Source organism: Malania oleifera, chromosome 6 (genome assembly GCF_029873635.1).
Source record: "Malania oleifera isolate guangnan ecotype guangnan chromosome 6, ASM2987363v1, whole genome shotgun sequence".
NCBI lineage: Eukaryota > Viridiplantae > Streptophyta > Magnoliopsida > Santalales > Ximeniaceae > Malania > Malania oleifera.
In genome coordinates, this window is record NC_080422.1 from 27,405,896 (window position 1) to 27,477,984 (window position 72,089).

At 35.3% G+C, this 72,089-nt stretch overlaps 1 protein-coding gene across 2 annotated transcripts; it reads right to left on the minus strand.

The window, feature by feature from the left end:
- Positions 1 to 17,937: 17,937 nt before the first annotated feature.
- On the minus strand, positions 17,938 to 52,317 carry LOC131157562 (receptor-like protein 15). Of its 2 annotated transcripts, none has more exons than XM_058111808.1 (4): positions 51,754 to 52,317; positions 51,152 to 51,310; positions 25,480 to 25,623; positions 17,938 to 18,189 (listed from the first exon to the last, which is right to left on the minus strand). In XM_058111808.1, the coding sequence occupies exons 1-4, from the start codon at positions 52,214 to 52,216 to the stop codon at positions 18,119 to 18,121; spliced, it is 837 nt and encodes a 278-aa protein (XP_057967791.1). In that variant the 5' UTR covers positions 52,217 to 52,317; the 3' UTR covers positions 17,938 to 18,118. The 2 variants fall into 2 exon arrangements, with proteins under 2 accessions (XP_057967791.1, XP_057967790.1); XM_058111807.1 differs by lacking the exon at positions 17,938 to 18,189 and adding an exon at positions 23,039 to 25,343.
- Between the last annotated feature and the right edge of the window lie 19,772 nt (positions 52,318 to 72,089).

Genomic DNA, 72,089 nt, shown 5'->3' on the forward strand with positions numbered 1-72,089 from the left:
AATAATAACATTTAAAAATAATAATAATAATAATACTAATATTTAAAGATAATAAAAATATTAATAATAATAGCAATAATAAAATAATAATTATATGTAAAAATAACAATAGTATTATTAATAATAGGAATGGTAGAAAAAATAATAATGACAATATTGGGCCCAAGTAAAAATGGGATGTCTATAACTGCCCCTCTTTGTACGCTTCGTAACTTCAAAGTAAAAGTACGAGCTCTCCTGCGTTATTTGTGGCAACAAACTGCAAAAATAAAAGACGCTGATTTTGGACCGGGCCTAATGCATCAAAAGAGACCAAAGTGTGACTTCACAAAAATTACCAGCGAAGGATCAACATGAGTGAGACCGCAAAGGGTAAATATAAGTGAACCACGAAGGGTCAATAAGAGTGGGACCGCAGAGGGTCAATAAGGTGGGACTAAGAAGGGTAAATAAGAGTGAGACCGCGATGGGTCAATAAGGTGGGACCGCGATGGGTCAATAAGGTGAAACCACGATGAGTCAATAAGGTGGGACCACTAAGGGTTAATAAGAGTACGACCGTGATAGGTCAATAAGGTGGGACCATGAAAGGTCAATAAGATGGGACCACGAAGGGTTAATAAGAGTGAGACCACGATGGGTCAATGAGGTGGAACCGCGAAGGGTCGATAAGGTGAGACCGTGATGGGTCAATAAGAAGAGTGGGACCGCACTGGGTCAATAAGAGTGAGACCGCGATGGGTCAATAAGGTGGGACCGCGATGGGTCGATAAGATGGGATCGCGAAAGGTCAATAAGAGTGGGACCGCGAAGGGTCAATAAGGTAGAACCGCAAATGGTCCATAAGGTGGGACCGCAAAGGGTCAATAAGATGGAACTGCGAAGGGTCAATAAGAGTGGGATCGCAAAGGGTTAATAAGGTGGGACCGCAAATGGTCCATAAAATGGGACCGCAAAAGGTCAATAAGAGTGGGACCACGAAGGGTCAATAAAGTGGGACCACGAAGTGTCAATAAGGGTGAGACCGCGATGAGGTAATAAGGTGGAACCGCGATGGGTCAATAAGGTGGGACCGAGATGGGTCAATAAAAATGGGACCGCGAGGGGTCAATAAGGTGGGATCGCGAAGGGTCAATAAGATGGGACCGCGATGGGTCAATAGAAGTGGGACCATGAGGGGTCAATAAGGTGGGACCGCAACGGGTCAATAAGGTGGGACCGCAAAGGGTCAATAAGGTGGGATCGCGAAGGGTCAATAAGAGTCGGACCACAAATGGTCAATAAGGTGGGACTACAAATGGTCAATAAGATGGGACCGCGAATGGTCAATAAGAGTGGGGCTTTCGTAAAAACCCTAATCCTAATACCCCCTCCTCCTAATAACAATAATAGTAGATAAATAAATAAATAATAATAATAATATTAATAATAGTAAATAACAGTAAGAATAAAAAATAATAGTAAAGTAATAATAATAAAAATAATACCATAATAATAAAATAATATTTAAAATAATGATAATGATCATAATAATAATAATAATAATAATAATAATAATAATAATAATAGAAACAATAATAATAATAAAATAATATCTAAAAGTAATAATAATAATAATAATAATAATATAAGGATAATACTAATAATTAAGAAAATAATAATAATAATAATAATAATAATAATAATAATAATAATATATAGATAAATAAGAATAAAAAATAATAATGGTAAAGTAATAATAATAATAATGATAAAAATACTACTACTACTACTACTACTACTACTACTAATAATAATAATAATAATAATAATAATGTTTCATAATAATAATAACATTTAAAAATAATAAAATAATAATAATAATACTAATACTAATACTAATATTTAAAGATAACAATAATAGCAATAATAAAATAATAATAATATGTAAAAATAACAACAGTATTATTAATAATAGGAATGACAGAAAAAATAATAATGACAATATTGGGCCCGGGTAAAAATAGGGTGTCTACACAGGTCATATCCCATTTTGATTATGACAAATACAAGTTATCTTACCTGTACACTGAGTATGTGTGCAGGATTATCACTTTGCATGCACGAATAGTAAGAATTAGATTAAAGCCATTAGGAGTTGAAATTCAACATCACCTGACGTATGACAAGACAATACGAAGTGCAAAAAGAATGAAGACATTATCTATATTGTGTTGTAAAGGCATTTAAGTTTTGGGTCTATAATATTTTAATATGGTATGTAATAACTGCATCTGCATGCATGATAGGAATGAATGCTCAAAACCATAGTTTGACCTCAGGGATCACCTTCGGTCAACCGACGCTAAATTTTTTCGGCAGGCTCAAATGACCTTAGATAGACCCTAGGTCCCTACACTTCACTTATGAAAATAATAGGGGTAAAATACGACTTAAGGTTTAAAAATGAAAGGGCTTCAGGCGACCAAACTACGCACATTAAAAAGGCCTCGGTAGACCAAATAGTTGACTAGTCAAAAGTTTGACTTGGGTCAGGCGACCGAACTTAAATGAATGGAACATTCACGGTCGACCAAACATTGAATGAGGACTTTTTTACCTTCTCCGAGTGCCCGAACTTCACATTCAAATATACCCCGGGTGACCGAATCATTAAGTTTGATAGACCAAACTATTGACCGGGTCACCAAACCTCGAGTAGGTTGGAAATTGCCATTGACTTAGCCACCCGAACCGCCCATCGAGCAACCAAACCCAAAAATCAACTTTTCTGTATGTGTCTATTTGAGCAAATGAACCTTGTGTCCAAGCAACCGAAACTCTCAGGTTGCTCAATTTTTAACTACGATAAAACGAAGTTATTAAGGTTAATTAGGTTTAAAACGTTTTTAATTATTCCAACCATGTCCCAACGGTCAAAATTTTGGATGAACCTATGCATATGTGCTCATTTGCAAAAATTTGGAGCAACTTAGAGATTTTGGCTAAGAAAAATTCCTCTGAAATTTTGAGAGCTCATTCTTCTTATACAATCCCAAATACTCACCCATTGCTATTCCTTTGCTAAATCAAGTTTGGTGAGAGTGCCTTTGAGTTATCCTACACTGTACCCACTTGCTCAAACTCTCATTGTGTTGATTGCTTGATAGATTTTTATTGAGAGTTAAGCTAAAAATTTTCCCCATTGATTTAATCCATAAATTCATTTGTGGGGGAAATTTTGAGAGTTTGTGAGTTTTTACATAATTTTATTGCAAGACTCTTGAGCTTCTCTTGTGATGGTGAAGCAAAATCCTTTTGACAAGCTTGTCCTAAAAATATCTATTGTGCTTAAAGTTTTTGAAAAGCATTTTGAGATATTTGATTTGAATTTTGTTTTGACTTCCTTTGATTAATTGTTTGTTGAATATCATATCTTGAATCAAAGTTTGAACTCTCACATATACATACACTCATATATTTTGGAGAGTTTACATATTGGATCTTACCTGAGCATTAAATCCTTATCATCTGTGAGTGCATATTCATCTGGGCTATATTGTGGTACATACATACTTATGTTAGAAGCATTTGAATTGTACACAAATTTCATATTCATTGATTGTATTTCAGGTGTAGCCTGACGGGGTGTTGATCTAGCCTGTAAGGATCAGTTGTAAAGGTTGATGTCAGCTCTGGTAATTTGACCTGGTGTTGTAAGCGGTGTCGCTCCACCCGATAAGTGAGCAATAGAGGTAATCTTTAGGCTTGCAAGTTGAGGCGGGGACATAGTGTTGACCTTATAGGTCACACCCTGGTTTTGATAATGACAAATACGATTGTATTTAATTCATATCTAGTTCATGTGTGCAGGTTCATATTAGTATATCATCAGGGGCATGTGAAAGCTCAAAGCTTGAAGACAATTTCATAATCTTAATTGTAATATTTTTTCAGTGAAGTTGTCTGTAATAATAATTAGGGCATTCGGTTTGTAATAAGCTCACACACATCACATGCATGATTTATTTTGTAAGCTCAAACCGAACCATAGAAAGACCTTAAGGTGAAGGTCGACCGACACTGGACTTTTTCGGTGATTTCAAATTGGACCCCAAGTGACCTTAGGACACTCACCTTTGCACTTGTATGTAATAGGCACTTGAATAGGGTTTTTATGTTGCAAGAAGGGACCGAAATGCACACTTGGTGCACTTTCGATCGACCGGCCAACTCAGTTCAATTTGGCCCGGTCAATCGAAACTGGTCCGGGTCAACTGTTTGACCCAGGCCCGGTCGACCGAGCACTTACAGGTCATTTGACCTCGGTCGACCGAACCACTTCCGAGTCAACTTTTTGACCCCCCGGTCGACCGACCAACTTAGTACTCCAACTACCTAGTCGACCGAAGGGTCTTGGGAGAATTCCCAACGGTTTGGTCGACCGAGCCATGCAGTTCAAAAAGGGCCTAGTTGACCGAACCTCGGTGTTTTTGAAAAATCACCCTTGCCCGGTCGATCGACCACTCAGTTCAAAATTCCCCCGGTCGACCGAGCTACTTGAGTCTTGGTCGATCGAACCACTTTTGGTCGACCGGACCTCTCGAGTTGCTCCTATTTTTACCGCGGTTAATAATTTTTTAAACGGGGTTAAATTATCTTGAGTGTCATTAAACTTTTCCAAAAATCCCTCATAAGTCCCCAACGGTCAAAATTTCAGCATATCTATATATACTCCTTCATTTGGTGGATTAAGCACCAATTAGCAAAAAGATTAAAAAATTCTCTCTCAAGCCAAAATAATCATTTTTGCCTCTCATTACTCACACTTCTTTTGAAACCTACTCAATCTTACACTCTTCATCTATCTAAATCATTTGTAAGTGTATTAAGTACTTTTACTTAGAGGTTAGCTCTCCATATTGTTGCATATTTGAATTTATTTTTGAGAGCATAACCTAAGATTTCTTAGGAGGCTTTGCCAATAAGCCAGCCCTAAGAAAGACTTGTTGTGACATTCCAAGTATTGCATTCTCTTTGCAATATCTTAGGAAGTTCGTTTTTGTTTGGAGATTGCAAAAACACTTTCAAACATATCCGCATATCTTGTGGTGTTCATATTGATATATTTGTGAAAAGATATTCGTGTGTGTGATATATTAATCTTTATGGTATTATTTATACAAGTATATATCTCATTTTCCAAAAACAAAGATTATTTATTTTGCCATCTAAGCATATACACATTCATATGATTGACACATTCTATTGAGTGATATTATTGATGCTTGTTTGATACCCTGTGTGAAGGCGTTTGATTGAACACTCTAAGATACACGGATCTTTATTGACACTCTCACGTACTTACTACATTGAGAGAAAACATTTTTGAGAGTTAATTTGCTTAGACCACATTGAGCTTACATTATTAAATCATCTGTGGTGTTTGTATTTGTGTGCATTTGTGGTACAAATCTGCTTTACGTGAAAGCACTCGTGTATTGTACCTTTGATTGTATATCTGAGAGATTCCAGGCGTGGCCTAAGGGGGCGGTAATCCAGCCCGGTAAGGATTGGTGTAAAGGTTGAGGTCAGCCCTGTGGTAATTTGACCTGGTTTGTATAGGTGCCGCTCCACCCGTTTAAGTGAACAGGTTATTGTGATAATCCTTGTGCTGGTTAGCCAAGGCGGGGACGTAGGCAGTTGGCCGAACCTCGATAACATATCTGCGTGTCATTTGCTTTTTACTGCTTTCTGGTGCTTGTATAGTTGTTTAGATTGCTTCATTGAATTTCTGGTACTTTTACATTACTTGCACTAGATTGACCCTAGGCTTGTGAACATACTACTGTTAGGAGGAATACCTAGGAGATAAAATTTAAAAATACCAATTCACCCCCCCACCCTCTTGGGATCACGGTAAAGCTAACACGTAGGCACATTTATCGAACTCCGATAACATATTTGGTGTCATCTTTACTTTCCTTGCTTTATATTCTACTTTGTGCTTAGTTTAACTTCCTTGCTGAATATGCTATATATCTAGTTGACACGTTATTGTTTTTTCTTGAGAGATACTGGAATTGCTTTGCATGTGCTGAAAATTAATAGATATATCATCTATGCAATTTCATTCATATTTAGATTGTCCCTAGGTTGTGTAATATTGTTGCTTGATTAATTAAACCAAGGAATAATTTTTAAATCTCCAATTCAATCCCCCTTCTTAGGATTGCACAAAAGTCAACAATTGGTATCAGAACCTTATTACTTAGACTTAAACGTTATTTTGTAAAAGATTATGATGGCTTGAGTTTGTGTATCCCAATTGTGTGAGGGTAGGTTCTATTCAAACCCTTTAATGTTCTCTCGTGAAAATTTTGCCAATTGGAAACTTAAAATAACTATTTTTATCAAATCCTTTAATTGAAGAACCTAGAGAGTTATTGCTCAAAGAATATTGTGCCTATGAAAACTATCAATAATGTTGAAATTGCCAAATCAGAAATTGACCTAAATGAGAATGATATAAACTTAATGCAAGTAAATTTCGATGCCATGAGCATTCTATTTTATGCTTTAGATACTAATATCCTTCATGAATTAAGGGCATGTCAAAAAGCTAAATAAATATGGGATGAACCTAAGAAGAGGTATGAAGTAACTAAGCAAGAAAATACTATCACTCTGTATGACTCAAGCTCAAAAGATCATGATAGAGAAAATTTGTGCTTTACAGCTTTAACCAACGAATAGGTAAATTCATCTCCTTCTACTTCATTGAATAATTGATGCAATGATTCACTCAATAATTCTTGTGATGCATCTGATACAGAATCATGTGATAGTTCTAATAGTGAAAGCATACCTACTTATGAGGAATTACAAGGTGAATATGTTAGAACTCATAAGTCTCTTGTTAAAGCACTTAAATGCGATACTGTTTTGAAAAAAAAAAAAAAAAATGAGTCATCGTTGAAAGAACTTGAATCAAAAGTTCTTGTTGAAAGGGAAGATGATTTCAAAATCAAAAATTTAGTAAACAAGAATGAAAAATTGGGAAAAGAGCTGAATGTCTTAAAATCACAAATTTCAAGTGATAATAAAAAGGATCTTCTCATTTCAGAACTTGAGTGTAAAGCAAACATAAAGACCAATGAATTCATAAAATTACAAGTTGTTTGCAAAGGCTTAAAATATTTAAAAACTCAATTCCTAGAAAGAAAAATTAAGGACCAAGCCAAAATCATTCCTATATTTACTAGGGGCAAAGAAAACTTAGACAAACTTCTAGGCTCACAAAAGATGACCCTAGACAAAGAAGGTATAGGTTATAATGGATTTGAAAATAAGAAAAGAAAGAATCTATACATGGGGTACTTTGTAAGAGCATTAAAACACTATGCTAGTACCTCCTCTAGTCCGTATACTCACACCACATGCGTCTTGTGTAAAAAGAAGGGGCACATAAAATTTGATTTCCCGTTGAAAAGAAAACGTGTAAAATGGTCTAGAGAATCAAAGTACCACCTAGTCCTAACCCATCATGACTCAAAGATAGAAAAATGGTATGCGTTGTAAAGAAAGGAAACCCATTAGAACTTAAGGAGGTACGAATTCCAGTTGGTGTTACATATATGCTTTTCTTAGATTCTCGAGTTTGGGGAGAGTGATGTTTATTGGTCTACGAAGTGGTTTGTCCCTAAAATGTCATCTTAGCATATTCAATCCATCTTTGGTATACTAAGATCATTTGAGAATCAAGCCAATCTGCAAATTCATGAATATAACCAATCTGAACATAATGCATATATTCATTGGTTGAAATATGAAATTATTTGCTGCTTGAGCTGAAATTTACTTCCAAATAGACATAGCATGTTTGCCTTGTATTTAGTTTTTTTAAATACTTAAACCATACTTAAATATCAAAATCTAATGTTAAGCAAACTCTGTCCATTGCATAAGACTGAGTCTTAGGAAATAAATAATACATTAAGCATAATCTAATCCTAAACTCATCTTAGAGTCTTACAAACCTAATAAAATTCTTAGTCATCTCTCTAGGTTTATGCACTGTTGAACATAACTCCTTATTCATTAGGTTCTTATTAATAGACATCCTTCTCATAATCAAAATTAGAGTCATCAACTAAGGGATTCATGGTGATACCCCATGGACGAAAGACTTAAAAAGGATTAGATGTTACTACCCATATCAACAAAGTGCACCTATCTTTTCGGGAGTTTTCCCATAAGAACTCCATAGTTAAGCGTGCTTGACTTGGAGCAATCTTGGGATGAGTGACCGCCTGGGAAGTTTTATTAAGAAGTGTGTGAGTGAGGGCAAAACACACTGAAAAGGACACATTTTGATATGTGGGGCTAGTCATTAGTCCAATAAGGCCTGCCCCCCTGTTGTTTGGTCTAGATAGAGAAGGAGAGACGCAGTGCTCCCTAGCAGACCTAGGTTGGAGCGTTACAAATGGTATAAGAGCCAAGACCCAGCCAGAAGTGTGATGAGATTCACATCGCCTGGGTTTGGAAATGTGGGTTCACAACGAGGACATTGCATTCTATAAGTGGGGGAGAATGTGATACCCCATGGATGAAAGTCTTAAAAAGGATTAGATGTTATTACTCATATCAACAAGGTGCACCTATATTTTCGGGAGCTTTCCCACAAGAACTCCATAGTTAAGCATGTTTGGCTTGGAGCAATCTTGGGATGAGTGACCACCTGGGAAGTTTTCTCAGGAAGTGTGTGAGTGAGGACAAAACACACTGAAAAAGACACGTGTTGATCTGTGGGGCCAGTCATCAGTCCAATAAGGTCTACCCCCCCTATTGTCTAGTCCAGATAGAGGAAGAGAGATGCAGTGCTTCCTGGCAGACCCAGGTTGGGGCGTTACATTCATGCTTTACTGGTCAATTAAAATAATCCCTTGTGCATTAAATATAAAATTCTCTGGTTTTGATTCATACTAATGCCTTCCTCCTCCATAGGAAAACTTCACCAACCATGATCACATTTGGTAAAGTTTTCATCCTATTCCTTGGTTGTATCCTTGCTTAAAATAGTGATCATATTTAAAAGATACTTTCCAATCTCCCATGAGATCTCTTCTATAATAGTCATATACCTATAAATGCTCTTTGCCAAATTAGTTAGGACATGTTGTTTGGTGTGTTAATCATGTGTAATGTCTTGCTTTCTTTTATACTTTTCTGAACATAATAGAAATTTATTTCTTAAGAGTATTCAATTTTCCTCCAAGCTCTCAAACTTCAATCAAATCATTTAGAGCTTCACATAATCAGAATTACTTTAAAGGAAAAAATGATTGCTATAGGTTTCAATCTAGATAATAGAACAAAATTCATAGAAACCTATGCATGAACCTTAAAATTCAAATCCTTTTGAACTTATGCCTCTCATTCATTAGGATTCATAAAGAAAAGAGGCAATGTAAGCTTAGTTCATTTAAAGAAATACTCATTGTGACTTTTTGGTCCTTTAAGCCTAAACATTCAGTAAGTTTTAAAATCACTAAAAATCTTGGATACTTGGTTAAAGATTTTAAAAAGAAAGAAAAAGTATAAGTTGAACATGTATTTAACTCAAGGGAGCATTACACCTTTATGACTATAAAAATTAAAATGCTCTCAACTACCAGTTATGCCCGAATCTTTAAATAAGCACTACACTAAACTCAAATCTATCCTCTGTTCTATACTAATTATATTCTTTTATGGATAGATTATATTTTATGAATTTTTGATTGCTACTTGATTGCATGCTTGTATTGAAAGCCTTTTGCATGGCAGATGCAGTGGATGTGAATTGTATGCTAGTAGTGGATCTTAGGTTTTTGCATGAATTATATGAATATATTGCTGAAAATAACCATTTATTAGGTACATATTTTATAGGAAAATGTCTGATTTATAGACGGCATGCTGCCAAAATTTTAACAAAAATTTTCCAAAAGTAAAATCTTGTACATAGATGATTATGATAGAATAAATGATAAAATAATTTTGAAAGAATGAGTGCAAATCAATTGAATATTATAGTTCATCCTTGCATAATCATCAAGAACCTTTAGAGGAGTTGAGCTCCATCCCTATAACGAAAGAGAATAAAAGTCTCACATGCATCACTTCGCTTTTTGAATATTGAGGATCTTCAGAGAATCACGAACATCATATCCATCTTTTAAACTTCATAATTTGATATGGATTGTTTTTGGTTATGAACATTATTAAATGTCTTAATATATATTCTCTGATGCATTTTGAAGGCTCTAGGGGGACTATACTGGTTGCAGTGATTGACATGAATTAATCAATATCCTGTATAATTATGATAAAGAAATTTTAAAAGATTGCTTATACTGCTTGGTATTCTTAATGAATTAATTCTTTGATTAGTATAAGTAGTCTATTTTATCTAAACTTTGATTCAAATCGAGCATTTAATTTAAAGAATTATGAAGATGATGTTATGCTCACCAATATTTTCAGCTTAGATTTGGTTTGAACTCTTTGAGCATGTGCTTAATTGTTAGGATTTTATTGAATTTTTTTAAAAATGAAAATATATTGCTTTGCCACAAGTTGTTTGTGTTTGCCATATGATCCTATTTTAATCTTTTGACATATTTTAAATCCATGTGGCTATTTGTTCTGGTTATATTAGGAATGTGCCTAAATTCTCAACTAGAATATTGATGCTTGCTTGTGTCTTATTTTGAAGTTTCTTTTTCAGCAATGCATCACCCCTGAGTACATTCTGAAAACATCAAATGGGGAAATATTTTTTAAAATGATTAATGGAAATTTTTTTTTTCAAAACTAAATCTATTTATCTCTTGCCTTATTATTTATATATATATATAAATGGCTTGACGGGTTCAGTGATTACATAATGCATGCGTACTAGTTAGACTGAAATTGTGCTCAAACCAACCATTTGCCATCATGCGTCGTACATTTTAAACTCAAATCTTTTACGGCTCTCATGATGTGTTTTGAATTGCAAAGGTTTGTGAGTATTTTTGGTCTGATTATGTTTGTCATGTCATTTAAATCTTTTAATGACTAGTTGTACTATTTTTTTTACTCAATTGCCACACTTTTCAAAAATAGTTATATTCTTTATGCCCAAAAATATTTTTAGTAGGGGTTGTTTTCTTAAGTTTTTTTTTTTTTTTTCAAATTCTTAAATTATTTTACATAGCATAACCCTTTTTGCTGATACCAAAAGGGGGAGAGAAGTATACCTGCAAAATTGGGTACTCTTGATTCTTGAGCTTAAGTAAAAAACTTGAATGCATTTTGTAGTTGAAATGTCTTCCTTTCTAGATATGCTTGATTTGCATTGAAATTTTGAAAATATGCATATTCATTTTTTTTTTTTTTTGGGTGGGGGGGAGAAGGGGGGCTTCTTTAGCTTTACCCACTTTTGCATTTTGTTTCCGTCATTATCAAAAAGAGGGAGATTGTTGACTTTTTTGGGTCATATCCCGTTTTGATTATGAAAAATACAAAGTATCTTAAATGTGCAACGAGTATGCATGCATGATTATCACTTTACATGCACGGATGGTAAGAATTAAATAGAAGCCATAGGGAGCTAAAATTCAACATTAGTTAACATATGGCATGGCAAATGGAATGAAGACATTGTCTATATTGTGTTATAAATGCATTTAAGTTTTTGGTCTATAATATTTTAATATAGTCTATAATAACTGCATCTGCATGCATGATAAGGTTGAATGCTAAAGACCATAGTTTGACCTTAAGAATCACTTTCGGTCAACTGACATCGAATTTTTTTGGTAGGCTCAAATAACATTAGATAGATCCTAGGTCCCTGCACTTCACTTAATAAAATAACAAAGGTAAAATGGCGTAAGGTTTAAAAATGAAAGGGCTTCGAGCAACCGAACTGGGCACATTAAAAATGCCTCGGTAGACCAAATAGTTGACTAGTCATAAGTTTGATTTTGGTCGAGCGACCGAATCGAAATGAACTGAATGTTCACGGTCTACCGAACATTGAATGAGGACTTTTTTACCTTCCCTAGGTGCCCAAACTTCATGTTCAAATATACCTCGGGCGACCGAATCCTTGAGTTTGGCAGACTGAACTATTGACTAGGGGACCAAACCTAAAGCAAGATGGAAATAACCTTAGACTCAACCACCCGAACCGCTCATTAGGCACTCGAACCCAAAAATCAAATTTTTCGTATGTGTCTATTCGAGCAACCAAACCTTAGATCCATATAACCGAAACTCTAGGGTTGCTCAAATTTTAACTGCAGTAAAATAGAGTTATTAAGGTTAATTAGGTATAAAACTTTTTTAATTATTCCCACCATGTCCCAATGGTCAAAAGTTTGGGTGAACCTATATATATGTGCTCATTTGCAAAAATTAAGAGCAGATAAGAGATTTTGATTAAGAAAAAATCCTCCAAAATTTTGAGAGCTCATTCTTCTTATACGAAGCCAAATGCTCACCCATTGCTATTCCTTTGCTAAATCAAGTTTGGTGAGAGTGCCTTTGAGTTATCCTACATTGTTCCCACTTGCTGAAACTCTCATTGTGTTGATTTCTTGATTGATTTTTATTGAGTGTTAAGCTAAAAATTTTCCCCTTTGATTCAATCAATAATTCATTTGTGGGGGAAACTTTAAAAGCTTGTGAGTCTTTGCATAATTTTATTGTAAGACTCTTGAGCTTGTCTTATGATTGTGAAACAAAATCCTTTTGACAAGCTTGTGCCAAAAATATCTCTTGTGCTTAAAGTTTTTGAAAAACATTTTGAGATATTTGATTTGGATTGTGTTTTAACTTCCTTTGATTAATTGTTTGTTGAATATCATATCTTAAATCAAAGGTTGTACTCTCACATATACATACACTCACATATTTTGGAGAGTTTACAAATTGGATCTCACTTGAGCATTAAATCCTTATCATTTGTGAGTGTATATTCATTTGGGCTACATTGTGGTACATATTTGCTTGTGTTAGAAGCATTTGAATTGTACGCAAATTTCATATTCATTGGTTGTATTCCAAGTGTGGCCCGATGGAGGGTTGATCTAACCCGTAAGGATCAGTTGTAAAGGTTGAGGTTAGCCTTGGCAATTTGACCTGGTGTTGTAAATGGTGTCGCACCACCTGATAAGTGAGCAATAGTGGTAATTCTCAGGTTTGCGAGTTAAGGCGGGGACATAGGCACATTTTTTGAACCCCAATAACATATTTGGCGTCACCTTTACTTTCTTTACTTTATATTCTGCTTTGTTCTTGGTTTAATTTCCTTACTGAATATACTGCATTTCTAGTTGACACGTTATTGTTTTTGGTTAGGAGATACTGGAATTACTTTACATATGCCAAAAATTAGTAGATATATCACCTCTAAAATTTCATACATATTTAGATTGCCAGTAGGTTGTGTAATACTTTTGCAGCATTAGTTTAACCTATGAAGAATTTTTAAATCTTCAACTCACCTCCCCTCTTAGGATTACACCAAAGTCAACAGCTTCTTTGGGCGTTGGAACATAACTGAGCCACATTAATTAGTTTCACCCAATTCTTTTGGTTTGCATTGACGAAATGGTGCAAGTACTCTTCTATAGCCTGTAGAATCTCTCCATCTACCCATCTATCTATGGATAATCACTCGAAAGAGATGTCAAGCTGTGAACCAAGGACCCTAAAAAGTTATGTTCAAAAGTTTTAGGTGAATCTTAACTCTCGGTCACTAACAATATCTTGGGGAACACCCCAATACTTCACAACATTGATAAAGAATAGTTGTGTTGTCTCCTCTTCCGAATAGTAATTTGGTATGGGTATAAACATATCGAACTTTGAAAACATGTCTATAACCATGAGTATAGACATTGCATCTCCCACTATGGGCATGTTGGTGATGAAGTACAGTGAGACACTTTCCCATGGTTTGGATAGTACTAGTAAGGGTTTCAGCAGCCCTACAATCTTCTTTCACTCCACCTTGTCTTGTTGGTAGGTAAGACAAGTTTGGGTATAATCAACTACATCATCATGCATGTGCAACCAATAATACCTCTACTTCAATAAGGCCAAAATGTGTTGCCATCCTGGATGTTCAACCCACATGGTATCATGACACTCTCTTGACAGTGTCTTCCTCAAATCTTCAGCTCGTGGTAAAAAAATTAGGCAACCATAGGTCATCAACAATCCGTCTTCCATCTAGAACTGACATGTTTTCTCCTCTTCGGCCAACTTCATAAGTTCTTTGGCTAAGTTCTATTTGGTGTGCTCTCACATCATCGTGGTAATAGTACTCACAGTCAAGTGTGTTACCATTTGCAAGGTTGCCAGCTCAGCCTTCCTACTTGATGCATCAGCAACTAGGTTCATGTGCCCCGCCTTGTGCTCAAATGAGAAATCAAAATTTTCCAAGAATTCCTACCATTGGCCTTGCTTGGTTGTCAACTTTGGTTATGTGATGAAATGGCTAACACCTGAGTTATATGTTTTCACCAAAAACCTTGACCCAAGTAAGTAATGTCACCACACACAAAGACAATGTATCACCGTAAGCATCTCCTTCTCTTGGGTAGTGTACTTCCACTCTGCTTCAATAAGCTTACGAGTCTCTTATGCAACAGTGGTCCCTCATGTAACAATATTCCTCCAAGGGTGAAGTCTAATGCATCTGTTTGCATCTTCGAGGGTTTCATAACATTTGGAAGAGCGAGAACCAAATTTCTTATCATGGCATCCTTTATGTCATCAAAGGCTCTCTAGCACTTCTCTATCCAGTTCCACCCTGACCCTTCTTTAGTAGTTCTGTCATAAGAGCAATTATCCACAAGTACCCCTCAATGAACTTACTGTAATAGTTGGTAAGGCCAAGAAAGGAATTGGGACCTTCCACTCTTGAATGGACCTTACCTTATCCATATACATCCTAATATAACCTTGCTCAATCACATGATCAAGAATTTAATGCTCCGCTAGGCAAAAAATCACTTCTCTCTCTTCACATATAGATTGTTCCCCATTAGCTCGTCAAACACTTTTCATTGATGCTCTTTGTGTTCCTCCAAATAAAAAAAAAAAAAATCATCCAGGTACACCATGAAAAGCTCGTTGAGGTACTCACGAAATACCTGGTTCACGAAAGTACAAAATGTCACAGGCGCACTCGTCAACCCGAATGGCATCACCAAGAACTCACATGCCCCATACCGTGTCACACAAGTTGTCTTCAACTCATCCCTATCAACAATTCTCACTTGATAGTAGCCTAAACTCAAGTCAAGTTTAGTGAAGTACTTGGCAACACTCAACTGATCCAACAGATCGGCAATCAATGGAATAGGATACTTGTGGCATATTGCCACCTTGTTGAGTGCATGATAGTCTACACATATCTGCTAAAGCACTAGGGTATTGACCTAGAAAGAGAGTCATTGGATAGATCCATTATGCTTATCTCATTTAATTGACACAACTCATTTAGCATTAGTCCACTCAAATGGTTTCCACTCAACAAAAGGACTTTTAATCTAGAAAGCGATCCAATCACACTTGGAATCTTACCAAATAAACTATTATACCTAATGTTGAGTGAAAATATTTTTAAAAATTTTAGAAAAGCTTCTGGTACTGATCCTCCAAATCCGTTCCCTTCTAAATGCAAGTATACCAAACGTTGAACCATCGAAGATGAAGGTAAAGTTCTGGAAAGATCATTACAAGAAATGTCTAAATATTCACAAGGAATTTTTTCACATGAAAATTGACCACTGAATAGATTATTCCACATGATGAGTATGTCCAAAAAGAACGCACTGCCCATCCAATGAGGAATCTGACCAGACATGTAAATGTTGCTAATATATAAAACCCTTAAAAAATTCAATTTGGTAAAATTGCGTAGAGTTCTAGAGAAGTAGTTGTGGTCCAGATGCAGAAGCATTAATTTTCTCATATTGAAGAATTTTGAAAATATATGACCATGAAATATATTGTGAGACAGATCCAAATGCGCCATCTCGGTGTAAGCTGCGAGCAATACTTTTGAAAAATTGTTCGACAGGTCCAACAACCAAATCCCACTCATGTTGTTGATTTACTATAGAGTAAAATTTAGGAATACCTTTTGAATTTTTGGAATGTAACACTCTACTCCTATATTTTCGAAAAATTATCAAAAACCTCTAAAATTTTAATTTTGTTGACAAAATAAACCTTTTGCTAATTCACTGTTAGTCAACCATTAGTTATATATATAAAAAATGAATTTTACCACAACAAACTATATTTTGAAACAATATTAATTTGATAAATTAAATTGAGAAAATTAGTCATCATAATATCTTGAAAATTGACTAAGCTAATTGAAGACTAAATTCTCAAATTGAATCGTCCAACAAGTTCAATCAATTTCAGATCAATTAATTGACATCAGCATAACCAAAAAAGAATTATATTATTAATTTATTTTTTAATATATATATATATATGAACAAAATAAAAATTATTAACAAATCATAAAAATACAAAGTAATTATATTTCTAGAAAATGTTTGTTAGATGCAACTTTTATAAAATTTGAATGATTAAACACATAACAAAAAAATATAATAAAACATAATTCAATATTTTTAAATACAAGTAACCTATCAAACATAGAGTTAAAAAAACTAAACTTAAAGTTCGAATGTCATGCTTTGTAAAGTAAATTTATAAAAATGAATATTAATTTTTTTGTGTTTGTAAAATATGAATGTTAAATAGATTTGAAAAAAAAAAACTCAATTTTATATTAATTGGTTGACCTTTTTGTTTGATATAATTTTCACAGATTTTTTGTAATTTTATTTTGAATTGTTAAGTAACTAAATATGGTATTGAACAAGAACCCTAAAATAAAAACAAAAAAAAAAAAACAAAAAAAACACAAAAAAAAACTACAATTTGACCAACTAGATAATTTGAGTCTATTTTTACGTTTTATTTTGTTTTTAAAGGTATATTTAGTTATTTAATTTGCATAAAAACAATACAACAAATATTTTTGAGTTGAACAACAAAATTATCAAAGTATTTTTTTTTTGAATTATTAGCATTATTTATTTAATTTTAATAGGTTCTAAATTTTTAAAAATAATGATTTCATTACGTTATCATACTTATGGCAATTAGTTAACTTGAACCAGTTATTAGTTATTATGTGTTTAATACACTTATAAATTCAATTTTAAAATATATTGTATTTAACTAATTAATTTTTTCAACTTAATTTACAAAATTAAAGTCATTTTTTAATTTTCTTATTAAAATTGAATGAAAAGGTAAAAATATTATTTTATTAAAAGCTAAAAATTTTATTTTTCACTATACTTAATGATTAACTAACAATCTGAAAAACTTATTTTATCAATAAAATTAAATATGAGAATAATTTTTATACTTTTTGAAAAGTAAGGCAGTAAAGTGGCATGGCCAAAAAAATCTTAAGGGATATTATTAAAATTTACAATTCACATTAAAATTTGTAATTTCGATAACTGAATTTAAAATAATAAAAAAATAAATAAAATTATTCTTTAATTTTTCTTTCCCTTACTCTTAATATTTCAAAATTCTATGCAAGTCCCTAATGCCATGTCGTCGTGTCTGGCAAAAATCCGAAGCCCTCACACACGGCACCTATCCAACCAAATCTAATCAATTATGAAGTAATCCAACACTTTTCAATCGTTTGAAGCCACTGAATAAAAAATATTTATTAAAAAATAATTATCTAAAAAAATGCTTATCTAAAATATAAACATAAAATACTTGTAGATTCTTTTTAAAATAAATACCTTTCCACACAAAAATACTTTTTAAAAATATTTATTTAAAAAAAACAAAAAAATTTAAATAAGTATTTAATTGAGTGTAAATCAAACACCATGTTCTCACAAAAAATAATGATTTTAAAGATTATTTTCCATTATTGACACGAGTACTTAATTTTAGCGTCTAGAGAGGCTGAAATTTTATGATGACTAAAAGAAAATGTAAAGATGGTGGGTCAGTTTCATTGTCAAACTGAGTGGGATCAGTTTCGACACCTTCGTGACATTGATACGGATGCGTCGGAGCTGACGGTGGCCAAAAACTCTTCCCCAACTGAAAATTAAAAGCAAACTTAAAATTGTATGCAGTAATCAAAGTTAGATATTTAAAATTGCGTCATTTGTTATTAACTACGTAGTAATCACTCTTCATATCAAATCATTTGTAGTTATAATATTCAAAAATTTTATACTAATTTGTTGTATAATAATTATTTTGTAGGGTTTGTGGTCTGTCAAATGATGATAAGGACCACAACAATCACGACGATGATGATGCGGACTATTTTCTGTATTTTTTGTTGTTTTTTTTTTTTTTTACGTGGACACTATGTATATGCTATTTAACACTTTTTATGTACATGTATTTTCATTTTCTTAACAATTACATCAATTAATATAAAATTATGATTTAATATGATGTGTGATGAAATTTAATTACAGTGTTCTCACAATAAAGCATGATTTTTTTTAAAAGAAAAAATTGAATTATTAGAAACTTTGAGTGATGGTTCTTAAGTCGTTGCTAAAATTCCGCTAGTATTGATGACTCTAGAATCGTCACTAAATGTGCGCCAATAGTGACAGTTCTAAAACCATCATTACAAGTTAGACTATAGTGATGGTTTCTGAAATCGTCACTAAAAGTTAGACAATAGTGATGATTTTTGAAACCACCACTAGAAGTTAGAAAATAGTGAAGGTTTAAAAACGGTCATTAGTAGAAGGTTTTTAGAGACAATTTTTAGTCTAAAAATAGTGTCAGTTATAGTAACGGTATAACACTATTAGTGACGGTCCACCTTCGTCACCAATAGTGAGTTAAGATGATTGTTATAGTCACGAATCCGTAAGCGCTACTAAACCGTCACTAATAATTATTAGTGACAATTTTCAATTATTAGTGACAGTTTAAAAGTCTTCTTTTTTGTAGTGACACTAGGAAACATTAATATGACCGAGGAGTCATACTCCCCTTTTTTCCAAATGCACGGAAAGTTGCAGCAGCTGATTTTTTCTTTCTTTCTTTTATATTGGACTTAGGCTACAGAAATCTTATATTCTTGCTCAATTCTTCCAACATTGGAATTCAAGATTTTCGACAAAGATGTTTTAATTTTTGACCATCGAAATATTGTAATATCGATTTTATTAGTATAGGGAAGTAATTTTGATATACATAATGCAATTACATACATAAAGAATAAAAAAACAAATTTTGATAATGTAATTAGCATAAAAATTAAAAGATTTTCTAAGTGTTGACCTTATTGGTCATGCTCGGTTTTGATAATGACAAATACTCATGTATTTGATGAATATCTAGTTCATGTGTAAGTCTATATTAGCAGATACATTGAGGGCACGTGAAAGCTTAAAGCTTGAAGACCAATTCATGTTTTTCATTTGTAATAGATATATTCAATAGGAGAATTGGTCTGTAATAGTAATTAGGATATCTGGTTTGTAATAAGATCACACACATCACATATATGATTTATTACGTAAGCTCAAACAAACCGTAAATGAGAAATGATCGTAGAATGACCTTAGGGCTTTCCCTTCGGTCGACCGAAGGTCAACCGACACTAAACTTTTTTGGTGTCTTCAAAATTGGAACCCAAGTGATCCTAAGACACACACATTTGCACATATGTTTGTTAGGCACTTGAATAAGATTTGTATGTTTCAAAACGGGACCGAAATGCACACTTGGTGCACTTTCGGTCGACCGAACCAGGCAGTTCATTCTGCCCTAGTCAACTGTACTAGGTTTGGGTCAATAGTTGACCAAGGTTTTGGTCTATCGAACCTAGTAGTTCAAAAAGCCCCAGTCGACCGAAACCTCCCTCGGTCAACATTTTGACCATCTGGTCGTCCAAGTCATCTTTGTACGCCAACTACCTGGTCGATCGAGGGTCCTTAGGAGAAATCCCAACGGTCTGGTTGACCGAACCAGCTAGTTCAAATTGGCCCGGTTGATCGAACCTCGAAAAATTAAAAAATCGCCCTCTCCCGGTTGACCGACCACTAAGTTCAAAATCCCCCTGGTCGACCTAACCATGTGAGTCCTAGTCGATCGAAACATTTCTGGTCGACCGAACCTCTCGGGTTGCTCTGATTTTTACTACGGTTAAATATTTTTTAAATAGGGTTAAAATGGTTTAAATGTCATTAAAATTTTTCAATAATTCCTAATAAGTCCCCAACGGTCAAAAATCATAGGGTGTCTATATATACCCCTTCATTTAGGAATATTAGAATGATGATTAGAATTTTAAAATCAAAATATTCTCTCTTAAGCAAAACTCTCACCTCTACTCATACTATCTCAAAAACCACTCATACTTACTCTCTTCCATTGCCAAAAGCCTTTGTAAGTTGATTGAGTGATTGTGTTGATAGGTTTGCTCTCATTCTTTGATTGTTTAAATCGATTTTCTCAAGAGCATTACTTAAGGATTCTTAGGGGGGCTTCTCTCATAAGCCTATCCTAAGAAGACTTTGGTAAGCTTCTGAGTACTGCATTTTCGTTGCAATATCTTAGACAGCTTTGTATTTGTTTTTGGCTTGCAAAAATATTTTCAAACCTACTCAAATATCTTGTGGAATCTTTATTGTATCATTTGTGAAAAGATATTTGTGTTTGTTACATTAGTCTTTGTGGCAATATTTATTCAAATATATATCATTTGCTGAATACAAAGATTATCTGTTTTGCAATCCAAGCATATACACATTCATGTGATTGAGATATTCTCCTGATTGACATTCTTGAGGCTTGTTTGATATTCTGTGTGAACACAATTGATTGAATATTCTGAAATAGACAGATTGTTATTGATAATCTCACCTACTCACTATACTGATAGAAAATATATTTGAGAGTTGAACTATCTAGAGCACACTAAGCTTACATTTTAAATCATATGTGGTGTTTGTGATTGTGCGCATTTGTGGTACAAATTTTCTTTACGTGAAAGCACCCTTATATTGTACCTTTTTGATTGTATATCTGAGAGATTCCAGGCGTAGCCTGACGAAGCGTTAATCCAACCCAGTAAGGATTGGCGTAAAGGTTAAGGTCGGCCCTGTGCTAATTGACCTGGTTTGTATAGGTGTCACTCCACTTGTTTAAGTGAACAAGTTATTGTGATAATCCTTGTGCTAGTTAGCCAAGGCGAGGGCGTAAGCAGTTGGTCGAACCTCGATAACATATCTGTGTGTCACCCTTCTCTTTACTGCTTTCTGGTGCTTGTGTAATTGATTAAACTGCTTTATTAAATTTCTGATATTACTTGCACTAGATTGATCATAGGATTGTAAACAAACTGCTGTTAGGAGGAATACCTAGGGGATAGAATTTAAAAATACCAATTCACCCCCCTCCCCTTTTGGGATCATGGTAAAGCTAACACTAAGAATGAAAAAAACAATTCAAATATTTTTGAAAATTTGGTTCAAAACAAGGCCCAAGAAACCTATTTACGTGATATTTAAGTGAGAGTAATTAAGAACTAGTGTATAACATAAAGGAGAGAGAACGACATTCAGATTTTATTTTAATCACCCCATTTGATTAGTGAAGGAAAGTTAGTACCATATTAAAGTAACAACTAAAATGATATGTAATATAGAATATTATTTGTTTAGAGATGCACCACACAAACTAATCCTAAATGCTAACCCTTCTCTAATTTTTATTTTCCCAAACAAAAAAATCGTCTAAGCTATGAGGGAATTTCAAGCCCCTACATTGGAGGAAAAAATAGTTGATTGAAAAAAAAAAGGAAAAGAAAAAATTTTAATCTTATTTTTCATTATGTTTTATTGATATGACAAATTCAAACATTATTAAAAATTTATCATTACCATTATATTTATTAGTAAAAACATCATTAGCTAGGACACATATAATATATACAATTTTTAAATCCGAGGTTGGTGTGCTTCTCCTACACCATATTTTTCATTTGCGGCAATCTGGAAAACATTTATAATTTTTTTTTTTACAAAAAAAAAACACATAATTTGAAATATTAATTAAAAACACAGTTTAAGCCAAGACAGTAAACGAACAATCCACATATGGATGGTAAGCTTTTGACATCTTCATTCTTAAAAATTATTTCGATTATGTTCCACTTATACTCTTAATTGTATTATTAACTGAGAGTGTTCCTGAACTAATCTAAAATAAGGAATATGGGGAAACTGCTTTCCACTTACTCTTAAACCTAAAACTGCATTGTTTTACATTAATTTTTTCAATGAGCTCGACATGAAACAAATTTAGTTTGAGTTAAACAGTGCCAGTATTCCACTAATTTGTGCAAGTTTATTTATAATCCATTTCCATTATCCACTAATTTGTAATTCCGCTTGTTTCAAACTCATGCCACACACAAATTTGCATTCCTGAAAGGAGGGAGAGGGTAGAAATTGTAATTATACCTACTGGGCATGCAAAAGAAAATGTGCTACATGATCTCATTAAATTAGACGTATAGGTTTCTTTTGTGATGTGTATATGACTTGATGCACTTGGTGCCATAAGATGCAGTACTAGAGAAGCATGAAGCATAGGAGAAGAACTAACAGAAAAGAAGAAGTGAGGAAGAGCTAAACAAGGATGAATTGCAATATGCATACATACATACATAAAGGATAAGAAATCGTTCGTGTTTACAATTGCGGGATTTTGTAATTGAGATTTGGATATTTGAATATTTGGGTGTTATGTTTTTTTGAAAAAAAAAAAAAAAGATAAATGAACTCAAGAATCTATAGAACTATAAAATGATCAAACGGAGGGACCCAGAAGCTTTCACTGCAATTGGGACACACTATAACTTTTCCATTGATCTAAATATAATGTTGCAACGTTAACTCTAAGAGCTTCCATCTAAGACAAACAAACTTGTCATACATGCTAATTTATAATCCAATTAACAGTACACATTATAGGGACAATACATAATGTCTGTCTATCAAACCTAAATAGACTCTGATAATCTTATACCAACCAAACTTATAAATAATTACAAAACAACTATCAGCGCATGCATGCTACAAACTTGCGAATAGCATCATAAACAAAGTAGTAGCACGAAAAGAACCATTCTTCAGCTAGATAGAACAACCTTCGTCGCCAAGTAGGATTGACATAGAGAACAGCTATGACCCCAAAGAAAAATGTGATGTATGAAGCAACGAAACTTGCAAAGGCCACCGGATCCACTTTATACCATTTCCCATTGCTTTTGTCTGGTGAGTAAGGTAGCTCAACAATGGGGCTGCAATTTTTTTTCAATATTTGCCCACAAAGAAATGGATTTCCAATGAAACTACTTGCTTCGAATGTCAAGAATTGCCCCTTGTCTGGAACTCTACCTGATAAATTATTATGAACCACGCTAAACACTGCCAAGAAGTTTAGATCAACAAGTATTGAAGGGATTTCCCCATTCAAACTGTTGTAAGAAAGGTCCAAGCTCTCTATTTGGCCTAGGTTTGAGAAAGAGCTTGGTATAAGACCAGAAAATCGATTGTGGGACAAGTTCATGGCACGAATTGAACTTAAATTTCCTAGTTCATATGGGATTTTACCTGTGAGGTTGTTACATGACAAGTCCAATCCAGACATGTTATTTAGGATCCCACCCTTGTAGGGCCTGAATATGCTTTTTGTGACAAAGCCAACTTCTTCTTGCAATCCATAGTATTGAACAATCACCCCAACTCCTTTGTGTCGCCACATGAATTCAAAATTTTGTGAAAAGCTGAATTGGTAAGCCCCTAAATTTCCAAAAGTGATGTTGCTGAAGCAGTGGGGTATTGACCCAGAAAGAGAGTTATTGGAGAGATCCATTATGCTTATTTCACTTAATTGACACAACTCATTTGGCATTAGTCCACTCAAATGGTTTCCACTCAACAAAAGGACTTTTAATCTAGAAAGCGATCCAATCACACTTGGAATCTTTCCAAATAAATTGTTATACCTAATATTGAGTGACAATATTTTTGAAAAATTCAGAAAAGATTCTGGTATTGATCCTCCAAATCTGTTCCCTTCTAAATGCAAGTATTGCAAACGTTTACACTTTGAACATGATGGTAAAGTTCCCGAAAGATTATTATAAGAAATGTCTAAATATTCATAAGGAATTATTTCACATGAAAATTGACCACTGAATAGATTATTCCGCATGATGAGTGTGTCCAACATGAAATCATTGCTCATCCAATGAGTAATTTGACCAAACATGTGATTGTTGCTAATATCTAATACCCTTAAAAAATACAAATTTGTCAAATTGCGTAGAGTTCCAAAGAAGCAGTTGTGGTCGAGACGCAAAAGATTTAAATTGCTCATATTAAAGTGATTTGAAAATATATGACCATGAAACATATTGTGAGACAAATCCAAAAACTCTAACTGGGTGCAAGCTGCAAGCAATTCATTTGGTACCTCTCCTGAAAAATTGTTAAACGACATGTCCAATAGCCAAATCCCACTCATGTTGCTAATCGAGGATGGAACACGTCCTCCAAAAGAATTTATGGATATGTTTAGATGTCTTGTTTGCGGAAGCATCTCCCCTATGTTTGACTGAATTTCACCAACCAACTTATTGTCTGAGACATCAATATGGAAGCAAGCTATTGGTGGCAAACGAAATTGACCCACCAAAGAGTTGTTCCTAAGAATTAGGTATTCTAGTCCTGGATTGTTTTCTAGCAACAACTTGGGAAAATGTCCTATCAAGTTATTGTGGGAAAGATCGATGGTTCTTAACTTGTATTGGCCCAAAAGGAATTTTGGAATATGACCACCGGAGAGTCTATTTAGGTTACAGTTTGATAACATAAGGACCTTTAATTGAAATTTGGGAACCCAAATTGATAAGTCAGTTTCCACCTGGAACTTGTGATTGAAACTGAGGAATTGAACAACCTCAAGCTTCGAATGATTTGCAAATGAGTTGAATGAGAATAAGCCCTCGAAGGAATTGTTGCTAAAATCAATGTACTCCATTGCTGTTAGGCTGGAAATGAGAGATTCAGAAAGTTTCCCAGTGAATTGATTCTTGGAGAGATCCAGAAGCCCAAGATTTGTCAAATTATTCAAACATTGAGGAAGGGTCCCTTCGAGATTGTTATCACTAAGATCCAACTCTTGAAGTTTGTTCAGTTCACACAAATCTACAAAAGAAATCAATACAAGTAATTATTTCAGAGCTTTGATTTTCTTTCCATGGGACTACATAGAACTAAACTATTTGCAAGGAAACGTTAACATGAATGGATTGATAAGTTAGACATGCTGCTTAATTCTTACCTGGAGGTAAAGAGCCATTAATCTTATTCCGAGCCAAAGATAAAGCCTTGAGAGAAGGTAATGCTCGTATACTTGGAGGAATACTCCCACTCAAAAAATTATCCTTCAAATTTAAGACCTCCAAATTCCTAAAAGCTAACGTATCTGCAAAAGAAGTGTAAAATTTGAAAAAGAAAATATCATTCCTTTTTTCTCACAATTTTTTGTCCATTACTACGAGCGTAAGAATTAAAATGAATTGAACCAAAAAGCGAGAAGGTTTCAAACACATACCCAAGTCAAAAAGTTGTCCACTAATTTCATTTGACTCAAGAGATAGATATGTAAGAGCTTGGAGCACCCTTAAAGACTTTAACACTGATTGGTTAAAATAATTGCTACTTAGATCAAGGTAACTTAGCTTGCTCTGCTTGGATAGTGTTTCAGAATCTATGACAATTTAAAAACATTTTCAAATATATGCAACAATGTATTTCTAAAAAAAAAATAAATTACGGTGTCATACATACTCAAATTTTTGCACTCATCTAAAGAGAGAGAGAAAGAGAGAGAAAAAAAAAAGAATTTATATGTAAGTGAATAAGGGTTTTGAGTTGGAATTTAATATGGTATTCCTCAAATAAAAGTAAATATGATGAGAAAAATAATAGTCTATTAACTTTCAGACCTTGTGTAATGAAATATAAATATTACTTCCAATTTAAAAAGCTAAGATTGCTCAAAGAATAAGCTATGATGTGTCTCTCACATACACAGAATTGTTTTGAATGCCTTGATTCCCTTCTTACCACAATTTAATCCTAAAATGTTTAGCATAGAAATTTCATTGTCAACCTCTTAGGTGCTCCTAAGAGACCTCCAATAAAACAAATTAATGCATTACCCTTGAACAATGGCAAAGGTAAAGAAATGTGGTGGTGTTTGGAAAACTAAAACCAAATTTCATAATTTAATCCAGCCCAACTAATACTTTAAATTGCTCACGTATTGCCCTTCTAAGACCATTCCAAATATCATACTTATTATATGCATTTCAAGATGAATGGGTGCCAAGAAAACCAGCAAACTATTCTAACCAAATTGAGATCGGTTGTTTTTTTTTTTTTTTTTTTGTTTATTTGAATCCTTTCCTTTTGGTTTAGAAAAGCAGGGAACCGAGTTTTGCAGTTTGGATTTAGTTTTTTACTTTAAAGAACTATTTAAATTGAACTGAAACTATTGAGGAAGGCCATAATCCATGGCAACTGTTGGCCTCACAAGGCTTAGAATCTTATTTTGATGATAACAAATCAAAGAGACTTTATAGATTTTGTTAAATGAAGTTTCAATACTCAAGTGTGTTGATAAAAGATCAAGATCAAGTACATGAAAAGTCTATTGAAAGATTGTACTGAAAGTTAGAAGAACTTGATGAAAGTATGTACTTAAGTCAATGAGCTATGATTGAAAGCAAGGCAAATACATGAAGACATTGAGAGCAAAACAAATACATGAAGACTTAATGATTAGAAAGTCATAGTCCTTAAGAAATCTCATGTAAGTACTTCAAACAATTCAATATTGATGCATGAAGTTCTTAGGAATTAATATTGACTTAGAGAGCTATGTTTGAAAACCCCAAAAAATATTTTTCAAAAGTCTCACTTCAATATTCCAAGTTTAAAAGCTAAAAAGAGTTTTTGGAAACAAAGTTTTTAAAAGCATATGTTTTGCATGATCAGGAGATTGATGCTTCATTATCAGTTGACTTACATTTAAATGCTAAAAATATTGAGTAAACAGAATAAAATTAGGGACTGACCTCTCAAGATCAGGCGACTAACCCCATTCTGTGTTTTAAATTGATACAGAGATGGGTTAGGTTACTAAATTCACACCCAGAACCCACCTGCGGGTTCGGGGCGTGACAACTTGGTATTAGAGCTAACCAGGTTGTTAGGTCTTGTAGACTTGGTTAGGCTTAGTTATGAGTACATGCTAGAGTATAGGATGTGGATATGGGTAGAGTTGGTTGAGGGTCGTTCGGTAACTTGACCGAGAATTGTCGATGGTATTCCGTGTTTTTCCTGGGATGACAATTCCAGTAAATGCAGGGCAAATCATTGATGACTTTCGTGTCGATGTGATAAGACAGACCTAGACCTGGTAGGGAGTAGTTAACACGATTAGTGTAGATCATTATGTTAACTATATGTGTTGTAGGGATACTGATAGATTCCTATTGTGTTATAGAATGGAGCCCAAGGATAATAACCTGGGAAGTGACTCTGAGGAGACTGCGAGTGATGAGTCTTTTCTATACCTCAAGGTTTGATGAAGCAGGTGTTACAAGAAATTGGGCGGAGTGTGAGGAGACGCGAGCGCTCTCCTACCACTGTGGGTGCACTATTGAAAGGTCCACACGCATGCATCCTCTGACGTTATGTAGAGGACTTGACTTGATGATAGTAAAGGACTCGGTGGAGAAGACTGAGAGGATCTTGGAAGTCCTACACTGCACAGATAGGCAGCGAGTTCTTTATGCCACCTTCCAGCTATCTGGGGAGGCGGGTCGATGGTGGACTGCAGTGAGTCTGCTTGAGAGACAGAGAGCTGGTCCATATGGTATGACGTGGGCCCGCTTAAAGGAGGTATTTTTCGAGAGATACTTTTCGGTCTCCATTCGGGATGCGAAGGCTGATGAGTTTTTGGACCCGACGCAGGGAACATTGACAGTGTAGAGGTATGCTTCTAGATATATCGAGTTATCTCGATTTGCACCGTACTTGGTTCTGAATGAGCATGATAAGGCTCGGAGGTTCAAGAGGGGTATGAGGAAAGACATTCGTTGTCTTGTAGGGATGCTACAGATATGAGAGTTCTCTGTCCTTGTGGATAAAGCCACCATACTTGAGATTGATCTTCGAGGAGATGAGGTAGTACAGGTTCAGGGGAAGAAAACAGTATCTTCTGGTCCTCATAGTGGTCCTCGGCAAGGACAGTGGAAGAAGAAGAAGAAGAATTTCAGCTCTGGTTACTGGCAGAACACCGAGTGGGTGGGTTCTCAGGGGGATTCATCCTCCGCACCGTGCACTAAGTGTTGTAGATGGCACGATGGAGAATGTCTGCCATTCTAGGGTGTTTGCTACAACTGTGGCAAGTCTGGCCACATGGCGAAGAACTGTTAGGAATAGAGGAGGATTATGCCTGCACAAAGTCAGAACCGTGGGGGTAATCTGATGTCTCATGGGATCCACTAGACCACCACAGCTCCGGCGAGAGTATATTCACTTACTCCAGCAGATGCGGAACATGCTGGGAATGTGGTGACAAGTACCATGTTACTACTTTTGAATAGAGCTGTTGTTTTATTTGATTCGGGGGCAACCCATTCGTTCATATCTGCTAGTTTTGTGAAGTTGTGTGAGGTGAAAACCTGTGTGATAAATGAGATGTTGTCTATGACTACACCGATTAGGAGTGTAACAATTTGTAGTAAAATGTTAGGAAACTACCCAGTTGTGATTTAGGAGAGACTGCTACCGGAAAATCTTGTAGTATACGACATGTCGGGTTTTGATGTCATACTAGGAATGGACTTGTTGTTCTCTAGCTATGCGGTAATTGATTGTCATCAGAAGGTGGTAGTGTTCATACCTCCTAGGAAGCAAGAGTATGAGTTTGTGGGATCGTGTGTGCATTTGACGCCATAGATTTTATCGGCATTATAGGTGAGGAGGTTACTCTTGGATGGTTGTCAAGGGTACCTAGCTTGCGTAAAGGAACCACCGCGGGATGAGTTAAGACTCGAGGATATTCGGGTGGTCAATGAGTTTTCGAATGTGTTCCTTGAAGAATTACTTGATTTACCTCTAGATCGTGAGGTGGAGTTTGCGATAGAGTTACTGCCCGGAAAAGCACCGATCTCTAAAGCTCCGTACCGGATGACTCCAACAAAACTTTGGGAGTTGAAGGAGCAGTTGTAGGAATTACTGGACAAGGGATTCATTCGACCTAGTGTTTCACCCTAGGGAGCTCTAGTACTATTGTGAAGAAGAAGGATGGGTCGATGCGGATGTGCGTTGATTACCATGAGATTAACAAGGTAACTATGAAAAATCATTATCCTTTACCTCATATAGATGATCTTTTTGACCAGTTGCAGGGGACGCAGGTCTTTTCAAAGATCGACTTGTGATCAGTATATCATCAGGTGAGGGTTAGAGCGGAAGATGTAGCGAAGACAGCTTTCCAAACCAGATATGGCCACTATGACTTTTTAGTCATGCCATTTGGGTTGATGAATGCTCCGGCGGTGTTCATGGATCTAATGAACAGGGTTTTCCATGGGTACCTAGATCGGTTTGTAGTGGTGCTCATTGATGACATTCTGGTATACTCGAGGAGTACAGAAGAGCATGTGGAACACTTGAGGTTAGTGTTACAGATTCTGAGGGGAGAAGAAGTTGTATGCTAAGCTGAAGAAGTATGAATTCTGGTTGAATCATGTTGTGTTCTTAGGCCATGTGGTGTCTAAAGGTGGTATCTCTGTTGATCCTAGCAACATCGAAGCTGTGGTCGACTGGGTTAGACCAAATAATGTGAGGGAGGTTCGGAGTTTTTTAGGACTAGCGTGTTACTATCGTCGATTCGTAAAGGGTTTCTCTAAACTGTATGGACCTCTGACACGGTTGACCAGGAAGGGAGTACAGTTTGAGTGGACCAGTGATTGCGAGCAGTGCTTTCAGGAGTTGAAGCATCAGCTGGTTACTGCTCCAGTATTAACCATTCCTTCGGGGAATTGTGGGTTTGGGATTTATAGCGACGCGTCCCTGAAGGGTTTGGGATGTGTGCTTATGCAATAGGGTAAGGTGGTAGCTTATGCTTCACAGCAACTAAAGGAGTATGAGAAAAATTACCCTACACATGATCTAGAATTGGCTGCTGTGGTTTATGCATTGAAGATCTGGCGACATTATTTGTACGGGGTGCAGTGTGAGATCTTCACTGACGATAAGAGCTTTAGATATTTCTTCATGCAAAAGGAGTTGAACATGAGGCAGAGACGTTGGCTAGAGTTAATCAAGGACTAGGATTACACCATTAGTTACCATTCGAGGAAGGCTAATGTGGTGGCTGATGCGTTGAGTCGGAAGTCAGGACATGCAGCAGTATCTATAGTTGTAGCTCAGTATCATGTCAGGCGGGATCTGGACAGCCTTGGTGTGGAAATGATGTCCGGTGATCATCAGGCCCTCATTGCTAGTCTGGTGATTCAGCCGACCTTGTATGAGCATATTAAAGCCACGCAGGCTAATGATGCAAAGTTAGCTGAGATCGTGGAGAAAGTGCAGCAGGGTTCGGCTACGGATTTTAACATTTCTAAAAGAGATGTGTTGAGGTTTGGAACCAGGCTATGTGTTCCAAATGATGATGTGATCTGAAGGACAATTTTGGAGGAAGTGCATCATTCTTTGTATACGGTACATCCAAGTAGTATAAAGATGTATTGAGATATGCGTCAGTCCTTCTAGTGGAGTGGTATAAAGAGGGATATTGCCCAGTTTGTGGAGCAGTGTGTAACGTGTCAACGGGTGAAAGTTGAACATTAGAGGCCGGCAGGGCTGTTGCAGCCTTTACTTATTTCAGTATGGAAATGGGAACATGTTTCCATGGACTTTGTTATTGGACTACCAACAGCGCTTCATGGGCAGAATGCTATTTTGGTAATTGTGGACAGGTTGACAAGATTTGCTCAGTTTGTACCGACGAAGGTTAGCTACCCTTTGAGTAGGCTAGCAAATTTGTATATGCATGAGATTGTGAGAATGCACAGAGTACAGGTGTCCATTGTTTTTGATTGAAATAAGAGGTTTACTTCTCAATTTTGGAAGAGCTTGCAGGAAGCACTGGGAACGAAGCTTACTTTCAATACGACATTCCACCCCCAGACTGATGGACAGTCAGAGAGGACGATATAGATCTTAGAGGATATGTTACGGGCTTGTGTATTGGACTTCGGTGGTAGTTGGATTCAGTTTCTACCACTAGTGGAGTTTGCCTATAACAATAGCTTCCAGGCTAGTATAAGGATGGCACCGTTTGAGGCTTTATATGGTTAGAGGTGTCGATCTCCTCTGTATTGGGATGAGGTCGGTGAACGTTAGATTTTAGGACCTGAACTTGTATAGCAGGCATCTAAGAAGGTAGGTTTGATCCAGGAGAGGATTAGATCGGCTCAGAGTCGGCAGAAGAGTTTTGTTGATGTTTGCTGCCGTGAGTTGGAGTTCGAAGTGGGGGGGGGGGATTCCTTAGAATCGCTCTGATGAAAGGAGTGATGAGATTCGGAAGGAAGGGCAAGTTGATCCCGAGGTATATTGGACCATTTGAGGTACTTGAGCGAGTGGGTCCGGTAGCCTACAGAGTTGCATTACCTCCAACACTTTCGAGGGTCCACGATGTGTTTCACGTATCCATGCTGAGAAGGTACGTGTTGGATCCATCTCATGTTATTAGTTATGATGAGTTGGAAATTAGGGATACTTTAACGTATGAGGAGATACCTATTCAGGTTCTGGACCGTAAAATTCAGAAGCTTCGTACCAAAGAGATACCGTTAGTAAAGGTATTGTGGCGGAACCACGAGGTTGAGGAAGCTTCCTGGGGACTAGAGACGGAAATACGTTGAAAGTATCCACAGTTGTTTGAGTAGTATTTGGATAGCAGGGTGGTTTGAGTATATACGTATGTAATCCTCTGTTATCGTATTGTATTTGGTGGTTAGTCTCTGGGAGAATCATGTTGTATTGTAAACTCCCGAGGCCACGTATGTATGTAACCACGATATTCCTCTGCCATAAGTGAGGGAATGTATGTATGTATCATAATAGGGCTGCGTATAAATGATTGACGTATTCTCTAGAGTATGTAAGTATGTATCATGATGGGGCTGCATATAAATAGCCGCCGTATTCTCTAGAGTATGTATGTATCGGGATAGTTTGGTTTCGCTTCAGAGTGAGTATTTATGTAGTAGTATGAATGTGTTTCTAACGAAAGATTGCGAATTTCGATGACGAAATTTTTGTAAAGAGGGGAGATTGTAAGAACCGAACCGTGAGATGTGGATTTTTAATGTAAAAGAGGGGATAAAAATGGAATTCTACAGACTTTGTCGACGAGGTTATAATTCATCGACGAAGGTAGAAGGCTTTTCGTCGACGAAATTTAGAGGTTCGTCGACAAAGAAAAGCCAAGAGGCGAAAATTGGAAATATCAGGATTTGTCGACGAAATCTCCAATTCATTGACGAAATCCCTAACATTTCGTCAACGAAGGCACCATTTCTTCAACGAAATCCCTCGGGTCAAAGGTCTTTATAAGGATATTTTGGATTGCTTTGGGGCTAAGTTTTTCCCAAACACACACTCTCTCTCTCTAGAACTCTCCCTACACACTCTCTCTCTCTAGTTTTGTTTGCTGATCGTTGCCCGGTTCATAAATCCAGCGATACTACGAGGATCAGTGAAGGATTCTCTACTTTTCTAGCGGATCGGAATCTCGTTTCAAGCGATTTCGGGTTTCGGGCTAAAATTGAGGTAAGGCTCGGTTTTCATTTCTAATTCGGTATATGCGTAGTGGTACGGATTGTAATTATTATTGTACTGTGGTTTGTAGGTTTTGGAGTCTCGGTTTGTAGTTTTGGGGACCGTAGAGTTCGTAGTTGGATTTCGGGTTAAGGTAAGGGGATTCTGTTTATATTAGTTTATTTTTGAAATCAGGATCCATAAGCTTGTAGGCTACGATCATATGTATGATTTGACTACTTATTTGGGAAAATCTATCAGGTAAAAATGTGAGATTTTTGGGTTATAGTTTTCGAAAAAAATTAGGAATTTTGGGTATCATCTCTACTTTGTTTGGAAAATCATTCGTTTTGTTTAAACTGTATTATTGAGGTGACCGTGATCCATATTTGCATAAACTGTATACTTGAATTTGTAAACGATATGATTTACCGTAAACCAAATAAGTGTGGTATGTGTGAGTGTATGTATTTGTTCCACATATTTGTAAAACAGCTATGTGGTGGCTTATTACCGTACGCTGAAATTTATCGGAATGTGAGTTCCAAAATGACTCCAGGGATTTTTAAAACAGCAATGTAATTGATGTGAAACTAGGTGACCTTGTATAGTTGCGTATGTAGCAATGTAATCACTGTGGGCCTGAGTTGTTGCATCGTAGTTGGGTATGGAGCAATGTAATCACTGTGGGCCTGGATCGTCGCAATGTAGTTGTGCATATGGCAATGTAATCGCTGTGAGACTAGGTGACCTTGTGTAGTTGCATATGAAGCAATGTAATCACTGTGGGCTTGAGTTGTCGCATTGTAGTTGCATATGTAGCAATGTAATCGATGTGAAACTAGGTGACCTTGTGTAGTTTCGTATGGGGCAATGTAATCTCTATGGGCCTCGATTGTCACAACGTAGTTGCCTATGTAGCAATGTAATCACTGTGAAATGAGGTGACCTTGTGTAGTTGTGTATGGGGCAATGTAATCACTATGGGCCAAAGTTGTCGCATTGTAGTTGCGTATGTAGCAATGTAATTGATGTAAGACTAGGTGACCTTGAGTAGTTGCGAACTAGTGTGACAACACCGATAGTATGCATGTATGTATATGTATTTTGGGTATCGTGCATACTGGAATGGTTTTTCTGAAAATACTACTACTGTATGGAACTGTATTGAAACTGTACGAATTGTATCAAACTGTATCATATGTATAGTGTTATGAAGTATGTAAAATGACACTGGTATGCCACACACTGATATAACCTGTCTTCTCCCTTATTGAGAGGTATCTCACCCTGAATATATCTAAATTTTTTCATGTCCTTCGGGTAGCTGTAAGTAGTGTACTAGCGTTTGGAAGCAAGGGTATCATAACTACTGCTAGTACCTACTAGGTACGGGTTTTGGTGTCCAGGTTGTAGGGATGGTTTTTGTTGACACCTAGGGTATGTTTTGTATTATGAGAATGTTTATCCTAGTATGTATAGACTCTGGTATGATACTATTTATGTATAAAAGACCGTATTCCGTTGCGTATGTTGGATGAGTATGGATGGTTTTGTCTATGTATGTGGGCACCCGTTCACCCCATGGGGTCGAACCCTCCATTTGTATTGTATCATGTATGTTTTAAATTGATACAAAGACAGGTTAGGTTATTAAATTCGCACCCGAGACCCACTTGCGAGTTTGTGGCGTGACAACTATGATTAAAAGCAAAGCAAATACATGAAGACATTGAGAGCAAAAACTAATACACGAAGACTTGATGATTAGAAAGTCATGGTCCTTAAGAAATCTCATGTGAGTACTTCAAACCATTCAATATTGATGCATGAAGTTCTTAGGAATTAATATTGACTTAGAGAGCTATGTTTGAAAACCTCGAAAAATAATTTTCAAAAGTCTCATTTCAATATTCGAAGTTTAAAAGCTAAAAAGAGTTTTTGGAAACAAAGTTTTTAAAAGCATATGTTTTGCACGATCAGGTGACTGATGCTTCATTATCAGTTGACTAACATTTAAATGCTAAAAATATTGAGCAGATAGAATAGAATTAGGTGACTGAACTCTTAGGATCAAGCGACTAACCCCATTTTGTGTTTGAAAAATACCCTGAATTGTAAAGGATCAAGTGACTGACCTCAGGTCACAGTCGACTGACCTTCGAGAATTTGAATTTATAACAATGAGGGAAAGTTTCCAAATTTGATTGCTTGGCCCCCAAACTTTCAAAAAACTTGGGAAATACTCCAATTAACTTGGGAAACACGAAAATTTACTTTTTAACTCTATAAATACATGTTATTCTATTGAATTAAACATAACTAGCAAGCACATACAAATAAAAATTCAAGAGTCCATTGCTAAAATTTTCTAAACCTATTGTTGTGTTATTGTTGACAAAGCCACAAGTTTTCTAATTTGTTTGTATTGAGAATTTCAATTCTAAATCAGAAATCTGGTAACAATAATTTGAGCTTTATCTTTCTATATTGATATTTGATTGCAGTATATTATTATTCAATTGTACTAATCTGCTCTTGTTGAGAGTGTTACTTGTACACAAGTTGTTTCTCTCGCTATTATTTGACGATTTAGGATTTTTGAATTGTTAGCTAAATAGATGGGGTATTCTTGTTAGAGAGAGATTTTTTTATGGTTCGGGGTTATTGAATCGTTGAACTAATGAGAAGGGGTATTCTTGTTAGAGAGGAATCTCCACCTAATAAGGAGAGGTTGTAACTTTTCCTGGTAAGAGAGTTGGAAAGGAAATTCCTTATAGTGGTTGCTTGGGGTTAGGACGTAGGCCGCTAGCTGAACCTTGTAAAAAATACGGTCTTTAGCTCTTCTCCCTACACTCTTTAATTTTCTGCAAGCATATAACTTGCGTGTATGATCATTAATTACTTGATGAATATGGAGAGTTGCTGAAATTTCTTGTTTTGATCCATAATTAAAATCAACATACTATATTGATTGGTTGATTGAGAAAAGAGATTATCAAATTTTGAAGCTCACTGAAATATTGACTTTGTTTCACATTCAAAACCAAGAAACATATTGGTTATTATTATTTGGTTGTTAAGTGGATTGATAAATTCAGAAATAACCTTGAATACTGATTTAATTACGTTGCTGAAGTTAAATTGCCCTATTAATTATAGGAAAGTTTCAAGCCTTGTAAAATCAAATCTCTGACATTATCTTTCACATTAAAACTATTTATTGATTGAAAGGAACTTCAGATTTTGAATATTCTGAGATTTGTTAATCTATCATATATTGGTACTCGGAATTTAAAAAACTAATCTTGAACATCATACAAGAACTAAACTTGGATTGATTGTTGGATATACTTGATTGTTAACCAATATTACTTTATTTAAAGTAATTGTTGAAGTTTGATTGGATTAAAATTTTTGTTAAAGCCTTGAAAGATGAAATTGTTGAAAGTACAACTTGTTGACTCTATGAGTCAGATCCTGTTTTGATAATGGCAATTCACTTTGTATCTTACCTGTGCACTGACCTTTTGAACAAAATTAACCATAGCACGCAAGGATAGTAAAGATACAGTGGAAGCCATAAGGATCAAAATGATCACACCACAGGAAGGCATTTGAAAAGCAAAGGAAGTGAAGACCCATTTTTCAATTATATTTGCAAATTGAATTTTTGGGTCTGTAATAATCATGGTCTGTAATAACTATATCTCATGCATGATAAGGATTATATGCTCAAAGACCATAAACTGACCATTAGGACTCAAAACCCTTGTGTGTAATGCCATAAACTTATTCACACATGGTTGAATAGGTTCACGAACAAAAACAGGGCAATGGTCATTTTGTATGGGCCCCAGTCGACTGACCCATAGTGTTCAAAAGCCCATCTGACACATCGTCCTCACTAAACCGACCTTCAAGAGTAATTTTATCACGATCGACCGAAATGGACCCTTAAGGTAACCAACACCAAATGACGGGTGACCAAACCTACGAAGGGGTTCAGATTGCCTCACCTTAGCCAACCGACACTATGCATGGTCAACCAAACCCTTAAATTTTTCAAATTTACAGAGTTTGTTCGGGCAACTGGCCCTTAGCTTCAAATGACGAAACCTTTCGGGTTCATGTGTTTTTACGGCAGAAAATAAGAGTTAATTATATTTAATCTTTTTCAAAATGACCATCGTATCCCCAACGGTTATAATTTTGGGAGATTCTATATATATCCCTTCAAAATGACCCAGTGAATTATAGCAATTAAATAATAAAATAAATAAGAGAAAAGGAAGATTTTAAGGGGGTATCTTGTCAACAAAAAATTACCGAGAGGACTGTTTGCAGGGCCTGAAATTCATCGACGATGAATAAGTGTTAATAAAAAAACTCTCTACTTGGCCTCATCGACGAAGTGACATGTCTAGTCAACGAAGGCAGGTGTATAAATAGCTCAAACTCGGGTTTTTAGTGAGATTTCTGCATGCAACTTTCCTCTCTCACCCAAAAATCGTCCTCCACTCCTTCTCTTTTTGATTCCAGCTTCGTTCTTTGCTGATTCAATGATATAAAGCCGCCACGCCATAGTAGTCAGAGGAGCGAGGCGAGCCGAGGCACAAAGGGTCTTTGAAGTAGAGGCGCGAGGTGCGAGGCGAAGGTGCATGCCTCACGAAGGTGTGGCGCACAATTATTAAAATGGTGTAAAATATCTATTTGGGGTAATTTATATATGAACATATAAATATCTAGTAATATTAGAATTTAAAATGCCAAAACATTCAATAACAAAATTACAAATTTAATAAAATTGCCAAGACGAAGCCTAAAAGCATCAACAATTCAACATTGTTCAACATCAAAAGAAAAGAGTACAGTAAAAGATTTCAAAGTATAAAATCTAAAAATCCTCCTCAATCATCACTCATCACTCATCATCAGCTGAGTCGGGAAAGATATCATCGTCTTCCTCTTCATCATCAAAATTGTTTTCTCCAACATCTTTTTCCTCTTCCGTCTCCTCTGCACTATCCACTTGGATTTCGTCCTCATCTACAAGTTCCAACATCGTGGTCCGACCCCTAGCACTGGTTGCACTACTAGATGAAGCCCTTCCTCTTCCTCTAGACGATGATGGCATATTTGTACTTATTCTTGATTTAGTGTGATGTGGGGGGTTATTTAGTCCAACAACTCTAGCAATAGAATCCCAAGTCAAATTATCATCTTCAAAGACAAGTTCATCATCTTCATCAGAATCGCTATCCATCCTATCAATCAACCACTCATTGCTATCATCAATGTCCTTTAGGAGGATGGGATCAATGGTGTCACGTTTGTTGTATCGACGCCTCAGAGTTCGATTATATTTCCCAATACCAAATCATTCAAGCGTTGTTAGGATAGCCTATTTCTCCTTTTGCTATGAAGCTGCAAAAAGTTTAAAGTAATATGGTTAATAATGATTCAAAAAAGCAGTAGATTGGTAGTTCTTGTTCTTTAATAATTAATCCATGATATACTAATGGCTTACATGTTGGAATATGCTCCAATTTCTTTTGCAACTGGTAGCACTACATGTGAGGCTAAGAATTTTCACAGTAAACTTTCGCAAGTTTGGAGTTGTTGATCCCTATGCCATGCACCATTGCGCTATTATAAAATAAATTTTAAATGAATACCTACTAGGAAAGATGTAGTACAAATGCCACTTTACTTGGTGCTTTTGTTTTCCTTTGTCTCACTTCCAAACTAATTCCAAAGACGCCACTAGTGGCATTGTATTTTTCCAACTCATTAGAAACTTTATCTTGCATTTCAATAGTTGGAAGTAACCTTGCAATACATTTGTACAACCCCGTCATAATTTCTTCATCTTGCAAAATGTTGGGGTTTGAATAGAAAAATTCTGGATTCAAGTAGTGTGTAGCTGCATGCAATGGTTGATGGAGTTGGCATCCCTACTTCATATCAATAATTTCAAATGCCTCCTTGAATTTATCCTCTCTCTCACCAAAAGCCTTAGCTATAGCTTCCTTAGCCCTATCCATTGCTTGATAAATGTATCCCATTGCAGGTTTCTTTTCCCCATCGACCAAATGGAGTACACGAACAAGTGGACCTGTTAACTTAAGAGCATAGACGATGGTTCTCGAAAAAGTAGGCATCAAAACAATAGCAGCTGCCCTTTTGCCAGCCGCCCCCTTCGCCCATTTAGTAGTATTCCAATCTTCATAAGTAAACATCTTCCTCAAGTTGTTCTTTTGAAGCTGGATTGAACGAAGGGTGATGAAGGCAGTTGCAAATCTTGTAACTGCAGGTCTTAGTAACTCCTTTCCTCCAGTGAACTATCTCATCAAGTTCACAATGCCAGCATGGTTATAGATATAGCCATTCAAAAAAATTGCCCTTTGCAAAGTTGCATGAATCGAATGCATCTTCCCAATATCCTCCAAAATTAAATCAATGCAATGAGTAGCACATGCTGTCCAATATAAATGTGGCCTCTTTGCTTCCAACAATCTCCCTGTTTAAAAATCAAGGAATGAAACCATTAAAATATTAAAATAAACAATATATACACTATAGAAAGTAGTTCTTAAAAAAAGTTCTTACTTGCTGCAACATAGTTTGATGCATTGTTAGTTACCACTTGAATTGCATTTGATTCTCCAATTTCCTCTACCATCTCATCAAGTAATCTGTACATTCTATCTGCATTCTTGACAAGATTAGAAGCATCAATAGACTTGATAAATACTGATCCCCTTGGAGAGTTCACTAAGAAGTTTATTATGTCCTTATTAGCAACCGAATCTCCCCAACCATCAGACATAATTGAGCAGTCATATTTTGTCCATTCCTCCTTATAGACCTTCAATAACTCTTTCATTCGACTAACTTCCTCCTTTAGGTAAGGAACTCTCACTTCATGATAGCTAAGTGGCTTTATTCCAGGACTATATTGTCCAATCGATTCAAGTGCCACTGCAAAGCTGCTCAGAAGTACATCATTAAATGGTATTCCAGCATCATACATCCACCTAGAAAAATCTCCCATTGCCTTTTTTCTTAGTTCATTCTTGCACGTCTCATTTATTGATGTTTGCTTCATCTTCCCTTCTTTCCTAGCTTGAACTACTTTCTTTGGATTGAAAGTAAAAAACAAGTCTATAGGCCCCTTCTGTTTTGGTTTCTTCAAGTTGGATTGGTATGATCTTTTACTTCCATCACTAGTAAGCATTCTCTTACCACAAATGTCAATTTCTTGAACTTCATCTTCTTCATCTTCACCGTAATGGTCTATATCATCAAAGTCGGGCAATAACTCATTTTCCTCCTTTTCCATATCTTTTTTCAACATATACTTTATAATCTCCCCATGTACATGAGCAGGGCACTTAGAGCATTCTTTCACATTTCGAAATCCTCTGACAATGTGTTGTTTTGCCCGAAATATTCCTCCCCTTGTGACTTTACCACAAAAATTGCAAGTCAAATTATTTCTATTTTTCTGATCCTCCAAATGTGCATACTTTCATGTGGGATCTTTCTTTGCCGAGGCCTCACATCCAAAACTAGAATCCATTTAAGATTTTAGACTTGGTATCCCGTATCCTAACTAAAAAAACAATGCATCATATATTTCAAGCAAATTAGGCAATAACTCATTTTGTATTAGTAGCTAATAGCCTAATCCAGACAATAACCCATTTAAAATTTAAGACCTACGTAATGCATTTCCAAAAAAATTAAAAAATAGTAGCTAAATTTCAATAAAAATAATAAATATTATGTATTAGCTATAATTTATAAACTTACATTAATTAAACTAAATATTATAAATTAAAAAATAGTAGCTAAATTTATGTAAAAAGAATAAATATTATGTATTAGTTATAATTTATAAGCTTACATATAAAGAAGAAGAAGAAGAAGAAGAAGAAGAAGAAGAAGAAGAAGAAGAAGAAGAAAAAGAGCAGGTAGCAGTCAGCAGCACGCAGCAAGCAGGCAGCAGGAAGAAGAAGAAGAAGAAGACTTACAAAGGTTCGAAGGCTTAAAGACGTTCTCATAGCTGGTTCGAAATGTTGAAGATGACATGATGAACTCACGTCGTGTTCAAAGGCAGTCAGACAAACCCATGACTGCTTCGAAGGCAGGCAGGCGAACTCGCGAAGGCTCTGGCTAGTTCAAAACGAAGTCGCGTAGGGTCGTGCTTCTTCAAAATGTCAAAGATGAACTCATGATCCTGGTTCAAAGCTCAAAGATGAAGTCGCGAAGGCTTCCAGCTGGTTCAAAGGCTCGCAAACAAACTCACGAAGGGCTTCGAAGGGTCGAAAGGGGCTAGGGCTCTGTTCATTTGAGTCGAATGAGGGATATGGGTTTGGCTTGGCCTATTTCTCTCCTTTAAATGACTTAAAAATTCACAAGGTGTGTCTCACTACACCTCGCGCCCCACTGCGCCTCGTCTCGCCTATGCTCACCTCTTGCAGGTCGCCTCGCCCCACTTCAAATAAGGCACAAGCATCTTTGCCTCACTGCGCCTTGCGCCTAGGCGCGCCTTAGGCGCGCTTTTGACTACTATGCGCCACACTACTCCTAGGAAGATTCTCTCCATATTTGCTGGAGTGGATCATTAGTTAGGCCTACTTGGGCACCATTCCAAAATTTGGGTAAGTTGATTATTTTAATATTTATTAAGGTATTTGGTATTTCTAGGTTGAGGAAAAGTTTTAGATGAGTTTATACTGAAGTTTTGTTGGGGGAAATGTTTATTTTAGGGTATTGTGTTGGGAACACTAGAGGTGTAAGATTGGGTATTTTGTGAGCTTCTTAGTAAGCCAGGTAAGGGGATAAACTAAGTTGGCTTTCTTATGAAAATATATTTATTATTTTACAGCATTTAACTTCAGGTAAATATGTATGTTATAGAATTATATTTGGAAATAATGTTGTTTATCAGAAATATGATTTTCATGCATATTATCATAAATATGATTTTAGAACAGATTTTATGTTTTGAATATTACCCTTTCTATGTGCCATGAGTAACATTTACCATGGAAATTAAATGGAATATTATGTTTTCCCATAATAATCATGTATTATCAGTTTTCAGGAAAAACCATAAAATAGTATAGGAACTATCTTCTAAATATTATGTTAAATAGTACAGAGATTTCATGATTCAGTATGTTATGATGTGCTGGTGCAAATGCCATGATTTACATGATATGTTATGCCAGCGCAGATGTCGTGATTCATGTTGGTGCATACGCCATAGACATGTAAGATATGACAGGATTTATAAAACATTAATATGTCAGTTATTGCTATGGAATATGAAACAGTTATGTTCAGTATATGAAACTTATAATATGATATTAGAACCCAGATCATATGGTTTAGTTCAGTTTCAGGAGCACGGTACCATGGCTGTATGTTCAAAATTATAATAGTGCTACCACACAACCAGTAGTGTGGGAGATGGTAGTCAGTGTAGAGTGGAGTTGTTCCCCTAGTAGTCCGAGACCAGATGGGACAAACCCATCATACTTACAGACTTATGATTAATTTAGTATGGTTGACCAGCCATTGCAAGGTCCCGCCTTCGGGCAGCACAACCTAGTCGTGTGGGGGTAAGACATGACATCAGCTAGTTATCCATCCTAGGTGTTATTTCAATATTATACCGTTATATAAGATGATTTCCATGTTTAGTAATTTAGTACATTGTATTATGTTATGAGAAATCATGTTTTATTCAAATAAGATATCAACAATTTTTACCAGATATGATGTATGTACTGATATAATGTATAACACAAAAATACTCATGTTGCCATACATTGGTGTTAGTTTATTTCCCTTACTGAGAGGTGTATCACCCCACTTATATAAACATTTTAGGACTCCCAGATAGAAGAGCGGATAAAGCTCCACAGCGTTAGAGGTTGACTGTCTTACACTGTCAGAAAGGGTAAGTCGTTATGCTAGGAGTTTTGGGTTATGACCTTAGGGCACATTTTTTGTCTTTTTGGGATGAGTATATGTATTTGACATGGTTAAAAAAACTCTGGTATTGTACTCGTTGGATAACTAGATATGTATATGTTTTTATGTTTTCCGCTACTTAGGTATCAGAGTTGTATTTCAGGTATATCCCTGGTACCCATGGGTCCAGGTGGATTATGCCTTATCAGTTGAATAGGATAACAGGATTATTATATTAAATGTATTATGAAAGAAAATTTTATTACGGTAAAATAGGCAGGTCGTTACATATCATATATATCTGTTGAATTGATATATGCTTAGACTACTCTAGGTTGTGTATTTACTGCTGCTGGTTAGTTGAACTTAGGAAAAAAAATTTAAAATTTCCAATTCACCCCCCTCTTGGGATTACACCAAAATCATCACGGCTGATACAAAACTTGTTCACAACTAAGAAGAATTATTGATTCTGAAATTTGGTTATGTATTGAAGTATTGGATTCAAATACTAAAGTGCTAAATATTAAAACTGAATTTAACAAATCATTCGATTGAAACAAAATTACAAGGACACTTAAAATTATTTTTTGAAATCAGTATTGTCCTTTGCGTATAAATCTGATCTAGAATTGTTATTCATGGAAGCACTAAAAGTTGTATAAACAACATCACCTGTTGTTGGTTAATATAAATAAAGTGGTTGATAGGAATTAAATTGTTGATTGGAGAGTGTGATTATAATTAACTTAAGTTGAAAAAGAATTATACTTAAAGTGTTTGCAAAGATAATTTTATAAACTCAATTCAACCCCCTCCCCCCTCTTGGGAGTACACCTTACCTTTCAACAACAATCTAGCTTAAGATCACAACACGTATTAAGCAAATTAGTGACTGATATTATGTGAACTTCCTAGTTAATAGAAGTCAGATAATCATCTAAATATGGACAGGAGCATGTAGATTAATTGCATTCAATTTTATCTTTCCCATTTACATATATAAATATGGGTTGTATAGAGCTTGTAAAAATACATTAATAACAATTCATTCTTTGCTCTATTTTTTTTTGTTCTCTATTTCCCCCTCATATCTGTATGCTATAGTTTTATCATGGTATTAGAGCAAATCGATCATTGAGAGGTTAAACTTCTGTTTGAGGATAATTCTCCTCATTTTTGTTCCTTTATTTTTGAATACTATTAAACAGAGGTTGTATTTCTCATATCTTCTCACATCAACATTACTGTCAAATGTTGAGTCTGTGTTTTATTTTCCACAATTCCACTACTTTTGATTGTGGGATTATTCGGATGCTCTCTATCATTGAGCATTTTTTCAAACAGTTGGGGTGCACAACCTTCATATTGCCTTTCTATTCGTAGGTGAAGAAGGTGGGTTTTGGGCTATTTTTCTTAGGCTAAAGCCTTCTCCACACACACACACACAGTCACTCCATTCCATTTCTCTTTGGGTTGCTCATTTTATTTTAGCCAAAAAACACTAACTTGAGCCTAACCCATGCCACCGAACAAACCTGCGCCCCAAGTCAAAATAGATCCATTTTTTTTTTTTCAAAAAAATAAGACAAGTTCACTTCTCATGGCTGAAAGGCAACTAGGGTGGAAAAATATGATGATCCTAATCAACACTCATGCCTTCAACAATCATATCATCCTAAAATAATTTTGGTTTCTCCACCACTCACAGAGGACAATTATTCCCTATGGAGTCATGCAATGATTCTCATACTCCAAGCAAAAAGCAAAATACGCTTCATTGATGGCATGCCACCTTCACCATCTTTCGAAATCCTCGGAACACCCACAATGGAGACGATGCAATGTTATATTAATTTCTTGGCTTCTCAATTCTATTTTGAAAGAGATTTCTAATAGTGTGATCGATTGTGAAACAGCCCATGCCATTTAGGATTATCTGAAAGATCAATACTCCCAAGTCAATGGACCTCTCTTATACAAGCTTCAACAAGACATTAATAATATTGTTCAATGATCTTTATTAATTAGTGCGTACTTTGCCAAATTGAAGAGTGTTTGGGACAAGCTACGTGCAGTTCAAGGGATGTCTGCCTGCACCTGCAACGCACGCAAGGAGACTCTCGCATAGCAAGAACTAGATCATGTCTTGAATTTTTATTTTTTTTTTTTGGGCTCAACAATTCCTGCATTGTGATCCGTGGGCAGATTCTTCTGATTGGTCCACTTCCCACTCTCAATTGCACCTATGTTATCATGCTTCAAGAAGAACGCCATTGAAGCATTTTGCCTCCACCATCCATTGAAGGTATTGCTTTGGCCACCACCAACTATCAGCCATGAAAGGAATGGCTCCCTGGTCCACCTGGGAAGTCTATCAAATGTACTCACTATGGCAAAGAGGGTCATACTGCGGATCAATGTGACCGCGTCCATGGCTTCCTTCTAGGACCTCGTATTTCTAAGCCCAATCAGGGTTCGAAGCATAGTGCTCAATCAAGCTTCTTCCAATCCATCTACTAGTAGTCTTCCTTTCACCCTTGAATAGTGCCAGTAGCTTTTGGCCATTTTCAACAACTCTTTTTCCCTTCAATCCATGACACACTAAGTAGGTAGTGTGGAATCTTCACTGTCAGGTAAGTATAATAATGATTCTTTATGGATTCTTGATAGTGGGGCAACTGATCTTATGGTTTGCTCACCCACTGCAATAACCCAATCTTTCCTAGTATATGGTCGTATTGTTAAACTACTGTATGGCTCCTATGCCACCATGACTCATATTGGATTAGATCACTTTTCTTCCAATCTTATTTTTGACAATATCCTTTGCATCCCTGCTTTTCATTACAACTTAAAATTTAGTCCATAAATTGTGCAAAACCCTTCATTGTCTTATTATTTTTTCTTTTAATTTTCATTTTATTCAGAACCTATGCTTGATGATGATGATTGGGATGGGAACTGAGCGGGATGACTTATACCACTTCATCAACACCAGGAATGCTTGTTATTAGGTAGCTACATTCACATCCATTTCCCAAATTTGGCGCTGTCGGTTGGATCATCTGTCAAATAAAAATTTGCCTTTTCTTTCCAATCAATTCCTAGAGATTTGTAGTTCCAATTTGAAATCATGTTTAATTCGTCCATTGGCTAACATGATTGTGCACCTTTTCCACCTAGTTCCATTTCTTCTCTTAAACCTTTTGACCTATTGCATGTTGATATTTAAGGGAGCCATCGTGTCCCTTTCACTATTGGGGCATACTAATTTCCCACCATTGTTGATGATTATACCCGTTGTACTTGGGTTTACATAATGCGCCATAAATCTAACACTCTGCTCTATCTTGCAATCCTTCATTCACCTTGTTAAAAACCAATTCTCCACCACCATACAATTCATCCAAAGTGATAATGGGCCTGATTTTGACATGCCCTCATTCTATGCCCCCAAAGGCATCGTACATTAAACCAATTGCGTCAACAATCCCCAAAAAAATGGAGTAGTTGAATGCAAACACTGTCACCTTCTTAATTTTGCCCACGCATTTATTTTTCTAGCCCGTATGCCTAAAAACTTTGGAGGGTGGATGCCATTCTTACTACACCTTATCAACTTATCTCATTGACCAAACCCCTTCTCCTATTTTAGGTGGTTTGTCTCCTTATAAGAGATTGCACAATGCCAAACTTGCATACAATCACCTGCGAGTTTTTGGATTCTTATGCTTTGCTTCCATTCACTCGCAAAACCTAGTTAAGTTTGATCCAAGAGCAACTCGATGTGCTTTTCTTGGTTATCCATATGGTCAAAAGGAATACCATTTTTATAACCTTGCAACACATAAAGTCTTTGTGTCTCGAGATGTTCTCTTCCATTAAGATTTCTTCCCTTTTGCATCATCTACTCCTAAGCCAACGGAACTAGTCCTACCTTGTCCAATTCCTTCTTTTGACCGCATAATAGAAAATTCATCTTTTTCACCATCTTTTTCCTCACCACCTATCTCTCCCCCACCCCCATCCACTTTTTTACCCTCTCCTTCACCACCTTGACATTCTAGTCATCCTACTCAGCCACCGTCATACTTGCAAGATTTTCATGTGGAATAGGTGTTGTGAAAAATAAATTTCACAACAGAATATATATAAAGGATCAAACACACAAAGTAGCACTTTGTGATTAATATATAGAACAAATCACAACCATGACAAGTAAATGAAAGCAATAACAATACAATAACACAAGGAATTACATGGTTTGGTAATGCCTACATCCACGAGAACAAATAACAAAGATTCACTATCTTTCTTATCCAAAGTACGTGAACAATACATCAAACCTCTCAACCATCTTACATATACATTAGCCACAACTTATATGTTAGCCTTGGTGGCTACATGAGTTTAATTATCATGTTTTGATGATAACAACCCATTAGTGGTTATAGGTAAACTAATCTTTACATATCAAGGTATGATAAGTACAAACTCAAATGCAAAGATTAAGTAAAATCCTAATAGGTTAGACATCATCAAAAAGGAGAGATTGTCAGCCTTGGTGGCATCATTATCATACTTAGTGTGTTTCTCTGGCCAGCCACCACTCCTAACTCTGACCAAATGCACTACAAGAGGTTGCCTCTCTACTTCTCAGGTATGACTTCTCTTTTTCTTTCTCACTCCTTCTCTCTGTGCTCTTTTATCTTCCTCTCTTCTCTATTTCTTTCCTTTTTTTTTTTAGTTCTACCTAACAATACTCAAGCCCCTTCTTTGATCTTTTTTATTCTTGTTTGTTCTTTTACCCAAAACAAGTCGAAGTTCTCTTCTTCTCTATCTATTCTTTTCTTTTCTTTTCTAACCAAACATGTAGACCCGGAGGTTACAATTTTTCTACCTCCCCTTTCTTCTATTTTCTAACCAAACAAACAAACCTAGGGGGTTTTAAGTTGGAATCAATTGAATTTTCTAGTAAAAGATTGATTAGGTACGAATATGGTTGAGTTTTTCGGTCAAATATTAACTGAGTATGCATATGATTTGACCGGGTTTTAGTCAAAGTTTGATTAGGTTTTGAGTTAGGTTGATTGGTTTCATGTTAGGTTGACTAGGTTTTCGGGTTAAACTAACCAATTTCCGAGTTAGATTGACCAGGTTTACAGGTTGGTTGACCAAATTTCCAAGTTAAGTTGACCAAATTTTTGAGTTTGTTAACCATGTTCTAGGTAGGCTTGATCAAGTTTCTATGAAAAGTTGACTAGGCTTTCAGGCTAGGTTGATCGGGTTTCAGGTTAAGTTGATCAAGCTTTCGGGTTAGGTTGACAAAGTTTATGGGTTGGTTGACTAAGTTTTTAGGTATGGTTGACCAAGTTTGGGCATGTTTGACTTGGGTTTTCAAGTATGAATCATGAGTTTAACCAATCTGAATCCTCAGGTGGATTTTTAATTCAAATGATACTTAAGGGTGGATGATTTGAATACACTTAAATAGTTTGATTCAAGAACAATTTACTCAAATAATGGTTCAAAAGTAGCATTGAAATCAATCAACCCACACACTCAAAACAATGCAACTAATAACCCAACTTTGTTCCAAACAACACGGAGTTGAATTAAGTCTGTCCTAGTTATCAAAATTTTGCAATTCAATATCAAGATTCCATCCAGACATAATTGGCATTATTTGATCATACACATAACACTAAATTTGACATCGCAATTAATACTCCTTCCATGGAACACGATTTTAACTTCATCTACACACTACAACACCCATCAAATTAAACTATAAATTATTTTGTTCAATATACCATATATTTTTCTCATCCACTCATAACACATGCCTAAGTCTAATTACACAAACCCAAACAATCTATAAGACAACCAAGCATTCCACTAAGATGAAGAAGAACCTAAATACCTATTAGAATCTCTATTCTGCTCCTTCTCTTCCTTTGTCTTGCACTGTCTCTCTATTTCCTACTTTGATCTAATGGAGCTCTTCTATTTGGCTTCTATGAGCTTTTCTCAACAACCAATTCTCATAGCTCCTTCCTTCTATCTATATACTCTTCACCATAATAGACTCTCTTTCTCTAGTCTTCTCTAATCTCCCCTTCTATGTTCTTCTCTACTCTCATTTCTTCTGCTTGAATGCCTTTCCTCTCTCCAAAAGACGACTTATTTCTACACACAATAACTCATTTATAGGGAGACTCCCCGAGCAAGAAATCTCCTATGCTCTAAAATCTCCCCCCCCCCCCTCACTTTGTTATGCTTTGCGAATACTCTGAGGCTAAATCTACTAATTTATTTTGTGTATTTATATTTTTTGGGGGGTTCGTTATTTGCTTCTTTTTATGCTACCAAGTGTCAAGGAGTAGGTTTTAGGAATATGCTTCTATTAGGGGAGTTTATAGAGTGTTCAAGCAGGTGAGAAAAGGAATATGAAGGCCAATGGTAAGAGGGGTTACAGACTAATGTGTTTGGGCTTAATAGGTCAAGATCAAAGCAACTATTGACTCTCAAGCCCACAATGGGCCTCAAATGGGAAGCCTAACTTGCCTTTGGACTTTATGACACATCTCAAAGAAAGGTGAGCCAAAATGGAAGGTAAATAAAGTCAAACTACAATGAATGTGAAATTAAAACAAGGTGTTTATCTAATTAAAAGTAGTCTATCAAGTACACAATGGCTTTAAGTCTAATTATCCAGACAAGGAATTGGGAACAACTTTTAATCCCAAGTTTGGCTTGGTAGTATGGATGTATAAATATTTGTTTTATTAATTTTATAAAAGACATCTCAAAATATATTCACATAGTGTGGTTAGTACACTAATTTTCCCTCTTTATCACTTTATCCTCTGCATTTCCTCTCCCACTCTCCTTAATTATCTCTATGTCTCTCTCAATCACTTTCTCTTTCCCTCTCATCCTTACATCCTCTATTCTATTATCGTTCACATCCTCTCTCTACAATTTCTACAACTTTATATATCCTATTTGCCCTTATCTTGTAAGACACTGCTGACTTTATAATGTATCCTACATTTCTAAGGGGATTGTTTGAGTTCTCACACCACTTTCACAAAAAAAAAAAAACAAACAAACAAAACAAATCTAAATTCCACCCAAGGAATGTTTTACTAAAAATTACTATATTAATTTAATAAATTAAGTTTTCTCAATTGGAGTTGAGGTTTTACTAAAAATACCTTAGGCGCAAAAAAATTGGTACACTATAATTCTCAAATTTTACTCTATTTTATATGCTATTAATTTTTGGATGATTTTTAGCTACCGTTCAATTAAGAGAATGTAAGATGCTCCATGAAATGACATTAAGTGAAATGACACAGTTTAATATTTCCAATTTATAGGAACACTTTTATTTAATTTCCATTTAAAGTTATCAAAAAATTTTGATATTTATATCAAGTCACATTATGGCTCCAAAACAAGCATAAGAATAAAATACAAAATCAAATTTATGTTAAATAAGAGATACATATAGTGGTTGATCAAGTATAACTAGACATTGAAATGATCCTAAATATTAAGAAGCAAAATCAAATTAAATCATTTAAACTATTATATAACACCAATTTAGATAACATTCATGATTATTTTTTAACTTTAGCGAGACAAAATGAAATGATTTGACCTAAATAGTAGAAGTGAAAAACATTAAAAACTAAAAACAATAGAAAAATACTTGTAAGGAAAAGTTCTCTCTAAATGAGATTTGGAATTCACTAATTACATGGTGTCATTTTAATGATTGAATACATTAAGATATTGTGAAGACCCACATCTATAGGTCCCACACCAAACTCATTAATTTATATGAGTTCAAATACTAATGTGACATTATGTAATTGATGAATTCTAAAATTTACAAGTAGAAATTGATCCTTATAAGTCTTTATCAAAAAAGTAAGATGATATTTTTTAAATCTTTAAGAAACTAAATACAAAATGAAATTATTTTAGTCAACTAAAAAAAAATAAAAGTAGTTTAAGGAACATAACATATTTCAACTCAGCAAGACTCCGGGGAAAAAAAACAAAACAAAACTTTAACATGGATCTAGAGTAAGTAAGCATGCCTTGGACCGGAAAGAATCCATCGAGATCATTGTGACAAAGAATCAAAGTCTTGAGTGAAGTAAATTGACCAAGTGATCGGAAGATGCTTGTATTGTTAAAGTTATTATAGCCCAGATCCAATACTTCTAACTTCTTCAAACTTGTTAACTTTTCAAAACCTGCAATCAACAAAATCAATTCTACGCTTATTCACGTATGTTAAAATATGTGAATACCTATTCTTATTAATAGATTAGTTATAATAGATTCGAATCTTGTTCATTGCAAGAAAGTCCTTTTCAGAAAAATAGATTATAGAAGAAAGTAAGTTGTTATTATAAAGTAAATAACAATGTGAACTTTTTATAAGTCCTATTATATAGAGAATAAACAAGAAATAGCTATTCACAAATTTCACCATAAAAATATATTTTTTTTATGTATTACATATTAAATGAAACAATTAGGAATATAAAAGTATTGTACTCTATATTAAATCTTATTCCAAAGAATATATAGCTATTCCGCATATAAGTGATATGCACCATGGGTGTTGCTAGTCATTTTACCCCTACAAAAATAAATAAATAAATAAAATGCATATTGTAGCAAGTTAGCATACCTTGATTTGGAAGATAGTGGGAGATGGAATTATGAGACAAATTAAGGGTTGTGAGGTCCTGGAATGGGAGAAAGAGGGAGGCATTTAGAAACCAATCTTCATCTACAAACCAATCTTCATCATAGGTTATGATGTTGTTGATATTAAAGAGGGAGAGGTCCATGAGCCGTCCAGTGGTGGGGTTGCACTTCACCCTTTCCCACTTACAGCAGTCAATATTCTCTGCTTCCCCACCCACCCATGAAGGCAGAATATCAGTAGTAGAAGTCCAGTTGGATTTGATGAAGTCCTTTATGCGTAATAGAGCCTTCCTCTCTTCTGCGTGGCAACCTCTGCTGCTGCTGCTGCTTCCTCCATGGCTGCAGGTAAGAAGCAAGAACAATAGCAGTACTGCAACTATCTTCAATGCCCAAAGAGAAGAGTTACACTTCTTCCTAACCACCAGAGCACCAGTACCCTCCATTACTTAAATGAGAAGTGAAAAAAGGAGAGAGAGAGAGAGAGAGAGAGAGAGAGAGAGAGAGAGAGAGCTAGAGTGCGTGCGTGCGTGCGTGTGTCGTTATATGTAGTCGTTATATAATCCCCTTTAAGCGCATGAAATAATATTCAACTTCCCAGGATACGCCGGTGTGGACACGAAATTCCTTCTTTCCAAAGCCATGGCAGGAAAGTCATTAGCGTGATTTATGGGTAAGAGGAAGAGACGGAGTGGTTGGAAAGCAGTGGCTCTTGTCAATGGCGTGAGGAAAGATGCAGCGACTTTGAAATGGGAAGTAAATTTGAGCTGACGACGGTCATGGAACGATGCATTCATATTATTTAGTCCTCTAATTTTGGGTTTAAAGCATAAAATTGACTGTATCGATTTAAATTTTCTTTCACTCTTATATAAATATAAATTTAATTTTTAAAATTCATGCTTCTAAATACTAGCTAAGAACAATGCAGAGAGACTAATTAAGGCTTGCTTATTTGTAAATTAAAAAAAAATTATTTTTTAGCTCTTTAAAAATTACAAAAATGTTGACTAATTTTTTACTTTTACAATATTTTATGAAATAAATTAGTAAAAAAAAATTTCCAATACGATTTATTTGTGAAAATAGTTTTATTTTTCACTTAGAGTTTTTAAAAGAATTACAACATTTACACTAAAAAAATTAGGAAAAAAAATATCTTTTTATTATTTTTTAGATTTTTTTAGCTCTTCATTTGCATATGGAAGTATGAAATTTGGATCTTACACTTTAATTTATATGAATTTTCTATTGAATTTCTTTCAAATTATTTCACTTAAAATTCAATTCAAATCTCAAAATCTATGATCCCACATACTACCTAATATAATTTTCAAAAAATTAGAAAAATGTGAAACACGTGATGCACTTTCATCCAATTCGGAGGGTCAATTCCTATAAAAGTGCTTCCCAACTTTGGCCAAGATTGGGATTGGTGCTATGGGTGGAGGGGACTTACTCAATCACTGGTTGTGATTGAACTCAGTGAGGATTGCACACAATTGCACACAAAACACTCAATTGATTTCAATAAATAATCTGAAACAAAATACAAAGAAATTGTCAAAGTACAACTCTCTCTTCTCATTGGTTAATGTCCCTCTCTACACCACATATTACATTACACACACAGAGACATCTATATATAGCAAATGATGGATGATATGTGAAGATTATAAGTAACAATGGTGGCTGGAGTTGGTGAGGTTGTGCTGACTCCAGCGCAAATTCAATAGAGGTGGGCTGCTGGCCATCTCTTCTGCAACCAAGCAAGTTTAATTTTCAACATCCCTCCTTAAACTTAACTCTCTGGGATTTGTCATCCCGAGCATTGTCTTCAACCTTGCAAACACATCATACTTTAGTGGCTTTGTGAAAATGTTGATAATCTGATCATACGTTCTATAAGATATCAGCTCCACTTCTTTCTTCTTGACATGCTACCTGATAAAATGTTACCGAGTATCAATATGTTTGTTTCTTTCATGGTAAACTGGATTCTTTGCAAGTGCAATTGCTGATCAGTGGTTATCGATGTAGACTTCTGTGGGATTATCTTGAAGAAATTCATGATACTTTAGTATATTCCTGATCCCTATACCATGACAAATAGCTAAGCTGGCAGCAACATACTCAGCTTCACATGATGACAATGTTATGATAGGTTGCTTCTTTGATGACCATTAAACATTGTATTTCCCATTAAAAATGTGAATCTAGTCGTACTTTTTCTTTCATTAAGATCACTTCACCAATTGCTATTTGAATAGCCAATAAATTTGAAATCACCTCTTGATGAATTAAACATACCATCAGGGATTGTACCCTTGACATAGTAGAGTATCATCTTCACCGCATTCAGATGGGACTGGTCAGGAGTATCCATATATCTGTTCCATAGAGTATGTCTGGTTTGGTGCACATCAAATACCTCAAGCTTCTAACCAGACTCTTGAAATATGTGAGGTCAACATCCCCTTACTCATTCTTTCTCAACTCCAATCTCGTTTCATCTGGAGTTGTCATAGGATTGCATTTTTCCATCCCGAACTTCTTCAATACTTCTTATGCATAGTGGCTCTATGAGATAAAGATTCCCTTCTCGCTTTCCATAACTTCTATGCCAAGAAAACGGGCCATTTGGCCAATATCTGTCATTTGAAATTCTTTGACCATGTTCCTCGTAAAAGCGGCAAACATATCTAGATTATTGCCAGTGAGGATTAGATCATCAACATATAGGTAGGCAATCAGCATGCTTCCGTCGGTCTCCGTCTTCATGTACAGCGCGTGCTCATAAGGACACTTCTCAAATCCATTCTTCTAGAAATAGTTATCAATCCTCATGTTCCACACACGAGGTGCCTGCTTCAAACCATAGAGTGCTTTCTTCAGTCTGTATACTCTATCTTGTTTACCTTTCTTTACTTACATATATCTAGGAGGCTGATTGATATAGATCTCTTCTTCCAAAATACTGTTCGGAAATGCTAATTTCACATCCAGCCGGTAACTTTTCCATCCATTTTGTGCTTATAGTGAAATTAATAATCTACTAATTCATTTTGTGTATGTATATTTTTTTTTGTGGGGGGGGGGGGGGGGTCGTTATTTGCTTCTTTTTATGCTGCCAAGTGTCAAGGAGTAGTTTCTGGGAATATGCTTCTATTAGGGGAGTTTCTAAATTGTTCAAGTGAGTGAGAAAGGGAATATGAAGGCCAATGGTAAGGGTTGATTGGACCTAAGAGGGGTTATAGATTAATGTGTTTGGGCTTAATAGGTCAAGATAAAAGCAACTACTACTCTCAAGCCCACAATGGGCCTCAAATGGGAAGCCTAACTTGCCCTTGGACCTTATGGCACATCTCAAAGAAAGGTGAGCCAAAATGGAAGGTAAATAAAGTCAAACTACAATGAATGTGAAATTAAGACAAGGTGTTTATCTAATTAAAAGGAGTCTATCAAGTACACACTGATTTTAAGTCTAATTATCTAGGCAAGGAATTGGGAACAACTTATAATCCCAAGTTTGGCTTGGCAGTCTGGGGGTAAAAATATTTGTTTTATTAATTTTATAAAAGACATCTCAAAATATATTCACACAGAGTGGTTAGTACACTAATTTTACCCTCTTTATCACTTTATTCTCTTCATTTCCTCTCCCACTCTCCTTAATTATCTCTATGTCTCTCTTAATTACTTTCTCTTTCCCTCTCATCCTTACATCCTCTTATCTATTATCGTTCACCTCCCTTATATTTCTACTTCTATCAACTCTCTCTACAATTTCAACAACTTTATATATCCTATTTGCCTTTATCTTGTAAGACACCGCTAACTTTTTAATGTATCCTACATTCCTAAGGGGATTGTTTGAGTTCTCACACCACTTTCACAAAAAAAACAAAAAACAAAAACAAAAACTAAAAAGCAAAATAAAAAAACAAAACAAAAGAAAAAAAACAAAAAAAAAAAAATTAAAAAAAAAACAAATCTAAATTCAACTCAAGGAACTCTTTATTGAAAATACCTTAGGCGCAGAAAACATAGCATGCTTTTAAAAGATATTACAAGATACATATGTAAGTGACAAAAAATTGGTACACTATAATTCTCAAATTTTACTCTATTTTATATGCTATTAATTTTTAGATGACTTTTAGCTACTGTTCGATTAAGAGAATATAAGATGCTCCATGAAATGACATTAAATGAAATGACACACTTTAATATTTCCAATTTATTGGAACGCTTTTATTTAATTTCCATTTAAAGTTACCAAAAAAATTTAAAATTTTTATCAAGTCACATTATGGCTCCATAACAAACATAAGAATAAAATACAAAATCATAGTGTTTAGGATGCCATATAAAAATCATGAGCTCAAAGCGTAATTTCAATAATCATCGTCATACCTTGCATAGAGAAGGAATATGACAAATGATTTTGACTTAGATCCAGCATTTCCAAGTTCTTCAAAGAAGACAATTCTGACTTAGATCAAATTGTCTTGATCAAATTCTTCAAATGATTTTGACTTAGATCAAATTGTCTTGATCTTGATTATGGTGAACTAATTAATATATATTTGAGGTTGTCAAAATATATCTTTTAAATTTTAGATAAATAATATATCATAAGAAAGTTACCTAAATCTTAATATGCATAAAACAATAATGAACGTTTATAACAATAAAATTACCAATTCATTTGATTTCATTTTTATACGCCAAACATTGTGTTAGTACCTAATTTGAGGTTACTATTATTTTTCAAACTATCTACCTTAATCATCTACTTTCTCATTATTTTGATTGATTGTGTAAAGGAAAAGGGCGTTCTCAATTGTAAAAATATAGTTTGTCTTTCATTATCAATTTTTCTAATAAGAAAAAATATATTAGTGCTTTTTTTTTTTTATCAAATTGTCTAGTTATAGGAAAGATGAAAATATTTTTTATTAATATATTCAAGTTCTCCATTTAAATCATAGAAAATTGAAAATAAGACGACATATTTTTATTTTTAAAAAATCGAGAAATAAAAAATAAAATTACTTTCATGGACTGAAAATAATTTCATTGTTTCCAAAAAAATGACCTGTTCCAATTACAGTTAGAAAATGGCAAGGGTTAATTTCATTTTGCTTGCTTAAAGTACTTCAATAACATTCTTAATGTCCACTCTTAAATTTAAAATTAGGAAATGTTGACTCCAATTTTAAATTAACTACTCCCCAAATTATTGTTAACTTTGCACTTTAAAAAATCTAATTTCTCCCATTTTTTTGGATCATTTTGATTGTCTTCTTGAATTATGCGAAAATGTTTTAAATACTAGTGTCATTAAATTCGACCCAACTTGTATTTAATAAATGATCTGAACCAAAGCTGAAAATGATCAAGTATAACTAGACATTGAAAATGATCCTAAATATTAAGAAGCAAAACAAAATTAAATCATTTAAACTATTAGATAACACCAATTTAGATAACATTCATGATTATTTTTTAACTTTAGCGAGACATGATGAAATGATTTGACCTAAATAGTAGAAGTGAAAAACGTTAAAAACTAAAAACAATAGAAGTGATATGCACCATGGGTTTCCCGGTGATTGCTAGTCATTTTACCCCTAAAAATATATACAAATAAAATGCATATTGTAATAAGTTAACATACCTTGATTTGGAAGACAGTGGGAGATGGAATTATGAGACAAATTAAGGGTTGTGAGGTCCTGGAATGGGAAAAAGAGGGAGGCATTCAGAAACCCATTTTCACAAGCTATGCAATCTAAATGATCATCATAGGTTATGTTGTTGATATTAAAGAGGGAGAGGTCCATGAGCCGTCCAGTAGTGGGGTTGCACTTCACCCTTTCCCACTTACAGCAGTCAATATTCTCTGCTCCCCCACCCACGCATGAAGGCAGAATATCAGTAGTAGTAGAAGAAGATGAAGTAGGCCAGTTGGATTTGATGAAGTCCTTTATGCGTAATAGAGCCTTCCTCTCTTCTGCGTGGCAACCTCTGCTGCTGCTGCTTCCTCCATGGCTGCAGGTAAGAAGCAAGAACAATAATACCAGTGCTACAACATCTTTGTTAAATTTGACAAGTTAAATATTAATGCTGGTGATATCAGTGCATTGAAGGGCAAGAATATAATCCAAGAACAGAACATGAGTGATGAAGAATTTGCTAACACATGGCTTGAGGAGATGAGGCTGTGATATAACTCTTGCAACTATAAGTAGTTGTAGAGTAAGTTAGGGCAATAGTGACACTAATACTGTGAAGTAAAATTTTTTAATTTTTTTTTAAAAAGTAGAAGTATTAGTGACGGTTCTCAAATTCGTCACTTATAATACCGTCACTAATAATGGACCAATAGTGACGAATTTGGAAATTCGTCACTAATACTCTGAAGTAATTTTTTTTTTATTTTTTTTAAATAATAAATAATGAGCCAATAGTGACGAATTTGGAAATTCGTCGATAATACTTTGAAGTAAATTTTATTCTATTTTTTTAAATAATAGTAGTCACGGTTAGTTAATCGTCACTAATATTAACCTTTTAGTGACGGATTTAATTCGTCACTAATACCACAAAAATCGTTACTAATATTTTCCCGGGATAAATTCTGCTCCAAAAATATTTTCGCGCAATTTTTTCTGGTTTTTAATGACGGATTCAATTTCGTCACTAATAGTACCATATAAGTAATGGTTTCTAAAACCGTACCCTACTATTAATGAGGAATTTGAATCTGTTACTAATAGTTTTGTCACTAAAAACCAGTTTTTTTGTAGTGTAACTATTTTTCCCTCCAAAAAGGTGGAAATCTATTTTTATTTTATGTTTTGTATTTACCAGCTCTTGTATATAAATAGTTGGGGTATGTATTCAGTCAAGGATTGTAGTAGTATTTTGCTCATTTCATGATTCAGTAAAATCAAAGTTTATTTACAGAGAAAGCATTCAGTTTTACATGGTATTAGAGCTACGGTTCAGAGCTTGGGCTAGCACAGAATCAATGATTTCCTAGCCAATTTCTTTTCATTTTCTGCTCGAATTTTCAATCAAGTTCTAGAGCATCGTCCATGGCATCCTTCGAATCAAATGATCAAACAAATCGTATTACTCCACTAACCACTGAAACCAATTCTCCAAATCTATATTTTCTCAATTCAAATGAAAATCTAGGTAATATCTTGGTTACACAACCACTGCTTGAAATGAAGAATTATCACTCTTAGTCAAAGGCTATGATATTAGCTCTTACTGCCAAAAGGAAGATAGGTTTCATTAATGGCAAAATCGCCCCAAGTCTAGAATCTCCTCTCTATGAAGATTGGTTAAGCTGCAACACATGGTGATTTCATGGATGATCAATTCCATGCATGTTGATGTCTCAAGTAGCATAATGTACTGTCAAACTGCCAGAGAAATGTGGCTTGATATGCAAAAACTTTTTTCACAAGGTAGTGGTCCCAAGATCTACAATCTTCAGAAGGAGATTTCTGCCATTTCTCATAACTAGATGACAGTTACTGAGTATTATACAAGATTCAAGAAACTATGGGATCGATTGCTAAATTTGGAGCCATTACCAGAGTGTACCTGTGGAGCCATCAAAGTTTTAAATGTTTCTCATGACAAGACTTATGCTATGAGGTTTTTGATGGGTTTGAATGAGAATTTTGAATATAAGGACTCAAATTCTTATGCAGAAGCCTTTTCCTTCGATTATCAAGATTTATGCCTTGGTTCTTCAAGAAGTGTCTCGCAAGAATGTAGTACATGGAGGATTTTACACTGCAAAGCCTGATTCAATGGCAATTTATGCAAATTCGAAGGGAAGTAACTCAGATAATTCTACTTGGAACAAAGGAAATAATAAAAGGGAGAGACTTTTATGTGCTCATTGAAATATGCTTGGACATACGATTGATAAATGTTACAAATTGCATTGTTATCCACCAGGATATAAACCTAAAGGAAGACCAAGTGCTAGACAGATTATTTGCAATTCTGGAACAGCACCTGAGAATGTTTCGATTCAATGTCCTATTTCTAAAGCTTAGTGTGAGAAATTATTGACATTCCTTAATGCTGGATGTAACTCTAGTAAAAATCATCTTGCAGCCATTGTGAGTACTGCTAATGGATTGACTAATTTGGTTTCTATAGCTGCTGATATGTGTTCATCTGCTGGTGTTCCTGCCACTGCTGATGTGGCAGCCACTACATCTTATCCTCAAACTCTTAACAATTACCTTGAAACCATGTCTGGTATTGTCTAATCTTGCTTTTGGTCCAAATTTAACTCATTCCTTTTTTTTTTTTTCATCCAAACTGGCTAATAGAACCTGTTTTGAATATGCTAAGTGGGTCATAGACACATGTGCTACTGACCACATGGTACATTCTGTATCTTGTTTCAGCACCATAATTGCAACATTGAATTCTCTTGTGAATTTGCCAAATGGTGAGGTAGCCTTAGTCACACATATTGGGACTATCAAAATTAATGAAAACCTCATCTTATATGATGTTCTTTGTGTTCCATCGTTCAGTTTTAACCTCATATCAGTTAGTCAACTTGCTAAATCTATTCAGTGTTGCCTTATTTTCTTTGGTAACTTGTGTTTTATCCAGGAACTTGCTCATTGGAGCACACTCGGTCTGGGAAAAGAGAGCAATGGTCTAAACCTGCTGGAAGATAGCAAGTCAGTCTCTTCTTCTGTTTCAACTGTTTCTTCTGTTAATAAAATTCAGCCACATATATGGCATTTGAGGTTGGGGCATCCATCAAATGCTAAGCTAAATTTACTCAAGTCAAATAGTGTACAGATTGGTGATTCAAATGAAGATTTCTTTTGTGATATTTGCCCCCTTGCTAAACAAAAAAGATTACCATTTAATGAAAGTTTACATATTTCCAAGAATTGTTTTGATTTTATCCATTGTGATTTGTGGGGTCTTTCTATATCTACCATTGGTTCTTACAGATATTTTCTCACTATAGTGGATGATTACTCTAAATGTACATGGGTTTATTTGTTGAAACACAGATCACAAACTCAGTCCCTATTAGAACAATTTTGTACTATGGTTGAAACTCAATTTTCTAGGAAAGTAAAAATCATTAGAACTGATCATGGAACTGAATTCATCATGAGTGATTTCTTTGCTAAAAAAAAAAAAAAAATTTACAACATTTAGGCTGTGTTGAAACCCCTCAACAAAATGCAATTGTAGAGAGGAAACATCAACATATTTTAAATGTAGCAAGGTCACTCATGTGTTATTATCATTTACCTTTACATCTTTGGGGACTTTGTGTGTTAACTGTTGTATATTTGATTGATAGAATTCCTAGTACACCTCTTTCTCACAAAACCCCTTTTGAGATTCTTTATGGCAGTGTTCTTTCCTATGATCATTTAAGAATTTTTGGTTGTCTTTGTTATGCATCTACTCTTGCACATAATAGATCCAAATTTGCAACAAGAGCAAGGAGGTGTGTCTTTCTAGGTTGTCCTTTTGGCATAAAAGGTTACAAGGTTTTAGACTTATGTACAAATGCAGTTTTCATATCAAGAGATGTGGCTTTTCATGAACACATATTTCCTTTCATTGATGGTAAAGCCCCAATTTCAGGCCCTTTTACTTCAATTCCTGAAGTTGATGGTCTTGCATCTTCCAACTCAGGTAATGGTTTTTTTGTCACTTCTCTTACTATACAAGATGAGTCTATTGCTTGTTCAGATTTTATTTATGATCCTATTCCAGTTCAGGTTTCTCCTCTCCATTCAGATTCCTCTCCTACAATTTCTTATCCTACTGCTCCTACAGTTCCTACTTCAGTCACATCTGACCCTGCTTCTACATCAGCTCATGAGTTACCATCGGCACCTCTTAAAAGATCATCTCGGCAATCTACTAAACTAGTTTACTTACAGGATTATGCTTGTGTTGCTACTTATGTTATTTCTCATCCTTCTGGTGCACCTTATGATGTGGTTGTGGGCTCAATTTATTCACACTTGGAGCCTTGTTATCAGTCATATTTGTTGGTAGTAAGCACATCACCTCAAGAGCCATAATCCTTCTTTCAATCTGTTAAAGATCCTCTTTGGAGAGTTGCAATGGACAAAGAAATTCAGGCCCTTGAATATAATCATACTTGGGATTTGACCACTTTACCTCCTGGTAAAACCCCTATTGGGTGTAAGTGGCTGTATAGGATTAAGTTGAATGCTGATGGAATAGTGGAAAGATATAACGCAAGACTTGTGACTAAGGGGTACACACAAAGGGAAGGCATTGATTTTCTTGAGACCTTCTCTCCTGTTGCTAAGATAGTCACTGTTCGAGTCCTTCTTGCTTTGGAAGCTGCTAGATGTTGGCCTATCCACCAATTAGACATTAATAATGCATTTTTACATGGGGATTTAGATAAAGAAGTGTACATGTCATTGCCTCCTGGTTTTCACAGTAGGGGGGGGGGAGGGGGAGGGAGGGGACTTCAGTTGCTTCTTCTTCCTCATATTCAGCTCCTCCTGTTATTTGCAAGCTACTTAAATCTCTTTATGATTTGAGACAAGTTTCAAGGCAATGGTATACGAAACTATCATACACTATTCTGCAACTTGGTTTTGTGCAGTCTACAACTGATAATTCTCTCTTTGTTCATACTAAAGGTTATTTGTTTACAACTTTATTGGTCTATGTGGATGACATGGTCATCGCAGGAAATGATCCCACTTGTTTAGCAACTTTGAAATCTGTTTTAGATGCTAAATTTGGAATTGAGGATCTTGGCTCACTTAAGTTCTTCTTAGGACTTGAAATTGCTAGAAGTAAGGAGGGAGTAAGCTTAAACCAAACAAAGTTTGCTTTAGAAATTTTAAAGGAAACCGGCATGATGGGTTGTAAGCCTGCCAAATCTCCAAAGGAACAACAATTGAAGCTATCAAAGGACAGCGGTGAACTTCTATCAGATTCAAGCAAGTATAGAAGGCTCATAGGTAAATTTATGTATTTGACACTCAGTAGACCTGATATCACATATGTCGTGAAAAGGTTAAGTCAACTTTTAGCCAAACCAAGAGTTCCTCATGTGCAGGCTGCAACAAGAATCTTGCAATATATTAAAGGAACACCTCGACAAAGGATTTTTTTTCCTAGTGATTCAGATTTACAATTAAAAGCATATTGTGATGCTGATTGGGCAGGATGTCCAGATACAAGGAAATCACTTACTAGATATTGTTTTTTTCTTGGAAATGCCTTGATATCATGGAGATTAAAGAAACAATCAATGGTGTCAAGATCTTTAGCTGAAGCTGAATATAGATCCATAGCAAGAAACACTTGTGAAGTAACTTGGATTTTATTATTATTAAAAGATTTGCAAGTGAAGCATGAGAAATTAGTTTTGCTTTACTGTGATAACTAGGCAGCATTGCACATAACTGCAAATCTAGTGTTTCATGAGAGATCAAAACATAGAGAAGCAAATTGTCACATTGTTAGAAACAGAGTTTTAGATGGTACAATCAAGACCTTTTATGTTGCATCCAAGAATCAATTCACAGATATTTTTACTAAAGCACTTGGTGTAGACAACTATGATGGAATGGTTAAGAAGTTGAGATTAATTAATATTTTTACTCATCAAATTGAATATCCAGAATATATCATGGATGATCCAGCAGCAAGAGCTTTGCTCTTGAGGGGGGGTGGGTGTTAAATTTGACAAGTTAAATATTAATGCTGGTGATATCAGTGCAGTGAAGGGCAAGAATATAACCCAAGAACAGAACATGAGTGATGAAAAATTTGCTAACACGTGGCCTAAGGAGATGAAGTTGTGATATAACTCTTGTAACCATAAGTAGTTGTAGAGTAAGCTTGTAACTATTTTTTCCATGAAAAATTTGGAAATTTGTTTTGTTTTCTATTTTATATTTACCAGCTCTTGTATTTAAATAGTTGAGGTATGTATTCAGTCAAGTATTTTGCTCATTTCATAATTCAATAAAATCAGAGTTTATTTACAGAGAGAGCATTCAGTTTTACAATCTTCAATGCCCAAGGAGAAGAGTTACATTTCTCCTAACCAGCAGAGCACCAGTACCCTTCCATTACTTAAATGAGAAGTGAAAAAAGAAGAGAGAGAGAGAGAGAGAGAGAGAGAGAGAGTGCGTATGTGCGTGTGTGCCAACAATCAATAATCCCCTTTAAGCACCCCCAGGGTGTGGTTCAGGTGGTAGTGCGGGTTGCAGGAGTGCCTTTCACGAGGTCAGGTGTTCAAACCCTCCTGAACTCGTTTCCGCCTCTAGACTCCTGAATTTACCCTTCCTTTGGAGTTGTGGGGTCAACTTCAAGGGGCGCAGGATTAGTCACGTGAACCGTAAAACAGGCGCGTGGATACCCGGTGCGTATTCCAAAAAAAAAAAAAAAAATCCCTTAAGGGTTAACCGCCAAAGCTATTTTGCTACAACTTTTTCAGTCGGTCATTTGGGAGGAAATAGTGCAATAGAAAATTGTTTTAACACTTTTTCAGACAGAAGGAAAAACAAATTGTTTTAGATGCATATGAAACTCAAAATTAAAGGATGAAATAATATAACAAAGTCGTTCTCATCTCAAACATGATTTTATTATTATTATTATTATTTTTTACCATCTCAAATTCATTTCACTTAGGTAAGATCTCATGGGGAAAATGAAGTGTGGTTGGAGACGGAATGGATGAAAAATTATCTTTTGCGTGAATCATTAATGGTAGGTTTCCTTTTTGCAACTTCTATAACCAAATATAGTGATTGTTTGTGCATATTATTTGTTTTAAATGTTGTTTGAGTTTCAATATAGGTTTTTAAGGGTTAACTGCCAAAGCTATTTTGCTACAATTTTTTCAGTCGGTCATTTGGGAGGAAATAGTGCAATAGAAAATTGTTTTAACACTTTTTTAGACAGAAGGAAAAACAAATTGTTTTATATGCATATGAAACTCAAAATTAAAGGATGAAATAATCTAACAAAGTCGTTCTCATCTCAAACATGATTTTATTATTATTATTAATTTTTTTTTACCATCTCAAATTCATTTCACTTAGGTAAGATCTCACAGGGAAAATAAAATATACAGCATAATTAGTCTCACTTTTCTCTGTAACCAAATAGAGAAGTGATTTTCATTAAGTTATTTTCTATTCTAGTTCATAAGTCCAAACAATACAGATATTCATCTAAAGTATTAGGTGGGGATAAGAGGCACCTAATTCATCAATAACAAATAGCTCCCTTCATGCCAAGCCAAACCCATTTGGCCACCATTGTGACTCCTTAGCTTACCCTTATGCTGAATACAGGTACAAAAAAAAAGCCCAAAAAAATATTAAAGAAAAAAAAGGCACATAGATGCGAACTTCCCTTTAAGGTTTCAAAAATTTAATGATCTTCCTTGAGGGTGTAGAAAAAAGAAGCAGTTAGGGGTGATAAAATGGATCAATATGTCATTTTGGATAGAATCATAAAACAGGTTGGGTCTAAGTTGACCCACTTACAAATGAGTGAATAATGGATCATCCATCAGATATCAAAACAACTAAAAACAAAATAGGATTTCTTTTCAATTGTCCTATACAAATTCAAACGAAATAGGAAAGCAAGATGTGTCTCTTTTGTAATTGCTTTAAAATTACAACTATGAAATTAAACAATAAATGAGAGGCAAACTTCCAATGAAATTGTAGTATTTTGCTTCAAGGTGATGGAATAATGCTATTTTATTGTGTTTACACTTTGAAAAAAATTTCATTTTAAGTCATCCATTACATTAGATAAAATTGATCGTCCTTACACATATTATTAAAAAAAAATGCTTACATACAATGAATAGATAAGTCTTATATTCCTCAAAACCAAAGCCTGAAATCGTAGCCCCTTTCACTTCATCGACAATGAAGAAAATGATGGGGAAGATGAAACAGGGATCGAGTACTATAGTGAAGAGGAAGACACTTTAGAAAGTGAGGATGATACGGATATTGAGGAGGTATAGGGGGGTAAGCATGTTATTTTTGTAACTATATATCTGACATGTGTAAATAACTTAAAAATACATGTCTGCTGCATCCATCTAATATTCGTACTTCATATATGTACTTGTCTATTTTTGTCACTATGTATCTAACATGTGTAAATAACTTAAAAATTCGTTCTTCTTATATTGACTTGTATAATTATTTGCAGATATGGCACCAGGAGGTCGACGTTGGAGACTTCCTTTCAGGCCCACTACTACATCACATGAGGATGATGCGACATCCTCGAGACTAGCGAAGCCCGTCGGTACTGATACGGCAGCACCATTGTCTAAGCCATCGGCACCTCGGCCAGACATGGATACCACTTATGCGACTGACATGCAAGGTGAGTTGCCGGCCGTCATGAGCAGTGTTGAAATGGATATGATTAATTTATTTACATGTCAACCGTTGATGATAGTTATTCACGTGTATGATTATAATATTGTTTTTAAATTAACTCTACTTTCAGCATCTACGTCCATGGTCTGGTCAGGCCGTGGTGCAGCAAAGAACATGTCGCTGAAGAAGTACTTGGATAAGACTAAACAGCGAATTCAGATCGACATTCCTCCAGGATACACTGCCCCGCTAAACAATTGGTGCACCGCGTGGACAAGGGAGCTCGGTATTATATGCCGACAGTATACTCCAGTCACCACATTCAGCTGGCCCCAAGTGACTCATGAGCAGCGCATTTTGGTAAGTTCCCTAACCCTATATAGTTGTTTCTAATTCAAATGTTTCTTTACTTTTAATATACTAGCCAATTAACAACTATCTAACATTGTAATTGTATTACCTATATATGCAGCAGGAGTTTGATATGGACATCCTTGAGGATGACCATGTGAGGAGGGCGGTCGATGTCCAATTGTGTAATAAATTTAAGAGCTATCGCTCGAAAATGCTCTCCCATTTTTGAGTGATGGGAGATGAAGCAAAAGCGCGGCCATATGATAAGATATCCCAAGAAGATTGGGACGTGGTGTGTCACCATTTCCGCAACCCACGCTATCAGGTGATGTGTTTGTATTCTAATCACTAATTTTTCACAATGATGTCCCTAATATGTCGTCATGACATCTTCCTTGCAGGCCATATGTGAAACAAATGCTGCGAACCGCAGCAAACTCCCTACGACACATTGCGGTGGATCGAGGCTATTTGTAAATCATCGCTAGGTAATTACTATATATAAAATTATCTGACCATTACATGGCATAATAGTAATGACGACTTATATGATAATGTAGCGTGATCCCGAGACTGGCACAGAGGAGCCACTGCCGGATTTGTATCAGAGAACACACCAATGGCGATCGGGGAAGTGGTATGAGGGTGCGTAGGATCGACATGTAAGTGACGCAAAAGATTTAGTTTATTACTTTATTCAAAACATCAAATTTGTAGTCTTAGTTATTCCTTTTTATCATTTTCATGATTAAAATTAGGGACGGATGGTCGAGTTGAGGGAGGCACCTGTTTCAAAGGGGAGTCCACACATGACAGATTTCAAGATCACTTCCCAGGTGCTTGGGCAATGAGCGAGGCGCTGGGTGAAGTCTTGGAAGTGGATACATTACCCCAACAACATCATCATCCATGGGTGCGGTGGCTCGTGCAAATATGGAACAACATCGTCGAGAGGCCGAGTGTGATAAGCAAGAGATGGCTTGACAGATGTAGATGATCGCTATAGAGAACGCGAAATTGAGATCGGACCCCTCAACCGTTCGAGCCTAGATGCAAGCCATGATGGATAGGTAGGCACAGTTAGAGGAAAGGATGCGCCGATCTTGACAAGATGATGCGGGTGGCTCCTCTGATTGATTATAAGGTATTATGATCACAAATTGAGTTTCATGTTAAATCATGCTAGTCTAGATTGCCTCTTGCATGGCGGATACAGTTGATGTGTATTGCATGCTGGTAGTGGATATAGGTTCTCGTGTGCCTTCAACTTCTTATAAATGCTCTATTTGAACCTATCAACTCATTATATGCTATGCTTATTTGGTAGCCACTCAGGTGGGACAATTCATGAAGTTTGAAGATGCTTAAGTTTCAATTTGTTGGACGAGGAGAAGATAAGGCAGTGTAATCAATGGCGAAGGAGAGAATGAAGTGGAATTGGACTAGTGGGTAAATGGATATGTCTGAAATTGTGACATGTTTGAACTCAACTTATGTAAAAACGTCTGAGGATGTCAACTCATGATATGCTATGGTCATTTGGCAACCACTCAAAAATTAAATTCATGAAGTTTGAAGAAGCATTCGAAACATCTTCGAGACATGGTGGGATGACAACTGCAGGGGCAATTCTTGTCCCTCAGTTGCCAAAATTATAAGAAAATTTAAGCAACTTCATGTTCTTTTGTTGAATGGCTTGGACAAACTTCTTTTTTTTGGCCGTCGGGGGAGGGGGGGGTTGGGGGGTTAAAATGACTGAGCATAGCATGCATGGCTTCTATATAGTTTCTAGATTTTGTTCCATGTGTTGGACAACTTGTATCTTTAGAAGTAATAGTCGAGGTAGTAGTGGTGATAAACAGTAAAATCTTAATTATGTTCAGTTTTTCCAAAACAACTAACTGTAACTAATATTTTACTGCTTATCACCACTATACCTCGACTATTACTTCTAAAGATTCAAGTTGTCCAACACACGGAACAAAATCCAGAAACTATACAGAAGCCATGCATGTTGTGCTCAGTTATTTTAACCCCCCACCCCCTAAAAAAAAAAAGAAGTTTGTCCAAGCCATTCAACAAAAGAACATGAAGTTGCACACATTTTCTAGTAATTTTGGCAAATGAGGGATAGGAACTGCCTTTGCAGTTGTCATCCCACCATGTCTCGAAGATGTTTCGGATGCTTCTTCAAACTTCATGAATTTAATTTCTGAGTGGCTGCCAAATGACCATAGCATATCATGAGTTGACAAAAATAGACGTTTTTACATAAACTAAGTTCAAACATGTCACATTTTCAGAAATACCCATTAACCCACAAGTCCAATTCCACTTCATTCTCTCCTTCCCCATTGATTACACTGCCTTATCTTCTCCTCGTCCAACAAATGGAAACTTAAGCATCTTCTCTACTATTTATATTCTGAATTTAAGATATGGTTAGCATGTATTACTGTCGTGAATATGATATACGATTGCATGCTAGTCTATAATGCCTCCTGCATGGCGGATGCAGTTGATGTATATTGCATGCTGGTAGTGGATATAGATTCTCGTGTGCCTTCAACTTCTTATAAATGCTCTATTTGAACCTATCAAGTGTAGGTTTTATAGGAAAATGCCTAATTTACAGACGACATGCTGTCAAAATTGGGTTAAAATTTTACCAAACAAAAAAAGAAGATAGGATTAATCGTTTAATGTTAAAATATTTTTAAAAGGATGAGTGAAACTTAGGAATCATAATTAATAAGGCAATGTAGACTTAGTTAATTTAGAACAGACATTCATTTATATGTTTTTGGTCCGGTAAGCTTAAAGCATTTATTGCCATGCCAAAATCATTTAAAATATTATATACACTTGGTTGAGGATTTGAAAATTTGAAAAAGTAGTACATTGAATATATACATAAGTCACAGGGAGCATCAGTTTCATAATTATTTAAATTAAATGCTCTCATCATCTCCTTACGTTCATGTCCAAATGCCTGGATGAATAACAAGACTACAATGAACCAAATACTATCCACTGTTCTCTGCTCTTTATATTCTGAATTTAAGATATGGTTAAATGTATTACTGTCGTGAATATGCTACATGATTGCATGCTAGCCTAGAATGCCTCTTGCATGGCAGATGCAATTGATGTGTATTGCATGCTGGTAGTAGATATAGGTTCTCGTGTGCCTTCAACATCTTATAAATGCTCTATTTGAACCTATCAGGTGTAGGTTTTGTGGGAAAACGTCCAATTTATAGACGGCATGCTGCCGAAATTGCGTTAAAATTTTCTCAAACAAAAATAAAAGATAGGATTAGTCATTTAATGTTAAAATATTTTTGAAAGGATGAGTAAAAACATTTTCCATGTCCGAGCAAGTAAAATTGTAGTGTTCTCTAATTCTTATAACACTTGGATCAAAAATTGAAAAAGCTACTTTTGTTTAATTTTCAATATTTTCATATAAATGTTAAAAAATTAGAAAATAATTTTTAGAATAAAATTTATTAATTACATTTTGTTTGTTATTAGAAGCATATGGGAATGCCATTCACCCTTTTTGAGTGCGTCAAACAGTCAAATTATGATTTGGGACACAAGCGAACCTTTTAAGGATTAGCTAGTTGAGTTGTTTTCTATACTAGTTTTGCTTGATTTTAAAGATTATCCATATTGGTGGTTCACATATGTTTAGGGTGAGTTGTTTTCTATATTAGTTTTGCTTGATTTTAGAGATTCCAATCCATATTGGTGGTTCACAAAGGCATTAGATAAACAACCCCCTATCCAATTCCTCCATGTAACACCTGAACCCTTCCTCAAAGACACTCTATCCAAGAACTCCCAACTAACTCAATCATACGCCTTCTCAAAATCAGAAAATCTAATTTGAACACAATGCCCTTTTTCTCTGTACCAAGGACATCCTACCACTTAAATGTCTACTAAAAATAACATACACAATCTGCCTCTCTCCCACAAAAAACACTTCGTGCAAAAGAAATAGTATTACTAAGGAGGAGGTTAGACTTCACGTTCATAGTCCAGTACTCCAAACTTCAAGGTAATATGAACAATATAGGAATAATTGTGATTTGGATGAGATTTGGAAACAATATAGGAATAATTGGGAGTTGTGTCACAAATCATTAAAGTAATATGAACTTTGCAATTTTATAACTTTCTCTTGACTTTATTTACTTAATGAATTTAAGTTAGTATTTTGAATGACTGAAAAATAGTTTAAAAAGTATATTTATTTTTTACATTGGATTTATAATTATGTAGGTTTTTCCTTAGATTTTTCCGTCATTGAGAAGGGTTTGTTAATTAACTTTTACGCCTACTTTTGATAACTTCTATTTTTGATAGTGGGCATTTCATTTGCAGTGTGTATACAATGAATGGAGGGACTTTATCTAGTTTACCCAGAGTTTCTTTTCAAAATTGATTTGAATTGCGATAAGCCTTCCCATGTAGACAAAATGAATTTTAGCCTTTCATCTGATAGGTTGTCGCTTATAGTTAAGGTATGATTTAAATATTAATTTTATTTCTCTTGAATCTTGATGCCCTTCTTTCGGTCATTGCATCCGCAAGGCAAGATTCAAGAGAAATAAAATTAATATTTAAATCATACCTTAACTATAAGCGACAACCTATCAGATGAAAGGCTAAAATTCATTTTGTCTACATGGGCAGGCTTATCGCATTTCAAATCAATTGTGAAAACAAACTCCGGGTAAACTAGATAACAAATCATTGATGCAACCACTACCATCCACGACCTTGTCGTCCTTCTCTGTCATCCATAACCTCATTGCATCTAGAGATGGGTATATATCTAACTTTAGTTTAATACATGATTTAACTTCTCGACTGCATGCTTGGATTGGCATATCTTGTGAACTGCATGCTGGTAGTAGACATTAGGACTGCATGCTTGATTGGAACGCCACACATATCCTGGCTGATGCAATGATGTGTATTGCCTGCTAGTAGATACTTTTAGGTTGTTGCATGTCTTAATCTAAATGACATCTGTATGATGCAAAAATATTGTGAATTGCATACTTGTGTGACTTGCAGGTTTGGGAAATGTTCTATTTATAGACGGCATGCTGCCGAAAATTTGTTGAAAATTTTAGGGAAAGGAAAGAAAAATTCATGAGACCAATTTTGGACTATGTGATATAATTTTTCGTTGATTTCTTGCTTGCTTGGTGGTTATGCCAATTTTGGTTGGATTCTGTTATTTATGTTTCAAGGTTTAAGTTTAATTTATGTACAACCAAAAATTAATTGTTAATTGCCAAAAAAGGAGATTAAAAGTAATATAGGGTCCATCAGAATGGATGGAACACTAGAGGAAGTGGCATTGTTTCCCATGCAAGTCAGTAGAAATTTGTTTCCCATTTTGCTTGTTGGTTCCTTCCTCCCACTCATTTTAGAGTAGCTAATGGCAATAGGGTTTTATTTTGGGAGGATGCTTGGCCTGGTTACAGTCATT

Bases quoted from the DNA above. Each gene is read 5' to 3' on its own strand.
- LOC131157562 (XM_058111807.1), bottom strand. From the start codon at position 52,216: ATGGAGGGTACTGGTGCTCTGGTGGTTAGGAAGAAGTGTAACTCTTCT. The intron at 51,311-51,753 runs GTATGCTAACTT...TGTTGATTGCAG, and splicing joins CCACTATCTTCCAAATCAAG to GTTTTGAAAAGTTAACAAGT. The intron at 25,344-25,479 runs GTAAGAATTAAG...TTTCTTTTGTAG, and splicing joins TAATGGCTCTTTACCTCCAG to ATTTGTGTGAACTGAACAAA.